Genomic DNA, 72,089 nt, shown 5'->3' with positions numbered 1-72,089 from the left:
AGTAACTTCTAAACTCTCCTAGATTTTATGCTACCACCACACATAATCATAGCTATGTCGATATCGGCCAAATTCTCAACATTTCCTCCAAGACAACTTTACAGCAGATGATCATATAATGAATTATGCTCGGTATAAATATTACCACACCCAAACAAGTCGGGAAGGTGGGATTAATGATAAAAACAAGCAGTACTCGAAAAATAACCAATTATATTAAAAATAAGATTTAAATCCAAACAACATAAAACAAACATATTAATATTTAAACTTAACTACTTAATTAAAATCCAACTAATAAAACGATAAAAACAATGAAATAACAGCGAACACAACTGATGGTGAGCACCTAGCCATGTGATGAAGATGGACCCTGAGATGGAGATTGGTTATGGGATGAAGAATGGCTTGAGCCATCTGGCCTTCGGCGACGACGCTCATGCTTCTCAGACTCGGCTGAAATAGAATCCTCCACGGGTGGCAAGCGTCGTAGCATCTCTATCGGAACAAAGCGGCTTCCATCCATCGAAAGAATCGCATATAATCTTGGGCTTGGTGATACTGGTGGATAGTCTCCATGTTAGAAAAGATATTGTCCTGACCCCTTTCGAGTCTTTCAATTCTCGTCTGAAGGTTCGTTTGCTTATTTCGAACTACAATCTGTCTATCTCGGATATCTTCACAAATACCATAGACGCACCGCAAGGCAGTTTGCAACACTTGCATGCGTTCCAAATTAGAACTACAACTATCTAATGCATCTTCATCCAGACATGTCATATCCTCCCCTTCATCCTCCGACTCAACCTCATTTCCTTCAGACAATGGCCAAGTCTCTTGGATGCAATCCTTATAAATACTTGCATTAGAATGCAATTTGATCTTAATAGGAGCAGATTTTGCGACAGCTCTAAATGAGAGCATGATCTTAGTAATTAATACGGGAAGAGGCGCCATGCTCTTTCCCACTCCTCGAATCACATTAAGAATTAAATCGAGGATGCAGAAATTATACTTAGTCGTTTGCAAAATCCAGAGAACGTGCAGACATTGCAGACCGATGTCGCTGACTTTGTCTTTCCCTAGGACGTTCCTACCAATCCACTGAGCTACAGCCAGTTGATTGGTTCTCAGGGTTGCCTGGCGAACGCAATGAGATATCGTATTGTATTCACCCTCAATGACAGTATCTGTCATCAAAGGAGGAACTCCAGTATACTGGGATTCCTGAATGGTCGTTTCTAGGTTGCTTTCAGGCGTGATTCCTAACAGCTCAGCCAACACCTGTCTCGTTACTTCCCTCCTCGTTCCTGCTATCTTAATGAAAATCCTATCCCCTTCCAATTCTCGCTTCTTATAAAACTGTTCTACCAAATCATAGTGATAGAACTCCTCAGTCGAATACCACAGTCCATTCCACTTCCTCCTAATCATCTCTGCGTCGTAAAATGGCGCGAAGCGGTCGGCCGCAAACGCGTGCTCCGACACAATTCTACGTCGTAGCGCCATTGAAGTTTTTGAAACAACCAATGGTTTTGTAGACTGTAGGGGAGGCGAGTTTGATGAAAAACAACTAGAAACAATGGTGGTGGCGGTGGTTGGTACGGTGGCAGGTTGGAACTTGAATTGGTGGCTGTTTTCGGAGTTTTAAAATTGCTGGGGTTGGTGGTGGTAATGGTTTGGAGAAGATTTCAATTTGATTTAAATGCTTGGCGTGGGTGTAGTTAGGTTTTCTTTTCTCTCTTTTTTTTTTTTAATTTTGTTGTTCAAGGTTTGTTTTAAACTTGGTAACCGGCGGGATTGGAAAAGGAAAGAACTGTGCGTTTTTGGGAAGGGGGCGCGGGTCGCGCTGCTAGTGCGCGCGAGCTTGGGCCCAAGCCCAATTTGAATTCCGAAATTTTCTGATTTTCCGCGCAATTTCAAATTCAATTTGCCGCTTCGTTACTGGTCCGGTTTTGGCGAGTGAGTTATGAAAATGATCAGTAGAGAATTTCCAATCCAATGATCCATAAAACACTCAATTCCAACCATGGGTGACGTATAAGAAGGTGGAAAAACGCCTCAAAGTGCGTGTGTGATGTAAGTTATGCGAACGAAGGAAATCTAAGTTTTAGATAATGTCAACCCAAATGAACTACACTACTGGGCCTAAACAACACAACTGGAAAGTTGGAGCAATCCGGATGGAAAGACCGACTGCCCACCCCCAAACAAATTTTTAAACACAAAATTTGTTTTAACGTGGGTCGTTTAAAGTCAGATTCCCAAGACTTGTTGGATTGCTATTTCTACGATTTTTTTTTTTTTTTTTTTTTTGACAAATACGAAAAACAATAAATACATAATTCACCCCATAGAGGAACATGACTCAAAAACTGAGAAAACATGCAAAAGTGGAAAACGTGAATTATGTGAAACGTGGACTTAGGATCCGTACTTACAAACACACACACTCCATAGGGAGGGCCGGTTACTGAGTGGTGCACTTACCTCTATATGGAAGTGAAAGGAAGTACACCAAATGACAAAGGTCAATCCTCATAGACAGGGTCCTGTAAAAGGACTTCTTCTACATCAGGGGACAGAAGTTCGTGAAAATGTTTTAACCGTTGACCATTAACTTGAAAGGTACTGTTGTCCTTGGGATTTACCAAGGTGATTACCCCGTAAGGGGTGACTTGATAAGAACTTAAAAGGACCAGACCAACGGGTTTTTAGTTTCCCTGGGAAAATATGTAGACGGGAGTTGTAAAGCAAAACCTTTTGACCGACCACAAACTCTTTGCGCAAGATTTGCTTATCATGAACACATTTCATGTTAGCTTTATAATCCTTCGCGAGATCGTAAGAATCGCTACGGATTTCTTCAAGCTCATTCAATTGCAACTTGCGTTTGACACCTGCCTCATCGATATTGAAGTTAAGGCTTTTTATAGCCCACAGAGCACGATGCTCTAATTCCATGGGCAAATGACATGGTTTCCCAAATACAAGTCTAAAGGGAGACATACCTATAGGAGTTTTGAAAGCAGTTCTATACGCCCATAAGGCATCCGATAGACGCTTCGACCAGTCTTTCCTATCAGGATTGACTGTTGTTTCTAAAATTTGTTTGATTTCCCTATTAGAAACTTCTACTTGTCCGCTAGTTTGTGGATGATAAGGAGTTGCTACCTTGTGTGTAACTCCATACTTTTTCACTAGAGATGCAACAATTCTGTTGCAAAAATGTGTTCCACCATCACTAATGATGGCTTTAGGAATGCCAAAACGACAGAAAATATACTCCTTAATAAAAAAAACAACTGTCTTATGGTCATTGCTACGGCAAGCCATGGCTTCGATCCATTTAGACACGTAGTCCACGGCAACTAGAATATAAATATAACCGTAGGAAACAGGGAAGGGACCCATGAAATTAATACCCCTAAACGTCAAAAATTTCTACTATCAAGATTGGATTTAATGGCATCATATTACGCTTTGTGATTCGCCCAAGTTGTTGGCAACGAATACACGTCTTGCAATGCACTTGGGCATCCTTAAAAAGGGTAGGCCAATAAAATCCACATTGAAGAACTTTAGCGGCTGTTTTCATTCTACTAAAATGGCCACCACACTCTTTGTCATGGCGAGCGATAGAACTTCGTTATATTCCCCCTGGGGAATGCAACGACGAATAATCTGATCCGCGACAATACTTAAAAAGGTAGGGCTCATCCCAAGTAGTATAACTTAACTCGGCCAAGAACTTCTTACGTTCATTTCTTGACCAATTATAAGGCATAACATCAGCCGCTAAATAATTTACAATGTCAGCATACCATGGTGCTGAAAAAATAGCATATAAATGCTCATCCGGAAAAGAGTCCGGTATGGACGCTGAATCGCTATTATCGTCGTTTGTAAGTCTAGATAAGTGGTCGGCAACTACGTTTTTGACCCCTCTTTTGTCCTTTATTTCTAATGTGAACTCTTGCAGGAGAAGAATCCATCGGATTAATCTCTGCTTAGCATCCTTCTTTGCAAGAAGGTACTTAAGGGCTGCATGGTCCGTGTAAACTAAAGTTTTAGAACCAACCAAATAAGGAAGAAACTTATCTAAAGCGTAAATGACAGCTAAGAATTCTTTTTCTGTAGTTAAATAATTCCGTTGAGCATCGTTTAAGGTTTTACTAGCATAATAAATAACAATGGATTTATTATCTAGTTTCTGTCCCAAGACAGCACCAACTGCATAATCACTAGCATCACACATGAGTTCGAAAGGTTTAGACCAATCGGGAGGCTGTATAATTGGTGCAGAGGTTAGAGCTGCTTTTAAAGTTTCAAAAGCCTGGTTACATTTAAAATTAAAATCGAAGATTGCATCCTTCAAAAGCAGATTAGTTAAAGGCCTAGCTATTTTCGAGAAATCTTTAATAAAACGCCTATAAAACCATGCATGGCCCAGAAAGGCTCTAATATCACGGACAGTCTGTGGTTTAGGTAGAGTCGCTATCTTGTCTAGTTTGGCCTTATCTACTTCGATGCCATCACTAGATACAATGTGACCTAGTACTATGCCCTTTTTCACCATGAAATGACACTTTTCCCAATTTAACACGAGGCTCTTTTCTTCACACCGTGTCAAAACCTTAGATAGGTTAGACAAACACTCTGTGAAAGAGTCTCCATAGATAGAAAAATCATCCATGAAAACTTCCATAAAGCGCTCTACCATGTCACTAAATATATGCAACATACACCGCTGGAAGGTACCAGGAGCATTACAAAGGTCAAAAGGCATTCGTTTATAGGCATACGTTCCAAAGGGACATGTGAAGGTTGTCTTTTCTTGGTCATCAATATCAATAATAATCTGAAAATAGCCAGAGTAGCCATCCAGAAAACAATAAAAAGCATGGCCAGCTAGGCGTTCGAGCATTTGATCTATAAACGGTAAGGGAAAGTGGTCCTTTCGTGTCATAGCATTTAAATGTCTGTAATCAATACAGATTCTCCATTTCATAGGACCTTGTGTGACAACATAGTCACCCTTCCCATTTCGTACCATGGTGACTCCCGATTTCTTAGGAACTACAAGAATGGGACTTACCCATTCGCTATCGGAGATTGGGTATATGATACCCGCGTCGAGTAACCGTAAGACTTCTTCCCTAACCACCTTTTTCATGGCAGGGTTCAAGCGACGCTGAGGTTCGCGAGAAGTCTTCACGTTATCTTCCAAATGGATACGATGAGTGCAAACCTTAGGGTCAATTCCCTTAATGTCGGCTAGGGACCAACCAATCGCAGACCGATGTTCCCTAATCACCCTGATTAAACTTGTCTCTTCATCCTTAGTTAACTGAGAAGATATAATAACCGGATGACTACCATCCGGATCCAGTTGAATATATTTTAACTCCGGCGGAAGAGGTTTAAGCACTGGTGTGGAAGGAATGTCAAAAGATGTTTCATCAGGGTCCTCATCTTACATAATGAATACTTGCTTAGGTAGCAAGTCTTCGTACTCAGTATATGGAGCAACAGACGGGTCTACAATTTGTGTGGACTCAAGGATGGTGTTGACTTCCTTTAAGTAGGCGTCATTTACAAAATCTGAAGTTCCAAAAGAAAGGAATTTGTACATATTGTTTTCAGGAAACGTGTAGTTAAAATACTCTTGAGCTAAACTCTCAATCATGCTAACCTCCCCATCTATCAACGATTCTGGTAACTGTTTCATCATTTTAAAAACATTTACCTCAACAGAAAGATGGCCAAAAGATAAGGACATCTTACCATCGCGGCAATTTATAAGCTGGCGTTGGCGGTTACCAAGAAGAAGGGCTCTAAGATGATCGAAGACAGAGTCGTTAGCGACTTACGTATCGAGGATAACAAAATCAGCAGGATAGTAGAAATCCTGGAACCTTAACAAGCACGTTTTCCACTACACCCTTAGGATACTTAATTGACCTGTCCCCTAACTGCAACGTTATTCTTGTAGGTTGCATTTCCTGTAGACCTAGTTGTTTATACAAATAAAACGGGAGTAAGTTAACACTCGCCCCCAGGTTTAATAAAGCGGTCGTCGTGTAGGAATCTCCTAAGGTGCATTTGATGATGGGATCTACCGTGGTCCTTAGACTTAACAATTCCGTTATTTTTAGGATAAAGTGGGAACCGCTCAGTTAGAAAAGCGTCTTTAGGTATGTTGGTCTTACGCCTAGTAGTGCACAACTCTTTAAGAAACTTAGCGTGGTTAGGTAGCTTTTTAATAGCTTCGAGAAAAGGGAGGTTTATCGTTAGATTTTTGAAAATGTTCCTAATCTCCTCAAAGTTTGTATCCCTAGTTAGCATAGCTAATTTCTGAGGGAACGGTGGTTTCGCTCTATATTTAGCGTAAGGCTCGACTTGATGTGTAACCTTGGCTTTCTATTTCTTAAGTTGTGGTTTAACTGGTACCTCTACGGTGGTAGGCTCTTCAGTTTCTATTTCGGTATCTAGTTCGATATCCGGTGTAGGGAGTACTGATGGGGTAACTATAGGCATAGTTACCTTGTTATCAACCACTCTCCCAGAACGGAGAGTGGTGATGGCATTTAGCTCTCCTACGGTTGTAGTTTCTGTACTAGTATTACCGTTTACCTCAAAGGCTGTGTTTGCTGTTTTAGGATTAAGTATCGCTTGGCCTGGAAACACGCCTTTTGGTTGGGCTTTTGCTTGGGCTAGCTGTTGTATGCCCTGATTTATGGATTGTAAAATCTGTTGGTTTGATTGAGTCATTGTTTGGAAAAGTTGTTGGGTAACCTGTATAAAGGCGTCGATACGATCCGGTTGTGTAGGTGTATTAGTCACAGGTGGTGCGACTGGAACTATCTCTCGTTGATTATTTATGGGTGGGTTGTGATAGTTACTATTATTAACCGGAACGATACCTCTATTGGTATTATAATTATTATAATTATTCTGACCTTGTGCTTGACCTTGTCGTGGTTGCGCTTGGTTGTTATAATTATTATAATTCCCTTGACCTTGTCCTTGTCCTTGCCTAGGTGGAGCTTGGTTATAATTGTTTGCTTGCCTAACGTTTTGATTATTGTACCCTGGAGGTGTTACTTGTTGATTATTTCTCCAACTGAAGTTGGGATGTTGTCTCCAAGGGGCGTTAGGAATAGGATAGTTATTAATAGAGTAAATATTATCTTGTTATGGTGGTTGTTGTTCATAAGCTAGAGGACAATAAGAGTCAGGGTGCTCTGGACTCAAACAGAAATTACATGGGTTGGAGTTTACATTCATGACGGGGATAGGCTTTTGTTGAGCAGAAATAGCCTCTACCTTTTTAGTTAGAGATTCGATTAAATTTTTAAGTTCTGGATCGGGTTTCATCTCAAACATACCGGCGGCCTTAACTGTTGAAGAAGAACTAGCAGAGCGGGGAATATCATCACTACCCCAATTATTATTATTGCGTTTAGTTTGGTCTTCTAAAAATTTGTAAGCCTCCTCGAGGCTCCTTTACTTAGGAAACTACCCCATTCATTATGTCAAGGACTTCTTTATGGTGGTGTAGAAGACCTTTGAAAAAGGCACGAACTAACGTGTCTTTCGCTAAGTTATGATGTGGACACTCTATAAGGAGATCGGTGAAACGATGCCAAGCCTCTAAAAATGATTCATGAGGATTCTGTCGAAAGAAGTGAATCTTGGAAAGCATCTCATCCGTCTTTAAGGGTGGGTAAAAATGTTCCATAAATAGCTGAACAAGTTTAGCCCACGAGTTCACGTAATTAGGCGCTGGGCGAGTTAACCAAGACGCCTTTATTGGCTAAGGTGAAAGGGAATACCCTCAGTTTAATTTGTTCCACACCAACCGTAGGATGATGGAATGTTGTTAGGACTTGTTCAATCCTACGCATGTGCTGATAAGGTTTTTCATGGTCTAAACCATGAAAAACGGGTAACAAATTAAAAATATTTGGGGGGATGCGGAAATCCCCCACTGGGTCTGCTAGAACGATGCAAGATTTAGGGCAATCGCTCAAGGCTTTGTAGAAGTCCGAGAGAGGAGTCTCTCTTTCTTCGGCCATTATATCAGGTGGTGTGTGTGGAATAGTAGCTAGAGGTGTATTGATTGGTATACTCGATAGACGTGTTTGTTGACGTTGACGGTTAATTACGTTTGGTGTTTTTCTCCGACCAGACCTTAATCTCATGCAAGTCTAAGTCTAAACACGACAACACTTCAAACAATCGTGATATATTAATATAAACCTCTAACTGGAGATGCGAGGTGGGGAAGAAAGGAATACCTGATTGCGTCCTTGCTTCGCTTATGAATAGCGTCTTGTTCACGCGTGTTCAGTATATGTAACAAGTTAGAACACTGAAAAACTTAAAAAATCGAAGTTCGAATCAAACCTGAGGTAATCCGGCAAATTCAGCTTAGGGCGCGGTCGCGCTCGTTTTGGGCGCAGGTCGCGCTCCTTGTAACTCCAAATTACAGTGTTTTAGGGCGGGTTGCGCTCACTTAGGGCGCGGGTCGCGCTCAAGGTTCCAGGCCTTTGGGCGCAGGTGCGCTCCGTTTGGGCGCGGGTCGCGCTCCGTGTAATTTTTTGCGCGGAACTTTTCGATGCTGAAACAGACGACCACAGTATGAATCAAACAAGGGTGGGTGGGTTTAATGGGACTTAAAAATGACTAATTATACTATGAAAACAATGCTAAAGTTAACTAAGACGGCAGCGGCGCCATTTGATAGAGAGAAAATGAATAGTTTGCCTACGAATTGAACGATGAACTCAAAACGCAAGTAAACTAAAACATTATTCTTATCCCGTTTCCCGTTAAATCTATCAAAGTTTTCTACTCTCAATTCTATCGAAATAGAGTGGAGTAACAAATTCGTTGCACTCCTAGTTCTCTAGCATGGAATGTTTTCAAATCAAATTAATCAGTCTTAAGTCTAATGAGAGTTTTACGGGGGATTACTATACTACGAAGTGAATTTAACTAACAAGTTACGAATAACGAAATGCTATAGAATACTGAAATGTGAATCTAGATAAAGAATTAGAGGGGAATTGATTCCACCCCGAATCCAACTTAATAACCTAGCATAGATTGTTGTATCTCGATTCTTACGTTATTACGGCAAAAATTCCGAGTTCTAATCCCTAGTGTTCATGGCATTTCTACCAAATACTAACTAGCATGTGAGGTCGTCCACCCATTCTCATGGCGAATCACGACCTTCTAGAGTGGAATAGATTCTACAATGCTTCTACACTATACAACTAAGTTTTCATCAAGGCTTCATCAACCCCTCTAATGGAGGTTTTAGCCTTGAGTCATCAAACCATCATTTCCCATATTATTATAACTAGACATCATATCAAAATTCTAATTTGACTAATTTACTAACAATACTTCAATCTAATTTAACAACTACGGAATGAAAATCAACAAGAATCAAACTAGATCTATAAATTGAAATTGACAAAATCGAAATTGACAAAAGAACTTATTTTATTTATCTAATCAATCAAGAATACTGATTCAAAGACTTAATCTAAAACAAGAATTGAAATGGAACTAAACTTAATTAATCTAATGAAAACTAGATCTAGAATTAATCTCTATTTTTAGGTCTAACTAGCTACCCTAACCAAAAGCTAGACTTTTGTTTTTATATCCTCCAGATCCAAAATTCGTGCATGGGCTTGGAGCCATGTTTTGGGCCAGAGAATCAGGCCCAAAAGCCAATACTTTCAGTCCAAAAAGGCCTCGTCAGCTGCAGTTGACTTTGAAAAACTTTTCGTCCACTTCTGCTCCTTTGATTGGTCCAAGGTTTGGACCATTGGAAAGCTCTTTCCGAGCCGGTCGTTTTGACGTAAGGTAGGCCCAATTCCGAGGTCTGAGTCCAAAGATATGGTCTTCGGAAGTTCTATTGACTTTGTGCACTGTTTCTGCCCGCGTGGACTTTGACTTTTCAGCTTTGACCGGGCTTTAGAAAGGCTTTGTCTTCTGGAATCTTGGCCTTTAATCACAGAACTCCTTAGCAACCAACCATGGCTCCTTTATCTCGCTAAAGTGGCACATTTCTGCCCATAATGGACTTTGAAGCCTGGAATGCATAAAAACACGTAATCAGTATTAACTCTTACTTATTACTCACATAATTGGTCTAAAAGTATGATTGTTGAGGGGTTAAAACTACAGTTTTGGGTTCTTAACAGGGGCCACTTTTAACAAAAAATAATTTTAAAATAAAATTGGGTCCCACTATTTACTTGATTTGGTTGCTACCACCTAGAGTTGGGGACGGTTTGTGAGTGACTATTCACATTGGTGAAGGCAAACTGTGGGGATTTACCTCACCACCTAGAGATGCTCTTATGTCATTACAAATGACATAATATAGGTTTATGCCATTCCAAATGATATATGTGTACTTATGCCATTACAACTGCGTTGTATAGGTCCCTATAATTCCGAATAACATATGGGTTCTTATGTCATTACAAATGGAGTAATATATATGTATATATATATATGTCATTTTAAATTATATATTAGTGCTAATGCCATTACAAATGGTGTAATATATGTATATGTCATTCCGAATAATATATAAATTAGACTTGGTGCTGGAGAAAATCCTACGTATGTTACTTTAAGAAGTAAAGTGCCTATATGACATTGAGAATGACATATGACATTATGGATATTTTCATTACAAACAATTTAGATTTATATGAGACCAAACTTGATGTGGTATTGAAACGAGTCGTACTAAGCCATTCCAATTGTCACAATAAAGATATGTCTTTACAACCGTTATAATAACTACCTAATATGTTATTATTTTTATCATACTTAACAATATGACAGTAAATATGTCACATATCATTGATGTCAAAAAAAGAAAAAAAAAATTGTCATAATATACACATATATACAATTATCTGCCACAAATCATTCTAAAGACTCTAGTACATCAATCATTTAGTCCTGCACAATCAATCATTTGCTCCTGCACAATGCAACCTTATACTTTTAGATTTGGGGTTGAAAACAACGGAAGATGAACAAATTGTTCCAATTCCAAGTGGAACAATTAAACATATTCCTGCCCTAGTCAAGAAGAAGTGGGGAAGATGTCGAGCACTGGTACTAAAAAAAATCTCTTCTTTTCTCTTTTCTCGTAGTTTAAGAAGACAAAGATGCATCATATTGATTGTTCTGTTAAGAATGATGCACATCAATAGCGGTACTTTTCTATGATTCTTCAAGGCACGAACACCAAGTGCAAGTCTGGATATCAAATTCCTTCACTGGCATGAGAAAGAACATTAAGAAAAAAAAAATTAGTGAAGAATGCTATACCAAACTTGGAAAACAAAAACAAAAAGGTTGCAAATCTGATATAATACGACCTCGGTAGGATCATTCGTATGTTCAACGATAGAAAGAAGCTTATTTTCCCATAGAATCTACATAAAAATTGTATTCAACAACTGATAATAGGATAAGAAGAAATTAAAGTATATCAAAATACAATGAAAAGAATGCACCACCTGTCCAAGAATAATGGGCAAGGGATGCTCAAAGACAGGAACAAATATCTTGGAGATGACAATTTCGAAGATAGTCCCCACCTTAACCTCAACCGCTTGGACCATGTCTAACTTCATATATCAAGAACCTGAAAATGGCCCCAGAATGGGGAAAAGTTAAATTGTTAAGCACCTAGCGTGCTCATGGTGGGTACCACACATGGTGTAGCTTACAAGCTGTAGAAGGACAACAAGCCTCACGTTTACAACTATATTGCCAAGTTAGTTACTAAAGTTCATTTCCTTGTGCCTGAACATGCCCGATCAAGCCGTTGCTTCTCAATTCATAGTTTCTTTGACACGGTGAAAAACATTGTATATGAAGTTCTAAACAGTATGACACAGGAGAAAAACAACATATGATTTTGACTTACATGTATATATACCAGAAGGATAAGGTCTGATTGAGTTTTAAGTTTTTAAGTGGAAACTAAGGTTTAAAAGTTAGACCACTAATTCATAGTTTCTTTGACAAGGTGAAAAACATTGTATATGAAGTTCTAAACAGTATGACACAGGAGAAAAACAACATAAGATTTTGACTTACATGTATACCAGAAGGATAAGGTCTGATTGAGTTTTAAGTTTTTAATTGAAAACTAAGGTTTAAAAGTTAGACCACTAGAATGACATCCAATTACCGTAGTGCAACTTATGTATTATAATACCAAGTTCAAAATTTTCTTTCACTCAAGTACGTAGGCTTACTTATGAGTAGCTGGAATAACCAATATGCATGTTCATTCACATATCTAGTAACTAAAACTAATAGAACTGTACAATGATAGACTGGAAAGATTAAACAACCTTATCTATTTCTAGTCTTGTATGTCTTTAGCCATTCAATCCTTTTACCACTTGCAATCATTAACAGAAGAAAGAAGAAACAAGACAGTGATAAAAAAATTCTACCAATTCCACATAAGACCAAAGATTCTCGCAAGCAGCCACCAAAGTGCCAACGAAACCACAATCATTTACAATGCCAAATAATACCTTTTTTTTTCCTGATAACAATACCAAATAATACAATATCTATAAAAGCATTTTTTTTAGCATGGTTCATTTCTAAAACAAAAAGAAATGGCCCACTCAAGCAACAGAAGAAAGATTTACACCCAACGGAAGAAAATATAAATTAAGCAAAGCAAAATTCCATACCTCCGTGTGTTATAGGTACACACACAAATCCCAGTCTTTGGAACTCTCTTCTGACACCAAAATCAGACTTGTTTGGTATAATGCAATTAGGTATATTGTACTTGTCACAACTTGATCCATCAAACAATAAGAGTTCCACCCACATAAAAAGTATCCATATTCACCAATATATTCATAACTAATTTCGCCAAGACCACTAAAATCTTTAGTAAAATTTCTAGAAACCCAAGTTCATCCAGACTTATTGGTATGCTGGGTCGCCTAGAATCTCGAAAACTTTGAGGTGATACAACACGTATCACTAGTTCACTACTACAAGCCTTCCCACTAAGTCCTCTAAATTGGGCATTTCGTAGATATTAGCAAAAGAAAAACCCTACACTGATTTTCAATGATTAATGAAGAAAAAAATAAACCTAATACTCTTCTAACCTTTTACTTTAATGAACATCTATTAAATTAGCAAAATAAAACCACCACCAATTTACTTTCTCTTCAAGAAAAGGTAACAAATTTGACGAATGATGAGAAGGGGGATAGAGAACGGACCTTGGAAAGAAATAAATAGTCAAGTCGCTAAAATTGTTATCAATTACAAGAAAAACAATAAATGCTATATCAAAGATCCTTTAGGCAAGGTCCCTTCGTGGGCAAAGATCTTTAGCCACGGATATCGATTATTGCAAGACCGTGGGGTTTTGACCTGTCGCTAAAGCTTTAGCTACAGCATAAGACTGTGGGTAAATGCGACGGTCCACCCGACAGCCAAAGCCATTGCAACTTCCCACTGATAAAGGCCGGGAATAGCTGTAGCAGTTGCCAGTGATAATGGCCGTGGGAATAGCCGTAGCAAATGTCCACAACGGGTAACCGTGGAATAAGCCGTAGCAAGTTCCACTGATGAGGGCTGTGGAAGAAGCCGTAGCATTAAGATTTTATGAAGGATAAAGGTCGTAGCAAAAGTGGCTTTGCTACACACATTTTAGTCCTATAGCTACGGACATTGGCTGTGGCTAAAACATTTCAGATTAATATATATATATATATATATATATATATATATATATATATACTAGTAAATGAGCACGTGCATTGCACGTGCAAGTCATACAGTTAGTTTTTTTTATTTAGAATAATAATGCCAAAAATTTAATATGTGAGTCTCAAATTTGAACGACAAAATAATAAGATAACCCTTGTCTAAACTCTAAAGTTGCATGATTTCGTTAAAGTTGTTTGAAGAAATTTCCCCGCCAACGTAATAAATTTTTTTTTTTTTTCATGTTAGTTATAAAGAATTAAGTAATCATAAAGCATGACTCCCGTGAGTCAACAATCACCACCGGCCGGGTTGTATATTTACCACACATTCGATTTTCTGCCCATATCCGTTTAGAATTTGTTTCCTTAGTCGAGGTTCTAGGTGTTTAAGTAGAATTTTCAAATGGTAATATCTGAATCAAGAATAAAATAAATAAGGCAGATTAGTAGGGCAATCTTGATTCTCGATATCAAGATTTTCACTATTCGGGAAGTTACTATGAAGGTATTAAAATTGGCTTAGCCATCTAAATTTACAACCAAGTGAACCAACTCACACGACTAACGACTATGTGATGGCATATTAGTATGTACATTTTTCTCTAATATATATATAACAATTAACCCAAGTAGAACAATTAAATGAAAACCTACTTTTCAATTGGTTCCGGATCATTCACGCACTTTTGGGCTCGGGTATAGGATCTTGGTAGTTAGTATCAAGAGCATGCAATTCCACCGTGTCCACCGTGGTCGACCAATTTCGGCTTCAAAGATAAATGAGAAAGATGCAGACCGCAGTTATGATGGTCAAGTCGCCAAGAGTCTTTTAGTTCAGAGGCAACTTTGGGTGGTGTACTTGAAAGTTTCTATGCTAATCAGTTTGATGATAGTTTGAAAGTAGAGGCATATGAGCTGATGTTCAACTCACGCACAAATGGGGACTGTGGTTCCGCTGTCAACATGTGCACGAAAGTATGAAAGACAATTTGGCAAATTCATTCTTTAACAGGAAAATGGAGACAGAGTGAATGCTGCTGAAAGGCTTTGTGATCTCACAACATGTCAACATCTATGTGTGCACGGTTTTACACATATGCAAGTATCTAGGAATTCTCAAACCGACTCATTCTTATGGATCTGCATTTCTATATATGTAGCTTCTCTTCCCGCCATTTCATAGTTTCTCAGTCTATTTTGAAGAAATATACGATTTAATCTGTATGGTTACCATGTAATGAATTGGTGGCTTTGGCATTTGAAGAGCTTCGGCTAGGGAACTTTGGAATCAAGAACGATGGCATTACCACCACTTTAGAGTTCTTTTCTCAGTAATTTCCACACCTCATATATATGTTTTGAAACAGTTGTATGCATCAGTTATATTTCTTTTCATTTCAATGTATCGATAGGTTCTATAAGCCATAGGGAACAACGTAACATAACTAAATTCTGTCTTTTGGGTTTCTTTCCATTGATTGGAATGATCTAATAGGTGTATATTGTTTTCTGTTGGATAGATATACCTTTAAACGTGTATTTGGTTCTTTCTTTCATCCAAGACAAAACCTCACCTCAGAAAAAGAATTTAGGCCGTAACATTAATTTGAAGTTGTTTTGGTTGTAACCGATATACTCAAGTGACTTCCCTTTGGTGGATATTTGGGTTTTCTGTTTTTTCTCCTTTCGTGGTCTTTCGCTAGTCGCCATCAGATATTTTCTCTCGGTTCTCCATTTGTTTCTATATTGATGCTATAGCAGAGGCCACTTAGGTTTTATTAGCCAAACATTCCGTGCAACTTAATGCTTCTTTGCAAGTGTCGGGCATCTCAACCTATATGCTTATTTGATAGCCTCAAGTAATCACGGTATTTGCTCTCGCTTATAAACATGTATTTACATCTTCCAACATCTATTATTACTTGCACAAAACTGGGTACTTGGGATCATATCCCACCCAATTTTGCCTAAATAAAAATAACGAATCATCAGTGCATGCATAGTAACACATATATATAACATAGCAACTATCTTTGTTTAGAGTTCAAATGTTCAATGTTCAAAGAAAACTAAGAAAAATAATAAATATTAAAACAAAATAGAAAAAATAATAGTAATACAGAATAGCAATGAAGTAACAATGCTAATCTTCCCTAATGTAACCAATGACATCATCATCTAGTATAGGCTTAGTTATATACAATAACTTTGATCTTGAAACTATACATATCAAAGATATGAAGGCCTGATCGTAACCAATAAACATCAATTATATATCCTCTTCAAAACAAATTTCTAATCTTTTAGAATTCTGAGTTCACAGATCCTGAGAGAAGCTTATGAATAAGAATAAGGTTTGCTGAAATTAATGAATTTGAACCTATATGATCTTCTACACATCAACGTTAGATATTCAAAACATAAAACTATATATAGACAACAAAAGGAAAAATAAATAAATAAAAGGGATAGGAAAAAAAAGAACGGAAAGATCAAGTAAATATAATAATCGAGACTATGGATGACTTGGCTGCTTTGTGAGAGTCCCATAAGTTTAGATGTAGATCTATCGATCAACCTTCACGGGAAAAGATAGAGAAGGTGGTTATATAGTGAGACAATGTAAATCTTGTCATTAGTACAACCAAGCAAAATGTAAAGCAACTCAGTGTTATAATCATGAAAAAAAAAATTATGTCTTGAATAAATAAAAATTAATGTCTTGTGTATCTATCCTAAACATGTATCAATTAGACTTTTTCTTTTTACCTGTTCAATGTGAGTGAGCATTAGGTCTCCTTCTAGCCTGTAATCTACAGGAAAAACTTTAGTTGCTATGGAACCATTTGTGGCCTTATCCTTGATGTCACTATATTTATTTCAAAATTAATGATGAACCTATAAGCTCATTCAAGATATTCTTAACCACTTAAGAATCACTTTCCTGTTTAAAGAAAAGTTTATATACCTAAATGAGATATATTCAAAGGAAAATAAGTTATTATCAAACGTTTAATTGTAGATTTACTGATTTAAGCATCCCTCCAATTCATATTTCGGGTGTTTAACAGCTTCTTCTACTTGTCCAAATATGGCCAATGCGGACTCGAATTTGATATCTATCATTGAATGTCAATATCAATAATAATTAAAAGGGAAGTTAAGAGGTTCTTAATAAAATTTCATAGTTTTACCTTGCAAATGGAGATGGCATAAACTCATTACAGCTATTACACCAATAGCTATCACCTTTTTCCAATATTTTTTTCTTGGCCAAATATCAATCTAGTATCGCTCAAAGTGATTCTCTAAGAGTTAGCATAAAATAAGAGTGAACGATGTCTTTAGAAACGACAATGGTAAGTAAATCTCTAAGTAATGATTGATACTCATTGAACAAAATCAATCTATAATGAAAATGCAGCATTTATTACCAAGTAATGATTGAATAAGCAATAATAATGTCATACTAAACTTCTAAAACATTTACCTGAATCAAGTCAATAGCTCCTCATAAGGCACCCCCAACCATCCGGGAAATCGCCGAAGCTCCAAAGATCCAATGAGTTCCCACCATTCAGAGTAGTATCCCTACTGAATAGGCTATCCATTGAACCATCCCAACTTCACTCAAGATATGGGATTTGAAGAAACTTCATCCGAGACTCAAAATCGGATAGCTATTCGTAAAGATTCTTGGCAGATTTTCATTAACCGGCACCACAATCTCATAATTGGTATTCGTTTCTTTACTTGGGTTAGCATTATGCTCATTACTTACTATAACAGTTGAGAGGACATAGGTTATTTTTTGGAGTCTCAAGTTCCCGGTTTCCATCCAAATTGAATAATCGAGAGAGTTGCTCCCTTCAAGTAGAACACAATGTGTCTCCATCGCCAGGGGTAAAATATCGAATCCACTTTGATATTTCATTGAAGCTTAAATGACCAATAAACTCGACCACAAACCCAAAAGAGTCATCACTCATGTAGTTCATCAAACTAAAATCCTAATTAAACACCGCCTGCCGCAAGGTGTGGTTGCCGCCAGGTAGTGCTTTATGTGGATTTGCTTTCACAAATGAAGTTTGAGCAATGGGGAATTCTCTTGTGGGAAATTAACCTTAGCTTTGTTTCCACGGATCATGTGTGCCTCAAAGATCAAAAGCTCTTGCAGCTTCTTCAAGAGTGTAGAAGGCTCCAAGCCACACCCGACACCCTTCCCGGGTCTCTCGATCTCTATTGCCCATTTCCCCATGGACGATGTATGATACCTCTATAGTTTGTAATCGATACTTCCTTTTCCTCTTTATGGACTTCTCAACATATCCATTGAATTCCACATTTTTCGTGAGCAGCAGATGCTTCTACAGAATCGAAAAAAAAAAAATCAAATAAATTCATATACCGGGCACCCTTCTTACAAAACCCACGACTAACCATAACAATGAAACCACCCATGACCCCTTTAGTTTTGGCCAACGAAAAACAACTATGCATGATTGAGGGCTTGAACCGTGATAGGCTTGTCATTGGTAGTCTAATGCACTCTAATGCATTAAAGCAGTAAGAGGGTAAAGAGCATGTGACTTGTTGTAGAATCTTGATAAGGAAATACTTCACGCTGCTGAATAACTTCGGAATCTAATGCATATCTCCTACCAATTGAAAATCTTGGTAAAGGAAAATGTGTGTGTGACCGTAGACTCATGGGCACAAACACTCAACACTGAAATGTGATAATGAATGTGGCTAAAAATATGCATGCATTCTCTTACCTAGCCTATAAACCCCGGATAGAGGACATAAGTAACATCAAGTAACCAGCCCACCAAGTATAAATGGGATTTCTCATTTAAACATCCGTGATAGTGGCTAAATATAAATTTAGATCATGATGGTAGTCAAAATCTATGGCAATAGATGCAAAGTTTTCATTAATATTTTCACTAAGATGGTGGTATTTGATTAAGGGACCTTCTAATTTAAAAACAATGAGATCCCAACGTAAGTTCTAATCCAGAATTTTGTACCTTTTGGCTTTGCCAACATTACAACAGTATGCATTCTAGGTCATCTTGCACTAAACTTTCAACCATGAGTATCTAATTTGTACAAAATAAAATACAACAAAATTGCCAAGAATCCAAGATAAGTACCTTGCACTTTGCATAAGTCCTACATGAAGTTGCAGCCCGGCCTTAGATAGCAATCTTGAGAGTGACAAAGCTAATCTCATATTCTTTTTTGTGATATCCCGAACTTTGTTTGCCATCACTAACGGGATCCTATGGAATAGGGAGTAGTAGATACATTAAATCAACCACCAAACCAAAACGAAGAAACTGAAAGGGTATAACTTTGTTGTGAAATTCTTATAAAATCATTATAACCGATCAATGAAGATGAAAGTTGATAGATTAACATCGGGCATCTGAATGATTTAAAAGCTTTTATAGTTTCAACTAACATATAGATGAGCCCAAGATATTAGTCGATAAATATATAAGAGAAAGAGAAAGATGTGTACCCAAATGTAGCAGTTGAAACTCGTTGTCTTGAAATGTGAGGCTACCCGCAAGAGACGCACGGACATTGGAATAATCGTAAAGTTACAAGAAGCCAACAATTATTTCCATAAAAAAAAAAATGTTGACTAAAACAACCAACACATTCAAGAAGGCAAAATATAATGCATTGATCTCGATTCGAAGTTACCTTTAAGGAAACCCATGCCAAACACATTTAGAATCCTTTATAGCACATTAAAAGACAATCAGACCCTACAGAGAAGCCTTTTGTCTTTGTTTGATTAACATAATAATGCCAAAGTGTTAGAATATTCATTATACTTTGTGCCTTCAAATCATGGGTTTGTATGACTCCCTCAATTGCAAGGGAACTTCGAAAATAGAAAGCAAAAAGGAAATGAATTAAAGATGCTTGAATAACTTGGGTCAAGTTTGAAAGTAAAGTTGTGTAAGTTGTGACGGCAAAAAGTTCTTATTCTAATAAGCATCTCACTATCAAACATCTCCTCTAAGCCAACCAATTGGACGCAATTATATCATGGAACTAAAACTTGAGATTACCGAAAAATCAAAAGGGGATAGAAGAACGTACCTTTGAATTTTAAAGAAAAGAACGAAAACAATCCCGTAGCAATTGTTACAACCATATCAAAGGCAAAAAGACATAATTGTTGGAAAATTGCAGACTTATATTACAGGATTAAAGAATATTAGAAAACTAAAATGAACGAAAAGTATTACCTTTGATTTTGAAAATGGAAAATAGGGTTTAAATTTATGTTCATTGGTTGCAAAATGTTTGATTTGAACTTTCAAACTTAACGGGTTTTAATTGGGAATATAAGAAACCAGAGAAGACGAAACTAACGGGTTTTTTTTTTTAATTGGGAAACAGCGAAACGGTGTCTCTGTTTCTGAAGACGTTGAGTTTTATAGTCCTGGGAATGCTTTACATTACTGATTAACCCTTTAAGCGAAGAGCAAAAAGAAAATAGCTGTCCAACTTTCTGGTACCCTTTTGATTAAAAACTTTGGCCTAAAACCGGAAATACTACAACTAATTGAAAAAGCAAGTATCCGCCATTATACTGAGAATGTATCCGACTTTGGCCTATTCGGTTAAAGGTTTCATACTATCAAAATGTATCCGACTTTCTATCAAACATCTTTTTGCTCTATCTTTCTAAATACTGAGAATGCCCTTCTTTCTTGTCAAAATTTCATGTTAGTATCCTGCATGCTCATGGTTGCTCTATGTGTTTCTAACTATTGTGTAGTAGGGACCTGAATCCGCAACCTCATGGAGGTGCTTTTCCTAATAACCTAACGCGTGCCCTCGCTATATACCTCAAGTGTAATTATAAAGTAAATAGCCGAGAGAAAATATTCATGAGAGTTCTTCGATAGAGATTTACCTTGTTCTCCTTGATTCTCGCTCTTCCTTCTCACTCCCCGAGCCCGAGGTGTCGACATCGGCAGAGTCTTCAACGAAAGTGGCATCTTCTTTGTTCGCTTGAAGGGAGATAGGTACCCCACTTATACCTTAATATATATGCACTGCTGCTGATCCTTTGTTGATATGTCGATTCGCCAACCGTTCTTGATTAAAGCAAAGAATAAAATGGAATGAAAGGGAGGTTCCAATATGAAAAGTGATTAACTCATTAAAAACAGAAAACGAAAATACTTAATATGAAACAAAAATTACCTTAAACCCATTTCACATATTATCATTATCGGTGGAGATTTGTTATTAAAAATAGCGAAGAAGATGAACAATTAGAATAATAAGGCTAACAAATTTGGTTAAGCGTTTGTTTTTTATTTTTGGGTAATTTGCCCTGAAGCGGTGTGTCGGGTTTGAGTATTATTCGCGAAAACATAAAACGGTGTCTTGTTCGCTGAAAATGTCAAGACGTTGTGTTTTATAGGTCTGGAAATATAGTAAATTATATATATACCCTTTATCAGCAGAGCAAAAAGAAAGTGGTTGTCTAACTTTTCCGGTACCCTTCTCATTAAAAACTTTACTATAAAACCGGAAATACGAGAACTAATTGGAAAATCTGGTATCCGCTTTATATATATACTAGTTTTCGAACCCGTCCTACGAACGGATGTCGTTATATTAAATTATTTTAAAAAATATTAGCAACTATGCATAAGTATGAGATATGAATTTTTTTTTAATCACTCATTCAAATTAAAATGGAAGCAGCAGACATTGATAAAACCCATTAGTTAATCTTTGATTTTATTTTTCTAATATATATGATTAGAGTAATTTATCTGTTCAAAGATAAATGATTACATTTATTACTAAAAATATGATTCCATATATGTAAAAATGTCTACCTTTTATAAATGTAGTTAACAATTTATAAAATTTGGCTAATTGTAGACCATTAATTTTCACCATTTGTGATACTATATTTGGCAAGTTTAGAAATTTGTTATTTTTTATTATTATTTGTGACAATGTTTAGAATAGTTAGGAAATCATATCAACAAAAAATTAGCCTAATCCAAAACTTATAAATTCCCAAAATTATAAAAATTTGATAGGCAATATTGGGTCGTGACTGTAGTAATGGTAGATCTTCTTGGTCGTGTTGGACACTTGGAAGAAGGCTTAAACCTTGCAGCGACGATGCCTATCGAGGCGTGTTTGGAGCACTGTTTGGTGCTTGTTGGATCCATTGAAATCCTGATTAGAGAAAAAGGAGTTAGAAAGAAACCTGGCTGCAGCTTGATGGAAGCAGAGGATGGGATTATACATTAGTTATTTGCTGGTGACATTACGCACCCAAAGTCAAAAGAGTTCAATGAAGCACTGGATGATCTTTTACAGACATCATTTGGACTATTTACTACGACTGCTGGAATCCCCATTAGGATTGTAAAGAAACTCAGAGTGTGTGAGGATTTCCACACTGTGATGTGTGGTGCGTCTTGGATTATGAGGAGAGAGATTGTTGAGGGATAACATGATGTTTCACCATTTTCATAATCGATTGTGCTCTTGTGGTAATTTGTGGTGATTTAGGAGAGTTTATATAATGGAGTTGCAAAACTTCCCCGATAATACTAAAAAAATTTAGACATCTAAGAATGTTGCTGACTGCCTAATTCTTTCGCTCCCAATTGTGTGTTTTATTTTTAAAGATCATCTGGTATTTGGCATTAGAATACTGAAGGAGAAACTCACTATCTCATTAATATTTGGAAGACACTGTCCAGTATTTACATTGTTGAATGTTCAGGGCATCCACTTATTTACAATTACTCATTTCTTTTAGAAGGTCAGCAAACGAACTTGCAGTAGAAGGATGATGGTGTGTGCTTCGTGAATATTGATGTGTTTTCTTAGGATTTCTTTATCTATATTGGCGTATGGTTTCAATAGGTTATTGTTGAATGCTTCATGAATATTGATGTCTTTATATAGATTTTAATATGACAGCAGTTGTATAGCATAAGAATTCTGTTGTTGATCCATTAACTAATTCGTATTCATATCTATTAACTAATCCATATCCATATCCATATCCAATAACTAATACATATCAATTAACTAATCCATTAATGGCAACTATAGACACGTATATTCTGATTATGTTTGTGCATCTCGTTTAATTTGTTTTGTAAAAAGAACGGCAGGTTTACTTAGTTTAGTTACTTGATTATGATTATCAAAATAACGTACATATATATCCAATGCAATTTGTTAGTTTAACAATATGCAATAATCAAGTTTTGAAAATGTAAATTCGTGATCCGTTAATTTGGTATGCTTACTTTTTGGTTTGGGATCAAAGATGGTTAACCACTTATCCAGACAGTTTAGAGTTTAATTGATTAGCACAGCGCCACAGCAACAATAAGGTTGGCAAACGCAACAGCATTTGGCTGAATTCTGAAAAAGGATTCTTTGTGATCTATCACCTGCATTAGGTACATATAACTTGTGATTTTGTGAATGATTCGAGCAAACAAAACGTTTCATAATCAAGGCAACAACAAAGCCGTAGCAATCACATAGTAATTTAACATTCAAAAGATTGGTGAAATCCACCCTTACACTAAATCCTTCTACAAAAACAATTTGGAGCAATTGTGATAAGTTATTGTGAAGGCTTCTTGGAAGCTTCATTTTGTTATGCTTTTGATCCCGAACCGCCGCTAGCTTGCCGCGAATGATCATAGCAGCCCTTTCTTTGTACCCACCTTAACGATACAAAGAACTTTCATTGCACCGTACCACTTTGGCAAATACAGCTAATCCACCGCAAATATAGCCTTAGAGCAACTATTGGTTTTACCTCCATTTTTCTTCTAATACCTACGACCACAAATCTTCAACAGGGTTAGGATGGCATATGACATGGACCCAGTTCACTGAGAACATAATAGACTTGAAAGCATGAATGTAAATCAATATCAATATCGGTCTAAACTTTTTACCCATTATTTTCGAAAACAGAAGATCACATGTTCATTATTTTTGAATGCATGAATGTAAATCAATATCAATATCGGGCCTAAACTTTTTACCCATTATTTTCTCAAAAAGAAGATCACATGTTCATTACAAAACCAACAATGTTTCAAAAATAAGTTTACAAAGTGAGAATTCTTTGTCACAATTCATAACACGATTAGCATTCTCGGACGGGAGTCTCTTTGTCACAATTCATAACACACCGCATACCACGGGACCGGGAGTCCTAAGCATGATCTTCGAGGGACTTTGGGAAAAAAAAAATATTTCCTCGTATTGAGTTAGATATATAGACATAGTACCGGCATTTCCACCAAGAAGAATAACTGCAGCGAGTCAATGGATGCATTCGCGTTTTAATTAGCCGGATCAAGATCGGGGGTATGTTGGTGCATCCGATTGCACGACTATTGCTATTGCTAAGCTGTCCCGTGATATGTACTCCAAACCGTAAGTCGACAAATCCAAAAACAAACTCAACAAAGATTTTATAACTATAATTTGACTGAATCGGACTTCAATCATTGCATTAAAAATGTTAGAAAATTAACAATATTTTCAATTGTCAAAGACAAATGCTTACTTCTTACGTCCTGGTCTACCACTTCCACTGCCGTTCCCAAGCTTTGCATTGCCATCAACTCCTACGGCCAATGCACCAGTCGGCTCTATCCCAGCATCTGTACCTTCAAGTGTGCCTCCATCCACCTTAGGACCTTTACAAACACCTTTTTTGATGATGCCACCCTCGGCTATGAACCAGTCTTCTCCTTTGGCACCTAAGCAAACAGTTGGGCCAATAGGGCCAACACCTTACCGATCAATAGTAGGGTCTACTCTAGTTCCTTCACAACAATCTGGTGATTTCACTTTTCAACCTCTTGGGTCGCCTGTAGATTTCTCGACGGTTTCGGCCGAAAGTGAACAAGCTGTTAAAAGGTTCATCAATGCAACTAAATAGAAAAGGTCAGCCTCGCCGGACAATCTTATCGGCCAGCTATGCAGAATTCAGAACAACAGCTTGTCATGCAAGGGTTTCCGTGTACTCACCGAGGAATCAGCGCTTCAATGGGTCACTCAAAAGATCATTGACTTGACCAAGTCACCTGATTTTGTTGTCTGGATTGACATTAAGGATAACATGTCGTCTTGATGCGTTAATGTGACGTACATCACAAAAAATTCACCCGAGATATTGAATCCATTGTGGACATGCTGGTGGATTATGTTTATGAAAGCTCGATTGATAAACAATGTTTACTAAAAACATTAATGAGGAAACTATACATCTCGAGACCGATCAAGTTGAAATTGAACTCTAATACATACTGCTATTTCATGTTTTTAATTCAATTATTTCTGATTTAATATTTAAAAAAGATGATGGAAAGCGATGCCACACACTTCCAACACATACCACGAAGCTGCAAAAACATATATTTGGTTGGAAACAGTTAATATTGATACTTCCAAATTTTATCCGGTAACAAAAGCTTTAACTTTCATAGCTAAAGGTGGTACTAACCAACTCCAACATCTTCATGGTGCTCTAAATGCATGTAAGCCTCCAAAGGTGCAGAGTAACCATGGATCAATGAGAAAGTCCGCAATGGGAGGCAGCTAGTATGAGACCAAGAACAACATGTCCGACGACCTTAGCAACTGTTTCCACAAAGAGTGAAACAATAAGCAACTATATATTGGGTTCAAAAGAAATATCTTAAAAATCTAGGAAAACCTCACCGTCATAGTCGGGGATGTCAAATTTGGAGCATACTTATCCCGAGAGAAATCAGGAAAAGACTCAATGACAAATGCAGCAGTACCTACACAAAATGAGCGGTATATGGGATAGAGAAACCCGCAATATGAACGAATGCAAAAATAGTAAACTATAAATCATTTTGTTTCTCACATCTTGCCTATCAAATGTCACAGCACAGTTCAAGGATCACTTAAACATTGCAGTCATAAGGTTATGCTTCGTTTCTTAAAGGAGGGGCGATCAACTGGATTGTCCGGGCATAATGTGTGTCTATTGACATACCATATAACTAAATCATATACTAAATGATATGAGAACAATGTCGATGCTCCCTCTTCGCCACTTTTTTATTTTACTATTGTATTTTCTCTTACGATATTGAAAAGAAAAAAAAAGAAAACAACTCAAGTACTTTGAAAGTGGTATCCGCAAATTCAAATAGCACTACACCGATTGGTTAATAAAAGACAAAGTTAAAAGACGCTAACATTAGTGCCGAATCTTTGGACCTGTAACCGGATTTATATTACAAAAGTCTCGTTTATTTTTTTTGTTTGAAATACTTAAAAAGAAAAGCCCAATATAAACAGCCCAAAATGAAATAAAACCACCGAACTCTTTTTTTTTTTCATTTCATTTCTTTTTTTCATTTCTCAGAGGTGATTTACTTGAGGCTTATTCCACTCTCTTTCGTTGTCCTCAATAAGGTGATTTTTCATTCTCTTCAAATCTAATTAGAAACCCTAGTTTTATCATTATATCATTATATTCTCCTCAAATCGAATTGTTAAATTCATTGATTTTGTTGATTTGAATAATTTTGATTTAGTTATCTTATTTACCTGAATTTTAACATTGATTTGAGAAATATTTTTGAATGAGTGATGCTTTTGTAAATATTTTTGGTATTTTTGAATAATCGATGCCAATGCTATGATGTGTTATTTACTTATTTCACAACAAATCATGTTATGTTGGGCTACTTTATGAATTGGTTTGAAGTTCAGGGTTAAGGAACCCTATTTCTTGTTCCCTATGGTACAGTACTATCAACCTTTGACCATTCAACAATGAGGACACCACATGTGGATGAGGATTTACACCTAAAACCTAGGCGGGAGTGACATAGTTCCAGGAATATTAATTATAAGAAGCAAGTTTGATGTGTTACCGAGTGGAAGGCACACATATTATGAGGCGGGATTCTCTTCCTCTCGGGTTTAATTGTATCCCTCAACATGTCGTCAAGCCAATGAACTAGCTAGATAACTGATAAGTAGCAACAGCTTGAGCTCAAACGTTAAAGGCGTGTACGTGCAGGATCTTACACTTAATATGTGACAATGCAGCAGGAATAATGGTGACACTAGCCGAGAGCATAAACTTCTAGCTATTAGTAAACGCCGGTGGTGAGTGCGGCTCTCCCCCCCCGGCTTTTTGCTTCCGGGCTGAAAACAGATCGGAAAATTTCACATCTATATAGGAAAATGTCACATCTATATAAACTTCAAGATCTGTTAGCAATGTCAGCATTTCATATCATGTGATAAAACAATTTGCATTTATTTACAACCATTTAGTGAAGAGTAGTACTACAGTACTGACCATTAGTTAGTGCTTGCTTGTATCTGTATGGTAACAAGATATAAGTGATTTTAGATTCAAATTTAAGACATAAATGAAGTATTGAAATCAAAAGAATTATGGTTGAGGAAAGGAGCTAATCTTGTGTTTTTACCTTTGTTATCAAATTTAAGACAACTTATTCGCTAATCTGAAAATGACTTATTTATTTTTGGTTTTTCCAATACCATGTTATTTGTGATAGTGTGATGTTTATGCTTATACATGCTGTGGCTAAGAAACTTCCAACAGTTGACATTGTAATCCGGCAGGCTTGTATTGTGTAAATTAATAGGATAATCAGAATTATTCTTACACCGATACACAATGTCAAAAACTAGCGTAACATAACATTCATGCTCTACGAGATTTATTTGTTGATATCGTTGTTGTCCTTTGATATTATTTGTTTATAATTGCATTTATTATGTCCACTTATCTGTTAATTTGAGAGTGTCTGGTCTGTTTCATCTTTTGTATCCTCACTACAACACATCTTTTGTGTCCTCAATAGGCATTTAGATTTGAGTTTCAGAGTTTGAATTCTTTTCAAGGCATCTCTATACCTGAATTCTTTGGTTCATATCGAAAAAGAGATCGAAAGATCTGTGATTTTTTTAAACTTATTATTAGTCCTTTTCATTCTGAGTGCATTGCTTATTACCATTGTGAATATTGATTGTGGAAAAACAGTAGTCAATGATGATAAATCTAAGGCTTGTTTCTCAGAAACATTCGCAGTTGCCGACTAAGAGCTTTCGCCTTTCACCGGGCTTGAGAGTTAATGCTGCTTTATTCCTTCCTTGGATGTCTGAGACTTTATTGTGTTATTATAACTTGTTATTATTGTTTAGTTTGTTAAAAAAAGTATGATGGAAGTGATGATCCTTTCCCCAGCTTATCGACAATGATTATACTATGCGTTTAAATTTCTCTTTTTAGAGATCTATCAAGCCAGGACTCTGATCCATCAATTATGATTTTACTGTAATTGAATTGTATATGGTATTGGTTAGCTAAGGAATTAGTATATGTGTAGACAATGTTGGTGATGATTAGTGTCATGTGTTAATTAATGTACAGCATTTGTTACTGGTCAGTGTAATTTTTTATATTACATGTGAAATGTAGGAATCGACTAGAATAATGTTTAATATTGACATAAAAAATGTAATTTGGAATGTAGGCCACACGGCATTGAGTAGTGTAATTCTTGATATGGGCGTAACAAATAAATTTAGTAATGCATGACTTTTGAGTTAATTAATTCATGTTTTAGCTATAGTACTTAGTTTTAGTAAGTCTAATGTGTCTGATTTTTTGTTTTTTTTAATTTGTTTTTCAAATTTGCACATTGAGGTTCTATTAAGTTGATTGGGTAGAGTTCAAATGATCAATGAAAATAGCCAATGATGACAGTTTCAAGGCTTGTTTCTCAGAAACATTCGCAGTGGCCGCCTAAGAGCTTTCGCCATTTAGTAAACTTGATCTTTCCTTACTATGCTGGCACAGTTAATAACCTCAGTGGTCTAAGTTAACTCTGTTACTGGTGGAGTTACTATGGCTTGAGCCACTACATTAACTGGATTTACATACGGGGGGAACTACTATGTCTTGAGTTGTTTGTAATAGTTGGGTTTCTCCTAACCCGATTAGTTCTCTGCCGCCGGGGGGCTCTCAATCGAAGGTACACTCCTTGGAGCAACAAAGCATTCTTGAGGTGGTAGGTCGAACTGAAGGACATTTTGAATCTTTATGGGATGTTTCCTAGTTCAGTTGGAAATATGACCTCACTTGTTAATCTCGATTTGTTTTTTAACGACATTGAAGGTGGAATTCTTAGCTCCATTGGTTACCTCCGCAACCTAAAAAGTTTGAACATGTTTGGTAATAGCTTGACAGGGGAGTTGCCAAAGTTTCTTCTGAAGACCAAGAGCTGCATCTCTGCAAGTCCTTTGCATAGTATGATGTACTTAAGATTGAGTACGTAGAAGACAGAAATCAAGAAAATTGATTGTCCTTTAAATTCTGGTCACTCCTATAGATCATAAACTTATTTGATGAAGTAACTGGATTTGGCTGTTGAAGTTATTAATCTAAAATGTTGCTTGTGAATCAGGTGAAGAAAATGGCAATGCGTGCAATTAGCAAGTTGTGGAGGATTTGTGCATTTAGTGAGCTGTGGAGGATTTAGATCGAGGCAACTAGCAAAGCGAAACTTAGTAGGAAAATAACATTTTTTATTCTTGTAATAGGTGATTCAATTAGCTCAATACTAGGTGATTGAACTACATACAAAACAAATGTTCTGGAATGCTCATTTTGATATGCATATAATATTTTAGTGTTTATTTGGAAGGTTACTGCAGGGTTATTGGTTACAGGAAATCTCTAGTGAGCCTGAACAATCAAGTTTTTGTGTTATTTTTTTAAAAAAAACCCAAAACTATAAAAAGACACACAATGAAGCGTCATTTTACAAGGCAATTTGGTGAGCCAGACGACACTTTTGTATGCGTCTTTTAAAATAAAAGACAGCCCAATAAACGGGTCACAATCCGACACTTTGCCTGTGTCGTTCTTTATGAGAAAAGACACACCAGAATGTGTCTTTCCCCTACAATTCTGTTGTAGTGTAGGAAGCCTGCCAAAGTGCAAACATTAGTAAATATTTACTGTCAAGGAATTCACCCATATTAAAAAGAAATTATATCAGAGTGCAAACCTCTAAAGATGCCAAGTACTTTGTCTCATTGTGGCGAATAATGTTTGCTATGGAAACCGCACAATCTTCGGGTGACTGAAAGTAAATGTTAATGTCAGCCCTATATAGTTCAAGATTTTAGCACTTTAGAGTTTAGACACAGTAACAGGAGGGGGAGGGGGAGGGGAACAAAGCGTCTAATTTATAAGAAAATGATTGGTTGTACATGATTTTCTGTTCATCAAATATCAAAACCAAAGAGGAAAATATGCACTTGATGAGTCAAGTACAAACAAAGGAGGAAGAAAAGCATTATTGAAACACATGGGGGAAGCATAGGAAAAGGTCAAACCCAACTGTTCTAGATATAAGTTTTTCTTCACTGGTCATGTAAAGTTAAAACCACTTTGTAGTGCTGGATTGTTCAAAATGTTATTAAACTAAAAGCTATTATAAATACAGAAATACTGAACTATGTCATCCATCTGAGTATACTAAATACTCTCAAAGATTATTATGGTTCCAAATTCCATCTTAAACTGTCACATCTGTTCATGAAAAAGACATCCAAATTTTAGCTTTCTCTCACAGTTGTAGTTTTTTTTAGTATCGAAATTGTATTTGTCTTTCCCTTTGTTGTATCTGAGTGGGATATCACATCCTACGAAGTTTGAATTTATGATTATATATATACACATCACATTTTACCGATAAAAAAGAAAAGAAAAGATATATCCAAATTCATTACCGTGAATACAATTACTATTTAACGTTCCTTTTTGCAGTATCCTGATCAAGAAAGTAGAGCAAAGTTGGTTTCTTTTAAATTGATTTATTCAGTTCAAATCTTTATGCTCGCTCCATAGCGGCAACCTACATCAAGTGAACAACATTTGTCTTGTGCTGTAATTTGCTTGTTTTGTGTTTTGATATCACACTCTAAGGATGTGTTCGACCACCCAACTAAAAAAATGTGCTTCTTAAGAAAAATATAGTGCGAGAACACCACAATCAGCCAGAGACTCTCTCAAAGGTTCAGTAATCAGTAGTCTTTTAAGTTCGATACATAACGTAGATGTTCTACTCATTTTTTGTCTTTTAACAGCAAGAACAGTACATGATAGTATTGTAATATACATATTTCTGTTATGTGAAAAATGTTGGTGGTTGGATGACATAACCTGTAACATAGTTGAATCCTTGCATTCATGGTTAGCATCTAGCTGCACATTTCCTTCTTCAAAGTAATGGGCCCCCACCTGAATGAAACCAAATCATCAATTTTCGTTTATGATTCAGTGCATGTGAATGCTATCCACATGCAAATGCCAACACATGATTCATCCATGAATATGATACCATCTCATGACTTGTGTAAATTGCATTTTCTTATACCATGACACCAAGATTAGTGTGAAGGCAGTACACCTGCAAAGTACCTCTAAAGGCTCTAAGTTCAATTATTTGCAAATCATCCTTGAACTCAATTTTCCAAATTGAGCGCCAACTTCCATTGTTGTGCAGTGCACAAAAGGGTTAGAATCCGAGTAAATCGTTGAATCTATAATATGCAAGGATGGTTTTTTACTGCAATAGTAAGTGATGACCTAGACAGACCTTAGAACAAAATGACATATTGGACCAAAATATGTCTCCAAAGCTGATATTCTTAAAAGAAAAATTGGTATAAACACTGGTATAGAGAACAAATAATACGAAAAGAAGATCTGAAAAATAAGAAGTCCAGCAGTGTTATTGCATACTGCATGGGTAACAGAAATCCCAAGTCTAACATATCAACATGAAAGAAACTCACCTTTACCAGAATTATTTAATCTAATAAGGCGAGTTTCATGCCTCAAGGAACCGACCTATTCAAGAAACACACATTAAAAATCTTTATAATCAGTTTCATCGAAAAGAAAAAAAAAACAAAGTAATCACAAACTTAACGAAAATCCCAACTATAGCAGCTGTCCCTTGAATCGTGAAAGTAATCTTTATATAGTTTGGGGTTTTCGGAGTGGAGGACGTGAAATTGAATCGTGGGTTTTTCCAGATATCTATCGCCCAGTTTTTTTAAGAGTTTGGGCAGCCAAAGTTCAAGGTTATAGAGTTTGGGGTTTTCGGAGTGGATGGCGTGAAATTGAATCGTGGGTTTTAGCTCTCCCTATTTTATCGTAATTAGTTTTGCCCACGTGGACACTCTCAAAACTCTCCCTCAATTGATGAGGGGAGAGCTATAATATATACTAGATTTTGGACCCGGGCATACGCCCGAGATCTATTAAATATTTTGTGTGTTGAAAAGGCTTTACGAAATGTCTCGCACAAATTATCGAATCAGAATATATTTTTATTGAAAATAAATCGAAAAACGTTAATGACCAATGATTATGGTACATAAGAACTTAGAAACTAAGGGATCAAATTGAGATAGCCTATTCACTTTGTGGTTTAGGATATTAATCCGTAATTTTCAAATAGAATTATCTTTAAACTCGATCTAAAGCTTATATAATAGTTTTATTAGATTTATGGTGATTTAGCGACAAATTTTCGAATCGAATATATATTTTTATTGAAAATAAACCGAAATATGTTAATGAGCAGCGATTATGGTGCATAAGTACTTGGAAACTAAGAAATCAAATTGAGATAGCCTATTCACTTTGTGGTTTAGGATATTAATCCGTAATTTTCAAATAGAATTATCTTAAACTCGATCTAGCTTGTATAATAGTTTTCTTAAATTTATGGTGATTTAGCGACAAATTTTTGAATAAGAATATATTTTTATTGAAAATAAACCGAAATACGTTAATGAGCAACAATTATGGTGCATAAGTACTTGGAAACTAAGGGATCAAATTGAGATAGCCTCTTCACTTTGTGGTTTAGAATATTAATCCATAATTTTCAAATTATCTTAAACTCAATCTAGCTTGTATAATAGTTTTATTAGATTTATAGTGATTTAGCGGTAAATCATCACCGTTCGGCTTACTAATGTGTACAAATCACTAAAACAGATTGATTGTTTCCATATCCTCAAAGAATACACTACTCCCACTTAAAAAGATTATCACATGAACGTGTCCTACGAACGGGTGTCGTTATATTAAATTATTCTAAAAAATATTAGCAACTATGCATAGCTATGAGATATGAAAATTATATTAATTACTCATTTAAATTTCTTGCACCACTCTCTATAAAAAAGAAGCACCAAAACTTGATAAAACTCATCGACTTCTTTTTATTGTTAGGTTTAATAATAAAAGTTTGATTGAAGTTTTGTGAGAATACCTAATGTAGCGAAGATAATATTGAAGCTACTTGAATAGCAAGGCATTCTCAATCACAATAAAAGAATTATAATAAACACTACTTAAAATGCAAAACTATATTTGTTGAGACATTTATTCTCCTTACATATAATACAAATATGTTTTAGGGTTATTAGTTCAATGCATTTGCATCAAATTTCTGATTTTCCATTAATTATTATTTGAGGTTAGTTTAATGTAGTACGTTGCATCCAGTTTCCAATTTCTCATTAATTATTCTTTGAGATTAGTTCAATGCAGTTGCATCAAGTTTCTAATTTTCCATTAATTATTATTTGAGGTTAGTTCAGTGCAATTGCATCCACTTTATGATTTCCCGTTAGTTATTCATTAAGGTTAATTCAGTACAGTTGCATCCAGTTTTCGATGTTTCGTTAATTAGTCTTTGAGATTAGTTCATAGCATTTGCATCCAAATTCCAATCACCCATTAATTACTTTTTTAGGTTAGTTCAATATATCTGCATCTAGTTTCTGATTTCCCGTTAATTGTTGGTTAGTTCGATAGTTTACAATTTCTATACAGTTTGCATACATGTAAGAGTCTGTTTTTATAAACTCACTTTCGTTTTGGGTTCCTAATTATTCATAATTACTCATGTGAGAAGGCTAAAAAAATGGACATTTATGCTTTGATTGAGGTCAATGCGATGTAGTTACATCCGACTTCCGATTTCTAGTTAACTATTTTTTTAGGTTATTTCAATGCATTTGCATCCAATTTCTGATTTCCCACTACTTAATCTTTGATTTTAGTTTAATGCAGTTGCATCCAATTTTTGGTTTTCTGTTAATTATTCTTTGAGGTTAGTTCAATGCAGTTGTATCCAACTTCCGATTTTATGTTAATTGTTCTCTGAGGTTAGTTCAATGCATTTGCATCAAGTTTCTGATTTACCGTTAATTATTTTTTTAGGTTAGTTCAATGCAGTTACATCAAATTTATATTTTCCCGTTAATTATTAATTTAGGTTAGTTCAGTGCAATTTCATCCATTTTTCAATGTTTCGTTAATGAGTCTTTGAGATTAGTTCATTGCATTTGGATTCAGTTTTCGATTTCCCATTAATAACTCTTTAAAGTTAGTTCAATACATCTGCATCTAGTTTCTGATTATTTATACTTCGAGGTTAGTTCGATACAATTATATCCGGTTTCTAATTTCCCGCTAACTATTCTTTGAGGTTTTTCAATACATTTGCATTTAATTTTAGATTTCCCACCAATTATTCTATGAGGTTAGTTCAATGCAGTTACATTCGGTTTTTTATTTTATGTTAATTATTTTTTGAGTAAAGTTCAATGCATTTGCATCCAGTTTCCGGTTTCCCATTAATTATTATTTGAGGTTTGTTTGATATATTTGCATACCGTTTCCGATTTTCCGTTAAATATTTTTCAAGGATTTGCATCCAATTCCTAATTTCCCGTTAATTATTCTTTGTCGTTAGTTTAATGCAATTTGTATAAAGTTTCGATTTCCGTTAATCACTCTTTTTGAGCTCAGTTATGTATTTGAATCCAATTTCTAATTTCCTTATAATTATCCAATATGGTGTGTAATACCAATTTCTACTGATCCATCTGTAGTGTCATTGCAAACATGACATAAAAAGTAAATTATGCTTAATTTACTATGTGAGATCATCGAAGATTATCCAGTTCCCAATTTCTCTCTAATTATTCTTTAAATTATGCATGGCTCACTATGTGGAATCTTCAAAGATTATCTATGAACGGGTGTTGTTATATTAATTATTCTGAAAAGTATTTGCAAATATGCAGAACTATTATATATATTAACATTATATTAATCACTCAACCAGATTTCTTATAACGTGAAAATCTCACTCTCCATTAAAAAAAAATGAACTCACCTTTGATAAAACTCTTCAACTTCATTTTGTTGTTTAATAATAGAAGTTTGATTGAAGTTTTGTGATATTGCCTAATAAGGCGAAGTTCATATATATTGGACTACTTTGAATAGCAAGGAGTTCCCAATCATACGGAAAGAGATAAGATAAACACCATTTTAAGTGTAAAACTATACTTATCGAGACATTCCCACAACATATAACCCAACTATGTTTTGAGGTTAGTTCAATGTATTTGCATCCAGTTTACGATTTTCCGTTATTTATATTTTGAGGTTAGTTCAAGTGCGGTTGCATCTAATTTCCAATTCCGTTATTTATTTTTTGATATCGGGTTCAATGCGGTGCATCATCGGTTTATGATTTTCGTTAATTATTCTTTTTTCGGTAGTTCAATACATTTGCATCCAATTTCTAATTTCTTGGTAATTGTTCTTGAGGTTAGTTCAATGCATTTGCATCCCTTTACGATTTCCGTTAATTATTATGTGAGATTAGTTTAATGCATTTGCATCCCGTTTTAGATTTCGTTTATTATTTGATAAAGTTGCATTTGCATCTAGTTTCGATTTCCGTTAATTATTGTTTGAGGTTAGTTCAATGAATTTGCAACCGGTTTTCGAATTTCTTGGTAATTGTTCTTGAGGTTAGTTCAATGCATTTGCATCCCTGTTCGATTTCCGTTAATTATTATGTGAGATTAGTTTAATGCATTTGCATCCTGTTTTAGATTTCTCATTTATTATTTGATAAAGTTGCATTTGCATCTAGTTTCCGATTTCCCGTTAATTATTGTTTGAGGTTAGTTCAATGAATTTGCAACCAGTTTCCGAATTTCTTGGTAATTGTTCTTCGAGGTTAGTTCAATGCATTTGCATCCTGTTTCTGATTTCCCGTTAATTATTATGTGAGATTAGTTTAATGCATTTGCATCCTGTTTTAGATTTCTCGTTTATTATTTGATAAAGTTGCATTTGCATCTAGTTTCCGATTTCCCGTTAATTATTGTTTGAGGTTAGTTCAATGAATTTGCAACCAGTTTCCGATTTCTTGTTAATTATTTCTTGAGGTTTTGTATCCAGTGTATTTTTTTAGATTAGTTCAGTGCAGTTGCATCCGGTTTCCGATTTCCCGTTAATTATTTTTTAACATTAGTTCCACGCATTTGCATTATGTTTCCAATTTATAAATAATTTTTCTTTGAGGTTAGTTCAATGCAGTCGCATCTAGTTCCCGATTTCCTGTTAATTTAATCTTTGAGGGTTAGCTCAATGCATTTGCATCCAGTTTCTGATTTTCCGACAATTATTTTTTGATGCTAGTTTGATGTATTTGCATCCACATTTTGATTTTCCGTTAATTATTCTTTGAGGTTAGTTTAATGCAGTTGTATCCATATTCCGATTTTCTATTAATTACTTTTTAAGATTAGTATAATACTTGCATTTGCATCCAGTTTTCGATTTTTCGTTAAATATTATTTGAGGTTAATTCGATACATTTGCATCCAGTTTTCGGTTTTCCATTAATTGTTTGTTGACGTTAGTTTCATTCAGTATTATACATATTTTAAAATATTTGTCATTATTACTTTACCGTTATTTTTTTTTTTTTTTCTATTATATATTTTGTGATGTTATTTTTTGTATAATTGTTTTTAACTATTTTTTGAGGCCCTTTTAAGGATATATTCAAAATAACTCAGTATTTTATCATAGACACTAAAATTGTATGATTTGTAATAGGGAATTAGTTTATACAAATCACCTATTTTTTAGCAATTTTTTTTTTATTTGATCTAATATATAAGAATTGGAACACTAAAAGTGTCTGATTCGTAATAGGAAATTACCTTTTATAAATCACCAATTTTTTAGCATTTTTTATTTATTTGATCAAATATATAAGAATTGGAAATATTCTCAAACTCTCTAAATATAAGAATTATAAATACTTTTGTTTGATTCGTAATAGGAAATTACCTTTTACAAATCATCTATTTTTTAGCAATTTTTATTTGATCAAATATATAAGAATTGGAAATACACTCAAACTCTTCAAAGAGGTTCCATGTACATGAGATTGTAAGCTATTAGAAAAGACTATCTTTCATATTATAGTACCACAGAGAAAAAACTAACTCTCATATTAGAGTGCCACATAGGAGAGAGAAAATCCTCCATGAGAAGTCTCTGCTTTAGTATATCCACTAGATTTTGGACCCGGGCATACGCCCGGGATCTATTAAATATTTTGTGTGCTGAAAAGGCTTTATAAAATGTCTCACACAAATTTTCGAATCAGAATATATTTTTATTGAAAATAAATCGAAATATGTTAATGAGCAGCGATTATGGTGCATAAGTACTTAGAAATTAAGAGATCAAATTGAGATAGCATCTTCACTTTATGGATATTAATCCATAATTTTCAAATAAAATTATCTTAAACTCGATCTAGCTTGTATAATAGTGTTTTTAGATTTATGGTGATTTAGCAGCAAATTTTTGAATCAAAATATATTTTTATTGAAAATAAACCGAAATATGTTAATGAGCAGCGATTATGGTGCATAAGTACTTGGAAACTAAGGGATCAAATTGAGATAGCCCGGCAGATTATGGTGTATAAGTACTTGGAAACTAAGGGATCAAATTGAGATAGCCTCTTCACTTTGTGGTTTAGGATATTAATCCGTAATTTTCAAATAGAATTATCTTAAACTCGATCTAGCTTGTATAATAGTTTTATTAGATTTATGGTGATTTAATGGTAAATCATCACCGCTCAGCTTACGTACTAATGTGTACAAATTACTAAAATAGATTGATTGTTTCCATATCCTCAAAGAATACACCACTCTCACTTGAAAAGATTTATCACATGAACGTGTCCTACGAACGGGTGCCGTTATATTAAATTATTCTAAAAATATTAGCAACTATGCATAGCTATGAGATATGAAAATTATATTAATTACTCAATTAAATTTCTTGCACCATTCTCTATAAAAAGGAAGCATCAAACTTTGATAAAACTCATCGACTTCTTTTCATTGTTAGTTTTAACAATAGAAGTTTGATTGAAGTTTTTGAGAATGTCCAATTTGGTGAAGATAATATTTAAGCTACTTGAATAGCAAGGCATTCCCAATCACAATAAAAGAAGTATGATAAACATTACTTAAAATGCAAAACTATATTTGTCGAGACATTTATTCCCCTACATATAATACAAATATATTTTAGGGTTATTAGTTGAATGCATTTGCATCAAGTTTATGATTTTTCATTAATTATTCTTTGAGGTTAGTTTAATGTAATGCGTTGCACCGGTTTCCAAATTCTCATTAATTATTCTTTGAGGTTAGTTCAATGCAGTTGCATCAAGTTTCCGATTTCCCATCAATTATTATTTAAGGTTAGTTCAGTGCAATTGCATCCATTTTATGATATCACGTTACTTATTCATTAAGGTTAATTGATGCAGTTGCATCCAGTTTTTTTATGTTTAGATAATTAGTATTTGAGATTAGTTTATTGAATTTGCATCCAGGTTCTAATATCTCGTTAATTACTCTTTGAGGTTAGTTCAATACATCTGCATCCAATTTCTGATTTCCTGTTAATTGTTTTTCTAGGTTAGTTCGATAGTTTACAATTTCTATATAGTTTGCATACATGTAAGAGTTTGTTTTTTTAAACTCACTTTCATTTTGGGTTTCTAATTACTTGTAATTACTCATATGAGAAGGCTAAAAAAACGACATTTATGCTTTTAGGTCAGTGCGATGCAGTTACATTCGACTTTCGATTTTCAGTTAACTATTTTTTGAGGATATTTCAATGCATTTGCATCCAATTTCTGATTTCCCATTAGTTTATATCTTATTTTAGTTTAATGCAATTGCATCTAGTTTTTGGTTTTTTGTTAATTATTCTTTGAGGTTAGTTCAATGCAGTTGCATCCAATTTCCGAATTTATGTTAATTGTTCTTTGAGGTTAGTTCAATACATTTGTATCAAGTTTTCGATTTCCCGTTAATTATTTTTTGAGGTTAGTTCAATGCAGTTACATCACATTTATAATTTCCCGATAATTATTCATTTAGGTTAGTTCGGTGTAGTTTCATCCATTTTTCAATGTTTCGTTAATTAGTCTTTGAGATTAGTTCATTGCATTTGGATCTAGTTTTCGATTTCCCGTTAATAACTCTTTAAGGTTAGTTCAATACATATGCATCTAGTCTCTGATTATTTATGCTTTGAAGTTAGTCCGATGCAATTATATCTGGTTTCTGATTTCCCGTTAATTATTTTTTGAGATTATTTCAATGCATTTGCATTTAGTTTCCGATTTCCCACCAATTATTCTATGAGGTTAGTTTAATGCAGTTGCATTCGGTTTTTATTTTATGTTAATTATTTTTGAGTTTAGTTCAATGTATTTGCATTCGGTTTCGATTTCGGCCTATTAATTATTATCGAGGTTTGTTTGATGTATTTGCATACCGTTTTCCGATTTCCCATTAAATATTTTTCAAGGATTTGTATACAATTTCTAATTTCCCTTTAGTTATTATCGGCGTTAGTTTAATGCAATTGCACCCAGTTTTCAATTTCTAGTTAATTACTTTTTAGTTTAGTTTATTGCATTTGCATAAAGTTTCCAATTTTCCGTTAATTACTCTTTGAGCTCGGTTATGCATTTGAATCAATTTCCAATTCCGATTTCCTTTTAATTATCCAATGTGGTGTATAATACCAACTTCTACTTGATCCATCTCAGTGTGTCTTTGCAAACATGACATAAAAAGTCAATTATGTTTGATTTACTATGTGTGATCATTGAAGATTACCAGTTCCTGATTTCCCATTAATTATTCTTTAAATTATGCATGACTTACTATGTAGAATCTTCAAAGATTATCTACGAACGGGTGTTGTTATATTAATTATTTTGAAAAATATTTGTAAATATACAAAACTTTTATATATTAATATTATATTGATCACTCAACCAAATTTCTTATAACGTGAAAACCTTATTCTCCATTAAAAAAAAATAACTCATGTACCTTTAATAAAACCCTTCAACTTCATTTTGTTGTTTAATAATAGAAGTTTGATTGAAGTTTTGTGAGATTGCCTAATAAGGTGAAGTTCATATATATTGTAGCTACTTGAATAGCAAAGAGTTCCCAATCATACGGGAAGAGATAAGATAAACATCATTTTAAATGCAAAATTATACTTACCGAGACATTCCCACAATATATAACCCAACTATGTTTTGAGGTTAGTTTAATGTATTTGCATCCGGTTTCTGATTTTCAGTTATTTATATTTTGAGGTTAGTTCAATACAGTTGCATCCAATTTCCAATTCCCGTTATTTATTTTTTGAGATCAGTTCAATGCAGTTGCATCCAGTTTCTGATTTCTTGTTAATTATTCTTTTTGATTAGTTCAATACATTTGCATCTAATTTCCAATTCCCTTTAATTATTCTTTGAGGTCAGTTCAATACATTTGCATCCAGTTTTTGATTTCCTATTAATTATTCTGTGAGATTAGTTTAATGCATTTGCATCCAGTTTCTGATTTCTCGTTTATTATTTGATAAAGTTACATTTGCATCTAGTTTCGATTTCTCATTAATTATTGTTTGAGATTAGTTCAATGAATTTGCATCCAGTTTCCTATTTACCATTAATTATTTCTTGAGGTTAGTTCAATGCATTTGCATCCGGTTTATTTTTGAGATTAGTTGGTCGCAGTTCCATCCGGTTTCGATTTCCATTAATTATTTTTAATATTAGTTCCACGTATTTGCATCATGTTTCCAATTAATAATTAATTTTTTCTTTGATGTTAATTCAATGCAATTGCATCCAGTTTCTGATTTTCTATTAATTTAATCTTTGAGGGTTAGCTCAATGCATTTGCATCCAGTTTCGATTTGCGACAATTATTTTTTATGTTAGTTTGATGTATTTGCATCCAAGTTTTGATTTTCCGTTAATTATTCTTTGAGGTTAGTTTAATACAGTTGTATCCATATATATTCCAATTTTCTATTAATTACTTTTTAAGATTAGTTTAATGTTTGCATTTGCATCCAGTTTCTGATTTTCCGTTAAATACTATTTGAGGTTAGTTCGATACATTTGCATCCAGTTTTGGGTTCCCCATTAATTGTTTTTTACGTTAGTTTCATTCAGATATTATATATATTTTTTAAAATGTCATTTTGCTTTCGTTTTTTTTTTTTTTTTTTTTTTTTTAATTTTCTATTATATATTTTGTGATGTTATTTTTTGTATAATTGTTTTTAACTATGTTTTTGAGGCCATGTTAAGGATATATTGAAATAAGTCGGTGTTTTATCATAGACACTAAAATTGTATGATTTGTAGTAAGGAATTAGTTTATACAAATTACATATTTTTAGCAATTTTTTATTTGATCAAATATATAAGAATTGGAACACTAAAAGTGTTTGATTCGTAATAGAAAATTACTTTTTACAAATCACCTATTTTTTAGCAATTTTTAAAAATATTTGTCATTATTGCTTTGCCGTTATTTTTTTTTTTCATTTTCTATTATATATTTTGTGATGTTATTTTTTGTATAATTGTTTTTAACTATGTTTTGAGGCCGTGTTAAGAATATATTTGAAATAAGTCGGTGTTTTATCATAGACACTAAAATTGTATGATTTGTAATAAGGAATTTTACAAATTACCTATTTTTTTTTTATTTGATCAAATATATAAGAATTGGAACACTAAAAGTGTTTGATTCATAATAGGAAATTACCTTTTACAAATCACCTATTTTTTAGCAATTTTTTTTATTTGATCAAATATGTAAGAATTGGAAATACACTCAAACTCTCCAAATTTAATAATTAGAAATACACTCAAACTCTCCTAAGAGGTTCTATGTATGTGAGATTGTAGGCTATTAGAAAAGACTATATTTCATATTATAGTGCCACATAGGAGAGAAAAAAAACTAACTCTCTCATATTAGAGTGCCACATAGGAAAGAGAAAATCCTAAATTAGAGGTCTCTGCTTTAGTATATAGATAGTAGATGAGAAGTCTCTGCTTTAGTATATAGATAGTAGATATATAATTATTGTTTTATCCTAGGTCCACTTTTGCTTTCCAATCCAGCTAATAATTCATCTGTCCTAATAACAATACCACAAAGAAGACACATATTCCCAATCACTATTCCTTTACCACAAAACAGATGATAAAGAGATTAATATTCATACAAGTAAAAAAAAAAAACAAAACGTAGCATTTACTATCCAAGCTCAATATAAATATGAATTTCCAAATATTCCCAAAAAAAATTCACCTCGTGCATGTTTCTCTGTTATGTTTTATCATTGCCATGCACTTGAATACTTTCAAAAATGATTTGAAGTCCTAGCTTGTGAGTCACATATATGCATGTAGTAACCAGCCATATATTCAGGAGTGGCACCAATGGGCACTTGTGAGTCATACACAACCAATCCTACATATTAAATGGTTGCCCTTCCACCTTCAAAGTATTTGTCCATAGGCAAATGGGCCGTGGCTTTTCATAAGACTCAATAAGTTCCAATAGTTCAACAACTGGAAACATCTGTAATGAGAAGACAACCAAAATATACACATGTCAAGTTACTAATCATAAACCTAGCTAATTCAATTATTGAAACAAAATCATTCTATCAATATATTACCTCAACAAAAACCCCAATAAGAAATTTATTGTATCCATAATAAGAGCTCAAATCCCTCTTAAGCTGCCTCAACATAATCTTTACGTGTTACCCCTTCTTGCCTCAAAGTCATAAAATTCGATAGTATCCAAACAACAACAACCAACCATCAACACAAAATTCTCAAAATTAAGCTAAAAAGCAAACTTAATTTCTCAATACTAAACTCAAAAAACAAAGTACTAACTCTCTTTGCATATTCGAAAGATCAGGTGGTTGAAGTGCCTCTGCTCCAATTTCCTACATTACCAAAATCCAAAAAGCAACCTCAAACTAAATTTACAAAAATCATAACTCACTAATAACTAAAATAAACAAACCTCTTCTGTTGGCAAACGAAACTCATCATACTCCTCTTTAATATTAAGCTGAAGCTCAGCTTCAGTATCCTTTTGTTCCCTCGCCCGTTTCTCATCAATCTTTCTAGATTCCTCCTCAATATCCAATTCATCATCATCCGAATCAGTACCTGGGCATAAAGAGATCTAAGCTGATCATTTACAAGTGAGGTTTGCCTAGGTGTTATGCTACCAGTGGAAAGAAAATCACCTTGATGCTTATGAAGTAAAGAGAGGGCATAGATCCCAAACAGCAACTGTAGCTTTTCTTTCACCCCTTTTTCAGATGTGTTTTTATGTAGCTTCTCTTTGAATCTGTGCAACATGACTCACACGATTAATCAACCAATTAGATTGTGTATCGAAGTTTGTGAGGAATCACGACAAGCTTCTGCAAGACTTATTCTTCACTATACTAATTACTTTAGGGAAATAGAAATACCAATTAGCAAAAAGAAGGCAGAGAAGCTTACTTGGAAACCACAATCAACTGGCAGTGAGCAACAACAGCCTCCACTAAATCAGACGAGAGTTCTGTAAAGCCTGAACGGGATTTTTTTTATAAGGACATGTTCTATTTATGAGAAACAAATTCTGCAAATAAATTACAAAAGAAAATTTGAGCATGATGTCCTACTTGTCACATGGCGCACATGCAAAGCAGATAGAGAATGGTGTATTACAGGTCATATTTTTAAGCTGTGGTAGAACTTGAAGATAGAGAATGACCCTATTATGGCACAAAAAGAGATATTACCATCCAGTTTCAAGTATTCACACAAGGGAGCTTATTTCTCTCTTATCAAGAGATTCAAACAAACATATATACTCAACACTTTGCATCATCATCTGCCGTCATAAAATTGACATATTCTGGACGAGCTGCTCAAAAGGGAATGGACGGGTATATATATAATATATCTAATAAACATTCAACTTCGTGATTTATGTGATAAATACACAGAGCATACATGTGAAAAAATAGGACATCAATCCACATGCTTCTAGGTTATGCAGAATGAACTCACTAAATCCAGTTTCAAATCCCAAAGACGAGGTATGCTTACTGAGTTGCGTCAATGTTTCCTTCAAGATGAGCATAATACACTTGAGGCTGCTGGAAGGTGTGTTTTCCTATGTAAAGGTCAATGTAATTCTTAGTTACAAAAAATTGATGTCACAATCTGAATGCCTTAAAAAGAAAATAAACTAGGATTAAATAAAAAACAACTAAGTTAGAACTAGTTCAAACAAACTAATCTTGTGTGAGTGAAACAATGCTCCCTAAGCAAAAAGAACATCTAAAAGTCACACTAGCAGATTGTATAACTTTCATTTGATTGATTATATGTGCTTCTAATATGATACATTTTTTATTTCGCTTCATCGATTCCTTATAAATAGAAGATCTCAGACTTCTACCTCTTTAACCAACATGAAAAACAAAAATTAAGAAAACAAAGACACCCAGGCATCTGTTGGGCATAGCCTGACGCATGAACCACTCTCACCTATGTTTTATCCATGTTACAGTTACAATAGTTTATCGCTATAAAGAATCACTAAAGCTAAAATAGAACTTACCACAATACGAATTGTAATAGAAACTGCATAAATCTGCAAAACCAAAAAAAAAAAAAGATTTTTTATATAGAACAGCTTGGATACTAAAAAGAAGTTTCTTTTTTGTTAAACACGATGGTTGCAATCTAATTGACATGTACCGTATAGTTTTTCATCCTTTGAAAGATTGCTCGGCTTGTCAATAGTGCATTTATGATAACGCTAAGGCCAGGTTCTGTTAGTACAATGTTAGGAGCACTGCGAGCTGCATCAGCAACAACTATTCCAATGTCTGCCTTCTTAAGAGCAGGAGCATCATTGACTCCATCACCAGTCATTCCACATATATGTTTTCTAGCTTGCAAGTGTTTAACGATTTCATATTTGTGCTCTGAAGCAACAAAAAACACGAGAAAAAGTCAAAATAGGTAAAAATAGGTACAGGCATTTGTAAACTACTTTACAATAGGACAAGAAGACCTAATAAAAGAGTCAAATGCAGTGTAAAGAAAAGGAGAACAAAAAATCAGTCCTCTTAGTTATGATGGTCACCAAGAGAATGCAAAGTTTTACTTTTATGATTTGAGGCTCTTACAATACTGCTCTTACCCTTCAAACTTACTCGAGCTTTGTCGCTGGCCATTCTGAAATTATCTATAGTGAGAGATTCTAAGCTCTCATTCTTCTGAATTGCTTCTTCAATTCGAGCTGCCAGACTGGTGTCCTTCTTCGCAACCAGACTTGTTACTTTACCTGTTACAATAAATAAGTTTAGTTAACTGGAACATACATTAGCCTACAAAGATAAGAAATTTTGTAGGTTTGACAGATATTTCAACTGTGTGTTTTCATGTATAAGACTTTTCTGCGCATCATCTAAAGTAAAAAGTACTTTTAGGTAGCTACATGAAAGCATAAGTGTGTATAAAACTGCTTATGGCTCTATGGATCCACATAGCACCACGTATTCAGACTCAAAGCTAGAAGTGAACTGAGCAACTATAGATAATCATGTAGGAAATGGCTGCAGACAAATAAAATTTTGATAAAACAATGCTTGTTGACAGCATAAACTTAGTTCGGTAGCCAACAAGTGATCTTTCTATTTCTCTGACACATGTAGATAATGTCGGGTTTGAATCTACATGTGAAGAACTTACAATTGAATTTGCCAATGTTAGGACTATGGAGCTTGACATATTCTGATGGCGAATGTAAGCATTGGCTTTGATATGAATTAAATTCTAGTATTATTTCAGTTGTTGTATGCAATAACTAGTAATTCTATAGTAAACAAATATGTTCCTGTCAATATTTTGGTGGCTGAAAAACTGGAAAACTATTCAAACTTCGACAGTACATGAGGCTGAACTACTGTATAAATAATAGAGTATATTAGAGGTATGGAGTTCGAACCCCCGCCACACCAATGAATTACTGATCTCGTTTAAAAACGGGCTTACCAATAAAAAAAAAATAGAGTCTATCATGCTGTTTCGTGGAAAATCCTGCAGTATTAGGCTTTATGCCAAGCATTTTGTACTAAGATTAGCCCCCAGACTTCATGCGAAATCAAACAAAAGTAAAGCAACATACCTTTAGCTCCCATATGAGCAGTTCTTCCTGTGCGGTGGAGGTAGTCAATCTAAAATACCATCAAGCAACAGTTGGGGTCAGATTTTCACTAAAGTAACTCGATGGGGAAAAAACTTATAAGATAGTCAATATAACAATAAATGAGGTGAAATACCAGGCGAAATAAAATCCAGAAATGAAGTAAAAATACATAGAGTTTGAGGGAAAATCAAACATAATGACATGGTCCACATCCAAGTCCAGCCCTCGAGCAGCCAAGTCTGTGCAAACCAATGTGGGACAATCCCCATCTGCACTCTTAAACTTTTTGAGGTTTTCGACTCTGCACATAAGAATCCAAATCAGAAACAATGCATAGGAGGTGAATTGGAAACTAGAAACACATCGCAAATTTCATTAACATATATAAAGATTAAAGTAAAACAAAAACAAATCAAAAGGAATTAACTCACCTTTGTTCAACTGGCACCTCCCCGTGGTAATTCACTGTGGAAAGTTGATTTTCACCGAGATAATGATCTACAGCGCGACTAGAATTCAAGGTGTTGCAGAACACCATTACACGATTTCCCTTTGACAAACTCGGCTCAAGGACCTGTGATGGCATGATCAACAAGCCATATATATAATAAGGAATATTAAAGTGCCACTGAGGAATATTTTGATTCTTGAAAAAAGTGCTAGCTGTTTAACTCAGAAGATATATAAGTGGTGCTATGTTATTATTAACATACAGAGGATCACAAACCAAAAAAATTTGTTAGCGCACGAGCAGTACGTGTAGGATAGACACAGTCATACATGTCAGCGCCTAATTCACTGCAAACTACAATATCGAGTGGATATCCAACACCCTGGAACAAAACAAAAGTTAAATGATTCACATTATTCATTATTGTTACATGGAGCCTTGATAATTCCCAAGTGCATGGATATTGCAAGATTGTAACATTATATGCACCATAACATAGCGTGGTTTATCCTCAGGCAAAGAAGCAGTACACTGGGCAACAACACACCAGAATGAGTCTTTGTCTTCATCGCCCGCAAGACCACCAATAGCATAGTTGTTTCAAAATCAAATCAAGTTAAATCACCCTTTCGATCATAACCACAAGATTACAAATTAAATTACTAAGTTCATTAAGGACTGTGAACAGACTAGGTAACAGGCTACAACATTTTGAAAAAAATTATCTATATTTTGATTGCTCAAATTGTTTTCAAATAAATCTCCACTGCTATTAGGGGAATTTTTGGGAGTTGTGTCCACATACCCAGGTTAATCTTGAATTTACCTGAGGACAGGATCCAATCCTCCTTGTACTACTTTCTTTGTAAATAGACCGGCACGAACAATTCTCACTTTCAGGAAACTATCAAGAGATTCAGTGTTCGTTGGAAGAAAAAAATGGATAAGTATCAAAGTAACACAGCTATACGCAATAACTTACCAAACACTTGAATTGCAGACACTATCTTATTCAACTCGGGAACTAAATCTGCATATTCTTATGCTTCAAAGGATAGGTGAGGTTGCTCTCACTTCATAACCTGCAAAAATCTATTAGTTCCCCCTTTTCCCTCCTCCTTTATCTGGGCTTGGGACCAGCAACGCAAATATCTAGTTTGCGTTGGCGGAGCTAAAAATGGGTTAGATTAGTACAGTGAATCCCGCCACCTGAAAAGGTCAACACACAACCACACAATTGCAAATACCACATATAGCACAACCAAAATATCTATAAAACAAGCTCATCCAACATATAACACAACCAAAATATCCATAAAACAAAATAACACATCGGAAGTATCCATAGCAAAATAACATGTCCAGAAAGCAAAGTAACACGTCCAAAATCTTGACTTGATTAATACAAAATAAAATACTTCCAAGTCCAAGATGAAAATGACACTATGTGTCTACTAACAGAGGAGAAATGGACTTTAACAACGAGGGGGGGATAAACTGCAGAAATTCCTTAGGCCAAATAACTTTTCCTTACCCAACTTGACCAAGGGTACGAAAGTGATTATAGGGCTCAGGCAATTCGCAAGAACCTTCAGTAATCGCCTCAATGTAAACCAAGAATTTTCCATCCCCCAAAGTTCTATCTCCAATCTTAAATGTTGGATCAACTTGTTTCACCCTCCCAGATGCAACCTTTCTCAAGGGACAAAAGGCTTTCACATTGACTTCAGCATTCATGTAATCGAGTCCCTTCAAAAATAGATAAAAAATAAAATAAAATAACATTAGTTAAAAGTTCAAATATACAAACCATTAAATTTTACTATTACTATGATAATAAAATAAAGTCATACGTATTCGTACCTAAGAGAATATATCATCTGATCCAGAAGAAGAGGGTCCAACAGGGGAATTACATGTGGGTGGCATTTGGTGGACAAGATTCTGCACCGTTTCATTAATCTGATTTACTTTTCCATCAAATGAGTCCTTCAACTCATCAATTTTCTTTTCAAACTGATCTTTTAACTCCTCAGTGACCTTAATCTGTTTCCGATATCTCTTCCTATAAGGAGTCGAATGCTTAAATGAAGACTTAGAGACACCACAACCCATGACCCGCATGCGCCCTCTTGAGTATTTTCCAACAACCTGTGTACTTGGAGATTTTAATTTGAGGAATAAAAATAAAAATAAAAAAAATTGAGCAAAGTATAAATTCATACCTCTGTCACAACATCATTGTCGCATGCTTCAAAGTTGGAGTTAGAGGTCATGTTAGAGTTCAAAGGGGAACATTGAGAAATCTTATCCTATTCAATGGAAAACATAAAAACATTCTAAAATCATATAGATAATAGAGATGTATCACTGACTAAGCATAGACTTTTAAATAGTATATATAGAAGTGATGCATTGACTAAGCATCCAAGAAAAAAGCTTATAAAATAAAGACTTACGGCCAAACTCTGTCGTTGGGGTGTACCAGTTTTTTTAAGTGTGCATTTCTACGTACATATCACCCCGATAAACTTCTTCCACCGACACACCTTGTTCCTTTGCAATTTTACGGCAATAAACTTGTGCTGGTGTCCTCCCCCCACAGTTTGGTTCAATTTGCATTGCACGGTTCTGAAAATTTCTCGCACTTAATGCCTACATAACATACACAAATTAAATTACAGTTTGCTTTGCATCTTATAAGCTAGTAAGGACAGGGCATATCATATAGTATATCGTTAGAATGTCTAAGATAGTGCCTTAAATTCATTTGAATGACAATGATTCACAAAAGCTTTCCAATCCTCCAAAGGGATTCCGTCTGGTGCCTTCATTTTCACAATTTCTCGATCCTTACCAGCAACATATTTATTTTTCAGTTCACCCTTGTGGCTCCTCCAAGCGGCCATGACTTTATCCCGAACATACTTACAGTCTACCCCCTTGTCTTCGTCACCATTAACAAATACAAAAGTGTCGTTCAAGCTCTTAATGATGTTGTTATAGTGAGTTCGTTTACTAAGTTTCATCATAGTTGGCCAATCCTTATAGAAACATGGGATCTCACGGTCCAAAGGAAAGCGACTTCACTAGATAGTCTCATCGACACCTTTTTTTCAGGAAAATCAGGCTGGTTATAGATATTAAGCCAAAGTTCAATTCTCTGCCCCTCTTCTAAATGATTGGATATAGGTAGAGTAGGACCTCTAGTGTTATCTGAGCGTGGTCGTGAAATAGCAGACCCACCTGATAACGCAAAAACTGATGATGTTATACAAGGATGAAATGGAAATAATTAACTTAATCAGATAATCATGAATTATGAACTAATTACCAGTGTTAGTGTTGAGGGAGTCCTCTAGTGGGTGAGTTGAATATGGGGATGTGCTACTAGCCATGGTACAAAGCGACAACTAAACTCTGCAAATTAAACAAGCACTTGCAAAAAATGAATCAATACAAGCACTAATATCAAACTACAACTTCAATCAGTTTGTTGGTACAACGTCAAAAAACACATGCAACCTATTGCACTTAATTCCAAATAGAAAATCCTATATGAGTTGAGATGGAAAATAGGAGTTTTGATTACCGATAATTTGGAGATGAAGTTGAAGGCAATAACAAAACCAATATAAAAAAAAATAACACAAATTTAAACAAGCCACTATAACAAATGAGCTTTTTAGCGACAAAACATTTAGTCATGATGGGAAAACGTGGCTAATGATTGTCTTTGGTGATGTTTATAACGTCACAATTTCTCTAGTGTCTTACTTTTTATAATAATTTTTTGGCTACTTTTTTTTTGTCGCTAAAAGCCTTATTTACAATTTTTAGAAATTTTAGAAATAAAAAAAAAAAGTAAATTGGCGATGAAAGGACTGTCAGTAAATCTTTTTACCAATAACGACGTTTTTCATCATCAGTGATGATAGTATATCCCGACGTTGGCAGAAAATCGTCACTAGAAATTATTTTTTCGCGACATTTTTTTTTATCGTAGCCAATGATTGGGTATAAATATAGAAATGAAAAACATAAATGAGCGCTGATACTGGTGTCACAAAATGTGGTGTTTCTACCACGCTTTTAAGAAACGTTGCTGATGTTTTGATTTCACTGAAGACAAAAATTTTGTTTTGAAAACTTTTCCAACCCGCTCAAAATTTGAGGCTCAAATTTTTTTGTTATCTCGCGCCCATCCAACCTTGATAAGGTTTTAAATTTTTAATAAAAGAAAAGGAAAAGTTTTAAATTTTTAACAAAAGAAAAAGATGAAAAAAAAAGAAGACAAAAAAAGAAAGAGAAAAAAGAAAAAAAAAAAAAAAAAAAAAAAAAAAAACCTAGCTTCCACCCCAAATTGTCTTGCTTCTCGCCTCCACCACTGAATCACCTTCTTCTATTGGAGAACCGTTTCTGTAGAAGATACACTCTCTCCATTATTCTCTATTCTCTCTATTAGGGTTTCAACTTTGATTTTGGAGGTTCCAACTTGATTAACAAATGAAATTCTAGGGAATCAGTTTTGGAAATTAGGTGCACTTTTGAAGAAGACGGAAGCAGTTTTTGCTGGGCTACGCAACCAAGTGAGTATTTTTTTTCTATCTCTTCTTCGATCTAAATCTTGTTTAGCACGAGAGCCAAATATTTGGTGCACGCTTTGATCTAGTTGGTCTTTTGAACCCTTATTTAAACATTTTGATCGAAAAAAAGTTTGCCTTTTAATCACTAAACACCACAAACAACATTTTGGTTATTTGAACAGCCGAGATATATTATTCTTTCAGTTTCTGTTTTTGGGTGTTGAAAATGCTCTGCCTTTCTACAAATGTAGTTTTTCAGAAATGCTAATGGTATTTAACTTCTCTAGATTTCTTTGATAAAATGTCGGGCATAAATGTTGTTCGTAGGTATTCAGTGATTTTTTGATAATGGGCAACTAGACCAATTACATCTTAACTTGTTTTGCTTAAAAGATATATAGTATCTTGGACATATATTGTCAGGTGTTTTTTTTATGGGATTGAAATATCAAAGCTATAACATTTAGTTTGAATTTTTAACCCCTCATTGCCTCTCTCTCATTTACCAACGAGGACTAGGTCCGATTTCATTCTCATATTTTTTTTTTTTTTTTTTTTTTTTGATGTGAGATGAGCTTGTTTTAATATAGAAATTAACCATGGGAAATTTGATAATTTTCTACGTGATTAGGTTATTGTTTGAGGGTATTGCGGGCTTAGAATCATTTCTCAAGATGTGTCACAAACTAGGTTTCCTTGTGAAGCTTCGCCCTGGACCATACATATGTGCAAGTGAGCAATTAATTTTCTGTTTAGGAATAGAATAAGGTTCAGCAGTGCACATAGTTGCAGTGCCCATTATCTTTAGTTGATTGTTGATTGTTGACCTTCAATCTGACTTGACCTTTAGTTGAGATTGATTTTACAAGTTGGGTACTGAAAGGTGACTTTCCATGACTTTTTTTGTGTTAGATAGATTGCATCTTGTATAAATAGTTGCATCCTTAGAATCAGTGCCGCACATGATAATTGATACTTGCATTCTTTGTAGTTATTAATTTAAGTTACAGAAGAAATATATGTGGAATCAACACCAATTTGGTTCGGGCCTTAATTAGATAAGCTAGTGTGAATAATTTGTGGAGTTCTTGGTGACTAAATTTGCTTCCTTTTTTTTTCTTGGTCCGGCAGTTCCTTCTAATGTCTGAAGTTTTGTTGTAGAATGGGATTTTGGAGGGTTTCCTGCTTGGATGCTTTCCATTGAACCAGCTCTTAGACTAAGATCTTCTGATCTTGCATTCCTTCAGCTGGTTTGTGTTTTTAATGTCTTTTTAACTTTTAGAATTACTGTTTGGATGTGTCCCATATGTCTATGATTACTGTTTGGACATATATTAGCAAATCTTGTTATACATCTAAAAATGCATCCTCGCATCTCGGGGCACTTGAGCCTAACCCATGGGAATAACATAGTTGACTAAGGCTACTGGCTGCCTGGCGTACCATCTCAACTTTGTGCATCCAACTCAAAAACCATTGAGTGGAGGACTGGAGGCTGTGGAGCAGGTTATGAACTTACATAATGTTACGCAGGTAATGCAGGGCTTACTATACATCTCAACCAAGGAGCCTTAAGACAGCTGGGGAATCATGTACTATGCAGCATCAAGCTAATTTGGATGCCATATGTGTAGCATACATTTTATTGACTTCAGAATTTTAATGTCCGTGTGCATGAGTAGATGAATCTGATCATGTGTTTTGAGTTGCAAGCACTTGAGCAAACTCTCAAGTGGCACTGTGGAAGACAAACTTGCCATAAGAAAGAAAGGTTGGCCATGTGTTCTTTGGTATTAATTGAACTTTGGTTCTGTCTATATTTTTTCTGCTCGGGTATTTTAAGGTTCTAATAGTTGATATAGTTCTATACTTGCTTGAACAGGTCTGAGTTGATGAAACTTGTGGTGAAAACTAAATGGGTTACGACTAACACAACTTTCTGGTGGTATGATTATGTTTGTTCTAATTCCAATCTTTTGAAACTCATATGGTTGTTTTGGCAACTCTTTTTCTGGTCAAGATTTGATGTATTATAGGTAGGCCTTGTAGCTTTGTTAATTTTAGGGTTGCTATGAAATTGAAGCCATTTCAATTATTATTACTAGCTCTTATATCTATTTGAACTTTTGTTTGACAGAGTTTCTTCGCTTTTTTGCTTGCAAATATGGATTGCAGGGTCTCAGGCAGGAAGCGTCTCAAGGGGGTCACGATGCACAACAAGCGAGACTAGAAGAACAACATCATTTGGACTTTCCAATGTCTCGGGGTGCTCCATTATGGTATGGACGTTCTGACTTAGAAACTCAATTTGTTTGGTTATGGTTTCTGGTGCAGTCCAATTATGGCTTGCTAACTAAAAGGCTAAGGAGCACCCATTCCGCAAAGATGCTTATATTCTCTGACATTTTATGGTTTAGTATATATGTTCACTCTCGGTAGTCGACACAATGTTTAGAAACCAAATAGAGTACAAAGGGTGTGATACCCTTCTGCCATATCCACAAAACTCACAAAAGAAAAAGCGTAAAGAACTATCTCTACTTCATTGCTTGTCAGGAAGAAGAGAGTATGTAACTAAATGATACTAAGGAATGATGGTATGTGTTGGGATTGACATATATAGTTCCCCACTTTGAAATTCCTATTGATTATTATCTTGTTACAGTGTCTTTTTGTTGAAGTACTAAATTCCAAGCGCAATTTGAACAACAACGCCAGTTGGACTATCTCATGGAGAAGCTTGGCGGTCCTCCTTCAATGTGGTATGAACTATGAACTTAATTGTTTATGATCTGTGTCGGTGTTGTTTTATTGGGTTTAAGTTGTTTTACTGTGGTTGGAGTGGATGATGGCTAATTTATTGTATTCTTACCACATCAGTTCGTCTTTCATTTACTTTGACACATGTGATTGTTGCATTATGTGTCGATCAAGACAGTACACAGACAAAACCAATTTTTTGTTATATTAGCCTATGAGGATTAGCTATTGATTGTTATAGTTTGTACTACAAAGATTGAAGCAGATTTCTTGTAGTGTATCTTGCAGGTACACAAGGAGGTTGGGCCACATCAAGTTTTATTAAATAAATAATGTAACTTTGCTGTAAATACACCTCCTACTTGGTGTTTGCATAAGGTGGCTCATAGTTTTGATCATGATAAAATTTAAGGTGCTAGCTTTATTAAGGGATCATTGTGGGTGGCATGTTGCATGTTATTTTATCTGACATTGTTGGGGATGTTGGTGATACATACCATGTTTTAAGCATCACTTCTTTGGATACATGTTAAACTTAACATAATTTTTAGTAGTTCATTGAATTTGAATTTTGATATGATGAAGCTATTATATTTTTGGTTTATCATTTTTTTTTGGTGGTCTAATAGAAAACATTTTGTGTGCAGATAATCTTACGTCAAAAGAGAGCTTGCTATTATTTTGTTTCTGAAGAAATGGGTGTTTGGAATTGTAGGAGATCTAAGATGAATCTATATGCCATTTTGCCACTTTTTTGTTTTTAGTGAAGACAGTTTCATCTGTAAGCTACTTGAGGGATGTTCAGAATTTTTTTTGCTACGTTTATTAATTATTAAGATGAGTTTAGAAAAAAATTATGCAACTCTCTTTTGTTTCTAACGGAGTTAATTATATGTGAAACAATTGGTAACTATATTAGTGATAAAAATAATCTTTTGCAACGCATGTAACGTCGGAATACGAATACAACAATCAGATATTTTTTGCCTCGAACGACGATCAAAATGTCGTTTATTACACTAAAATTTCAAAAAAATTGATCTTTATTGACAGAAGTGTCGCTAATAACATAAAAAATTCAAATAATTAAGACTTTTATCGATGATAGAAACGTTGCTATTTCAACAAAGTTTTAAATTAATTTTATTTTTGACGACAATAAAATCGTTGCTAATAACACCAATTTTTTAAAAAATATTGGACTTGTAGCAGTGATTATAACATTGCTAATGATGCTAAAATTTTCAAATTTTTTGGAGTTTTTCCCGTAGTAACATTGCTAGTTAGGTTTTAATGGCGACGATTTTGAAGATGTCGCCAAAAGTATGTCTTTTGCGACGTTATTGTATCTAGAACATGAAAATGAATTAGCGATGAAAATGAAGCAATGGCGACAATAAAAATCGTCGGTGAAGATCTCATATTTGGCGACAATATAAAATCGTCGCACTATATCTTTGCCGACTATATCATTAGCGATGATGGTACGACACTCCAAAAAGCGTTGCCAAATCCTATTAGTGACGTTTCTGCAATTTTCAGTGACATTTTTTTTTGTCGCCAAAGACCCTGTTTCTTGTAGCTAGCCCAACACGTTTTACACCATATAAGTACGAAACAACCTCAGATTTCAACAAAACAAACAACATATCAAACATTAACAACTACCCCAAGTGATCAAATCAAGTTATCAAGTTATACAACATATAAAAACAAGTAGTTGAGTAGTAAATAATAACATATATCTTTGGAGATAAACGGTACTTATAGATGAATAGCAAGAGATGCAGTACTCTGGATTTCGAAGAAAAGCCAATGCGGTCTGTATACAATCAAAATAGAACGTTGCATAAGCATTACATCAGAAGATACTATGGGAAAATTGTTATCTTTAACTTAAGAAACAGAGTCAAACTAAATGACAAATCATTTATTAAGTAACTTTAAATTTTATTTCAGATGAATTTATGGCAGAATTGATACCCAATATGAAGTCAGATCAAATGAAAAATTAGAGAAATCAGTCGTTTAAATATTCTGGAAATTATTTGTAAAATGTTTATTAACACCCTAGTGCAGTATCTCATTAATCATGAATGAAACTACCAAACATGCATAAATAAATATTCTTTTTTGCTAACCTGTATAGAAAAGAAGAGGTAGCTAGCTGGAACACGAACGTGAAGAGGGAAAAAAAAGACACACAACCACCTCAACCTCCTAGAGAAAAAATGGGTTATTAAAAATTGGATTGAAAATGTCAAGTAGTCTAACAATTAGGAAATTGTCTCTCAGCAAAATAATAATCTATTCATATCATGGAACCATTTGAGGTCAAAACAACAACCATTTCAAAATTTCATTGCTAGGACTCAGGCACTCATACAAATTCTGGTGGTGGCAATAAAATGGTCAACCCATTTCTTGGACACCCTGAAATTGGCCATAGGATTTGTGCCTTTAAGCTTTTAAGGATCCTTTCTGAAAAGTTGGGACAAATTTTGGCTAATGAGCTGAGAGCTTCTAACGACTTCCCATTATTGAAAGACAAGCTATTAGACACCCAGTATACGGATGGAGAGAGGACGGAAGCCGCGTGCATACTTGCTAACGAAGTGAAGACAATCCTAGGAACCAATCTCATAGGATGTACGATATCACATATACAGTCATGGGATTCTCAGAGATGTACCAAAAGTTGGAAGAAATTAAAATAATTATTAGAAAAGTAGTTTTCTCTTTTTAATGTTGAAACAACATTGAAAGGAACTAATTTTCATCTAAAAAACAACCTTTAATAATAAAAAACAAACCTTTAAACATTAATAAACATTACCTTTGACGAGTGAAGAATATAGTATGAGAGAGATGGTGAGAGAGGGTGATGGTGACAAACTGTGAGAGACGAAGGCAGTGGTCAACGAATTTTGAGTTAAGAAGATGAGAGAAATGGGGAGAGAGGCGGTACTGGAAGAGATGAGATGGTTCTCAATTTATTTTTTCAGTTATCTCGTTTTCGTTAGAAGAAAATCACCACTTTTGGACCTATCCCGTCGAAGTATTACCGTGGGTTAAAATCCACAACTATTACACACCGTCAAGATCTGATCCGACAGTCTAAACCATGGGAATATCAACAGCTATGATTGTGGAGAAAGGTAGTGAAATACTGTGATATGGTGCTACGGTTGGTATTAGTTTGCCAACAGTAGTTAGCCGTGGGTAAATCTTCAACATCTTTGGGCTGTCGCTAACGTTTCGGGTAGTCCGTAGCTAAAACCCCATTTTCTTGTAGTGTGATGGTCTTTGGGTGGGAATTGAGGTCAGGTTTAGGACTAGCTAGTATAGAAACTAACATTTTAATGAGGTAGATTATCCAACACTTAATAACCAAAAAACAGTATGGTCTGGTGAGAACTTGAGCCACTTGATATATAAACAAACCCCAAGAATGAACGAACAAATAGGTCACTAAAATAGAGCATGGAAGTAGAAAAAAACTGGGCATATCTTTGTGCACTTTAAAGTGGCTAGATGCAATTTGTGGCAGCCTTTATGCTTGCATAAATGATCCTTATAATAGCAATAGTGACAACAATAAATAAAAAACAAGCATATAACTAACTACATGAGATGATATAGAAAAACAAGAAAAAGAATATATAAACTGCCAAATATTTTAATCCCCAGTGAGAGATATACCAACAGAAATAGTCTCATTCGGCTTCAAACCAGACTAACTAACAAAGGGGGTGAAGGGTGCCTAAAATGCTAAATGCACCTGAGGGAGCAAGTTTTGTAGCAACAAGATTCCAATTGGCCTTGGTTTTACGTACCTTTCGGAAAAAAACACACGATAGAACAATAAGAGTTGCACTCCTCCTAGATAGGTTCACAAGTAACTAGTGAAAAAAACATTAGGTCACATCATAAATCACAAGGATCATCTACCAAAAAAATAAAAAATCACAAGGATAAATCACACGCATGATTCTTCTTTTTTCTTTGTTACTTTACCATATATCTAACCTTAGTTCACTTCATTAACAACAACCAAATCAATTAGTTTGCTTCTACATTTATGTAATTGGCTTGACTAGAGGAGAAACTACAGTGTTCAGGAGAAAATTTCTATAGAAGTAAGACAAGTACTACGAAAATTGGACATTTCTGTAGAAGTAAGACATGTACTACATAAATATGCATGATATTCAATATAGCCAAAGGAACTTGAGAATCAATTTCTAACTAACTATGATGACTCGGGGAAAGTTGGCAAACAAGATTCTTTGCAACTATAAATATCTCATAATTTCATATTGGATTTTTGAATGGCAAATTCTAATGGATTCAATGTTCAATGAAATGTACCACATAATTAAAGGAAGAAAAGTGAGTCAGCGTAACATACCACATACTCTGAGTAAATGCCTTGGAGGATCTTCATTGTCAAAACCAAGGGAAAAATCTCCAACATTGGCATATCGATCCCCTCTGCATGTACAACATATCAGGGAATTTTTTAAGATAAAAACCTAGAATGAGAACTATGCTAAATTGAACCAACTAATATTCCCTTTTTAGTAAACGAAACTAATGTTATTAAATCTAAAGTGAGGGGGAGGGGGGTAGTGTGCTAAGGTAGGATTGCATAAGCCCATTACTAACCAAATCAATTCAAAGGCCTGCAACAACCATGGGCACAAAAATTATCACTACTTTCCTTTACATCATGTTAACTTAACGGAAACTCCAGACTTTCAGAGTGAACTTTTAAGAACAATGCTCAACCAATAATCTGTATTTGATTAAGGAAGATAAGTATTAAGGAAAACACAATTTACTATTAAATAGATCTAGAATATAAGAAACTTTAACAAGTTTCAATCGTGCAGCCCCTACACAGAATGGACCCCTGCAAAGTTTGCCCCTACATATGAATTTCTAATTGAATTATTTAGCAACCAAGGAAGCAATAAGCTCAAGTGCAAGACAAGTATATGTGGATATATACCATGTCAGGCCATGATACATTGTAAATAATAAGCGAACGCATCTCCAACCAATTGAACCCCAAACAATAAGTGAGCTTCGAAAACACTAGGCTTCATGGAGCAAAAGGCAGCAAGGACTTAGAAGTTGTTATAGAAACTCAAGTGCACTTGGCTTGGCTCGAGCTGAATTAGAAAGCAAAGAATTCACCATTTTGACTCGACATGTGGCAATCTTTCAGCCTTTAAACTTTCAAGATCCTATGGTTGTCTGATGAGTGATTTTGTATGTTAAACATATAAGTCCCTAAAACCCCTTAAAGTGTAAAAAATCCTCGGTAAATAGATATAACTTTGAGTTATCAATTAATCAAAAGTTTTGTATGCATGTAATATTTTCTAACAAGCAAACACACCTAACATGCAGAGTTTGGTAAAAAATATAAATAAAAATGAAAAATGAAAGGGCAAAAGGGACTGCAAATGATGCAACTTTCATTTGAATCATGCATATGGTAATAACTAAACTAGTGCACAAGGAAGCTCATGAACAGGAAATGAGAATCTTTAGTAGCATTGCCGAATCAGATAACAATTTAACAATTCTTTTCAGACTTCCCAAAACATATCAATTGTCTTCCATGAAAATAACTTAGGCAGTAAAATGCTGAATGTAAAACAGACATTGGTTATACCTTTTGGGAAGCTTTGCAGCTTCGTCACATCTAAGTAACTCTGCAAACAAGCCATCGATGGTTAACAGTTCCTCATGGGTACCCATTTCAACAAGCTGTCCTTCCTCCATCATGGCTATATAATTAGCATTTCTTATTAATCTAAGACGTTGAGCTATGATAATAGTTGATCGCCCCAACATGAGAATATCTAGAGCCTCCTGAATAGCCCCTTCTGCTTCAAAGTCAAGGCCACCAGTCACCTCATCAAGAAGAAGAATAGATGGATTTGAAAGCACTGCTCTGGCAACAGAAAGTTTACTCTTTTGTTCTTCCGTTAATGCCAACCCAGCTCTGCCCACCTAAAATGCATAAAAATAGAGGAATATCAACAAAAGAATAATTCTTCCATTAATAAATTAATACCAAGCATTAAGATACATGACTTTGCTATGACAATAGTCACTGTTTAAGAGCTCCCCACTCAGAGGTTATGGGGGTGTTCTTTGCGAGAGTTTTCGAGTTTTTTGGATTGCGCTCTTAACGAGACGGGAATATCTATAATTCTAGGACTTCACAAGTTGATACTTTGTATATTGTCAAGATGGAAAATGAGTCGTGGGTTGCATCTTTACTTTTCAAATATAGTTATACAAGAATTCAATGAATGCCGTTACTTGTATAATTTTCTTCAAGGTTGAAAAAAATTTGAACAGAAGAAAATATCACATATATTCTACCTTGGTTTCATAGCCCTTCTCAAGGGAGCTGATAAATGTATGTGCATGCGTTGTTTTAGCAACTTCCTCGGTCTAATCGGGCGTGGCAGATCGTCAGTACGCAATGTTATCTCTAATGCTCAAACTAAGTAAAGCAGGCTCTTGTGTGACCAGTCCTATTTGGCTTCTTAACCATTCTAGTTTAAAACTCTTAATATTCTCACCATCCAACAGGACTTCTCCTGAAGGCAGGCCAAAATGCATTCAATATCAAAGCTGACAGATGATATAGATGAAACATAACTAAAAATTAATAATAATAAATATTAAATCATTAAAATAACATGCCAACAGTGTATGAGAAAATGTTCATCCAAATATACCTAATGTAGGATCATAAAACCTCTCCATGGGAGGAATTATACTGCTTTTTCCTGAACCATTGCGACTAACAAGTGCCACAGTTTTTTTAGCAGGCATAGTCAAGTAAAACCCACTCAACATATCTTTTAATATTATTTGCACCAAACATCTTCCAACCACTCATTCTCAACTAGATCTTGCACACATTTATAGACAAAAAAAAAAGGACACCTAAAATGGAAAATAAAAGGTTAGATCATATGAAATGTTATAAGAAAATAAGGAAAATTTCACAGCTACTCCATCAAGATATAATAACAATGCACTAAAGAGTCACTCATGCAAATGAATAATTTTCTTTTACTCATAAGGATTTCTAAATGCTTGAGGAGAGATTTTATATTATATTTTTCTTGTTATTTTTAACTTTGTCATTATTATTTTTTCGACTTTTAATTTTCTTGATAATACAGAGACAAACATGCAACCAACTTGATGTATATGAATGACTAATTCTAGTAAATATGGTCTTGACATTCAAGAGGTAGAAGTTAAGGTTGAGAGAGAAAATCACTGCTGTGCTTCTGTGTTACCCTTTCCCTCCTATGTGAGAAACTTATTCGCCCGTTCATGATATTAAACATGAGTGGCTGAGAATCCTATACACCGATACACCCCACGCACCATAGCTTTTCTATTGGTATATAATAGAAGACTTTGTTTTGAATGAAGAGAATCTACTAGTACTGAAGCTATTCTATGAGACGAAGTTTTAAAGTAATACACTGCTAACATTTGTCTATAAAATGCAGAGAGCTCAAAGGTAAATTTGGAGTGTGGAACCACCATATTCATTGATCACAAATATGTTTTTACTTCCCAAAAGTATAAAAATCAGACAGAACATGCAAGCCTTGCTGCTAAAAGCATAGGTGTCATTGTGTCAAAATAGCATTGAGCTGAGATGTCCTTGTTGCCAGCAAGATATGGAGCCTCTTATGGGAATGTAAATTTGCTAATAAAATATGGGATGGCTATTGAAATGGTTCAAGAATCTGGCAATATTTCACCAATTTCAATGAGGCTATATATCCTGAACTAAACAAATGAGTATATTCACTTAACAACTATGAAAAGCAGTTCTCTTCCACTCAATGGTGGTGCTATGGAAACGTAAGAATTCAATTATTTTTTCAGTCAGGAATTAAATGTTCAATTGAGTTTTGCCAGAGAATGATTTAATCTCTGCTAATGAGTAGAGTTTTCGTAGTTAAGGGGCATTCCTACAACTTGCTTATACACCGAGCTATAAGTCAAGGCTTGAGTAATATTAGGACAACTAGTAGAGCACCTATGCTCACAAATACTATTGATTTAAACTTTGACGACGTATTGAGAAAAATTATTGAATTACTGGTTAAGGTATATATCAGTTTAAGATTATAATGTAATTTCGTATTGGTTATCCAAACAACAATTAAAGAGATAGTAAACTCGTTCAAGCATCTTAAACATTCAAAGAAGATGATCCTTGTAATATAACCTATTACAAATCCATACTTAAAACAACAAAAACCACCAGCAGGCATTTCGAATGTGGTTTCTCTACATCAGTGCAAAGCACATTAAATAAGTTTGATCAATAATAATTACAAATCAACTCACTCAACATATCCTCTATTTAATTTCCCATGTTATTTCTACTATATTCATTTTTTTCGGTGTGTATACACTCATTTGTTAAAGCTTTTCCAAATATTCATTATTTTTATTTTGGCTAAATCTATGGTGCGCGAGATGTACCAAAAGTTTTGGTAAATGGTTAGTACATGTACATGGTTAGCACTGAAGAAGCCCTCTTTATTATTATTATTAGGAAAACAAAAGGCAAGGTACATGGTTAGTAGGTGTATACAAAACCTAGTCAGCTGCTCTGTACCATTTCAATTTTCAAGGATTTAGGCTTTAATGTAATGATCATTCTGTAGCTTTATTTCTTTAGTAATTTTGGTTGATGACCAATGTGACTTGTGCTTTAAGCAATGGGGGTGTACTAGCTGTTCAAAATCAAAGTAATAACACTCTCGCAGTCTCACAAAATTCCAAGTTCTTGTTTATAGCTCTCTAACTGAATGTGGATACCAATATCATGGTATACAATTCATAGCTCCTATAGTTTTATGTTCCTAATATTGGTGCATGGTTTAGCAGAACGAAGATATTGTAACTAACCGCAGTTTTCCTTCCTTGAGTTGCAGGATTTGGATAGCGGACATGGGTAATGAGATGAGGAACAACAATGTATCTGGTTCGCAAGGTATATTAGAAGTTTCTGTTAATCTGTTATACGTAGCTTTTACATAAAGAGAATTAAGTAGCAAGTTCTAATACATTGAAATGCTACAGAGCAGGAAGACAGCGAGGTTGAAGCACCAAACAGTTATTCCGAAGTGCCCTCTACCGCAACTAATGACAGTAAAGTGAAAGCTGAGAAACCGGTTTCTTCACCCAAAGAGGAGGATTTTCATGAGAGACATCATAGTTTGATTTCTGAAGATCCAGGAGTAGGTGTTTCTTATATTAAGAAGGAAGCATCAAACGAAAAAGGTATGTAAATTGTTTTCTTTGAAACAATTGTATTTAGTATGTAGCATCTGCTTTACATCAATCTATTTGTGTTATATTTATTAGATTTACCTATTAAGTATACTAGTTCATCTGACTATACTGCAACTCTAGAACCATAAAATACTTAGGATCAGGTTCCTGATGTATCCTTAATATATCTGTCGACGACAAATGGTACAAATGGCAAAAGGACTGAACCACCTTCATCATCAGAAGATGGATTTGTGAATGAGACAGCTTCAGCTTCTGAGCACCCATCAGAAACTAGTAGTGGTGAAATTCAGAATCGCAGAGGTAAGAATCTTTCATTTCCTATCAGTCTTATATGAGGATAAATAGAACCAGTAACCCAAAAGATCAAGATAACGCAAGGAATGGTGGTATAAGAAAACAAATAAGAATCAATCACTTTTTAATAGACTAAGGCTGAGTCCAATGGTTTTGGACTCTGTATCTCCAAAACTAAAAAAAAATGTGTTTTAAGGATATAGAGATGGTTTCAAACATACTACGCCACTTCAACTGGTGTAGTTTGAATAATTGAATTTATTACCACTTCGACCATTGTAAAATGAAAAAATAAAATAAAAGTTTGTTGGAGATAAAATGAAAGGACTTGGCGGTGCAGCTTGTTGCACGACTTGTTTTAATTATTTGTAAAACTCGTTATCATTATTAATAAAAGTTTCCACTTCAAAAAAATAAAATCCATTCTATGCCACTTCAACTGGCGCCAAATGAAAACCCAAAATTTTTCCTAGGCCACTTCAACTTCAACTGGCAACCAAATTACGCCAAATGAACTGGCATAGAATCTATTCCTCATTCCTTAATATCACTTCATATATATGAGTGTTTTCCGGATAGGGATAAGGAACCGTCGACATAGAGAGCCATCAAACTCACCTTTTGTCCATTTTTATAGGGATAGGGAGCCATTAGACTCAGCCTAAGCTAAGCACACTATTTGGCATTCTGCGAGGATAGTTGATCGTGAGCTCAATTAAGTCTAATGGAGTACCAACAAGTGCACCTCAAATACAAGAAAGATCATTCCCACAGTAGTAATAAGCTCTCCTAAAAAATGTAAACAACACTAAAACATTGTTTTGATCATTCCCTAAAGTCTGTGCGATGGAGGCTTACACCTCGCAACTGAGGCGTACACCTTGGGAATGCCTCATGCACTGAAGCGTATGCCTCCTATGCATATACGCATTACTCAACGCTTCTAAGGAGTTTTAGGTTCGCCTCGCCTCGAGGCGCCTCAAATGTTTTTTAAAACATTGCATACTCTCTTTAAAAAAGTAACCAACACAAGAAGTTATCGTATGTATATAGTTTTTATTTATCTATGTCCTACATATCCATCTTAGTTTGCCAGTTTTACTGCTCCAGAGCCAGAGGATACTGAGGTTCAAGCACCTGATGAATCCTCAACTTTTTTGATGTTAGAAGATCAAAATGATGAATGTATCCAATCAGTTTTATCACCTGAAGATGGAAGTTCAAATGTGACAGCTTCTGCTTTTGGTACGAATCCAACAGAAACAAATCATCCCAATATAACAAACATGGAAGGAAAGAGGTTAGTGTGTCTCCTTATATTGTTCGTAATTCTTATTTAGATTCAATAGGCCTGACTTTGGAATCATTTAGGAGTCATAGATGCAATTTATATGGGAGTTTAGGATCAAGAGAAGAATAGTTACACTAGACATATTCTTTCCGAATGTAGCATTATTCCTAATAGTCTAATACCTCCAAGTTGATTACTTATTAACTGTAACAGAGGGGGAAGAATCAATGAATTCATCTCTAGACACAATATCAACTCCACTGGATTCAGAAGTTGTGGCATCAAAAGATCTAACTTTCAATCAATATAAGCCTGTTAACATTGACGCATAACAAAATTCAGATGTTGGAAGTGTCCTGAGAAGTGATCCATTCACTTTAACAACACCTCATGATTCTGAGGAAATAAAGAACGAAACTGAAGGTGTTCTACATGGAAGTGTTATCTCTGTTACCAGTTTAGAAGTAGAAAAGCATAAGGATGACATGCAAAAGAAAGAAATGCAACTTGAAGAAGAGAAATTACTAAGTACAAACAACACCGATGAAAGGGAATTCAGAATCACAGTTGGAGCTAATGTCGAAGAGATATTAAAAGTTGTGCTCAATGATGTTGACATAGGAGATAATGAACAACGAGCGCTCAAACAGAACTTTGATAGAAAAGACTCCACAGATTTACAATGCAACTGAACCATTTCAAGTAGAAACTTCCCAATCCCAAGACAAATTTGTGGTTTTCATTAATGACACAAGTATGACTGGGAATGATTCTGGCCTCGAATGGAACAAACATAGTGTCAACACAGTTTCACTTCCTGAGGAGTTGGAGGAAGAACCAAAGGTGGACAAGTCATATAAGCTCGAAACTACGTCAATAGGCGTGGATAATGAAGAGGTAAACAAGGGGATTGAGATTAACGGACTGAACAAGTATGGGATCAAAATGGATTCTCAAACTAGCAAGAATAAGGTGATTGACAATGGAGACCAAGCTACCATCCATGACAGTAATATTTCAGTTTATAAGATGAAGACGGGTTTGGAGAAAGAACCTAAGATGCGCGGTGAAGTTTCATCTTCTTCATCTGATTTGGCTGTGGTTGATACCAATTCCATAGGAGAAAGAATTTCCATGTGTTATTTTTCCTTGTGTAGCTCAATTGTAGATGAAACGGTTGCAGAGGAAAGAGAGCATCACGACAATGTAAGGAAGGATGTAATAGAAACAGAGATACTGAATCCAGTTTTTTTCCACTTAGATCCTACATAACACGTTACAGCATATCTCGTTTCTTCAGTCAAAATTCAATCTCAAGATCCCTTACAGAACCTCACTGTAGTGGCCGCTGAGATGGTAGATAACTTGGAACTGAAGCAAGAGGTTTCAAAAGTCGCTGATGTTAGTATAGACTCAAATTTTGATGTAGGGATCTCAAGGGAAGAAACTTCAATGCAATTTGAAACGTATGTCATTTCTACAGATCTATCTCAAGGACAAGAACTAATATGGGGTCCCACTGCCGCTAAATGTGGTAATGGTTTAAGCATGGATATCGGATCTCCTGACAGCACTGGGAGTTACAACACTGCCTATGAACAGGAAATTTTAAGTCCCAAGGTTGACGACAAGATAAAGTCCACTTTTGCAAAAAAGCAAGGTGAAACTGTGATTGACAAGTATGAAAATCCTACTGTTGAAGCTAAATGCAGTGTTGAGAGGTTCAGTATTGCATCGTCTTCAAAAGACTGGAACATCCATGCTGAAGTCACTGAAGTTTCAAAGGTTAAAAAATCTGAAGAGCCTAGGAAAATCCCATTACAATACGAAGAACAGACTATAACTACTGAGGCCTTCAATAAAAACTCCTATGGTTCAGAAACCGTTGCTAGTAATGTTGACTCTATAATTGCAGAAACTGTTCCTTCAGCATTCAAAGAAGATCAAGAAAGCTATAGTGAAAAGCTAGGACAGCATCAAATTTCAGAAGAAAAGCAAGTCGTGACGTTGGGAAGAACCGACTCTGGGAAGTCAAACATTCCACTTTTCAGCTTCTTAAAGGAAGAAAGCTATTCTGCTGGGTCACAACAGGAACAAGAGAGACTAGTTGCAAACAACGCAATTGAAGAAAATTGGAATTCTCACAATTACACAGTCATGGCTATCGCTTCCCAAGGAGGAGAGAAACGCAAGCCTCTGCCTTTCTTCTTCAGTGTCTGCATGTGTGGTACATCAGATATCCACTGAGGTCTTCGTATGTTTATATACGTTAACATGTTTTTCGTTCACATGTTTTCAACACTTTTGTGTCATAGGGGAGAGAGTTTGGGTAAAGAAAATGAGACTATAGAGCAAGATATTTGCTGGAAACATAGAATCAAAATAATTATATAAAGAGTGATTGTGCACCTTTACAGTTGTGGTTTGTCAATATTTGTATTCTTTTTCGATCGGTTTACAGGATTATGTGATATTGATTCATAATTTCATATATAATAATTATTTCTCCATCTTGTGTGATTGAGAATTTTGTAATAAAGTGTTGGAGGAAGATTGTACTTCAAGCAGCTTTGTTACCTATGGTGTAATGTATCCCTATAATGTTCTGCTATATTGTGAATCTAATTCTGAAGTGGACATTACTCTTGCATATTTCTTGTATGTTTTTGTTGAGTTGCCTTTCTAGAAATGAAAACATAATTCAGATCATTATTCTGTTTATCTGATTTTTGTTCTGTTTCTCAAAAGAATGTAACTGTTTAACATTTTATTCCAACTGTCAAACGTTTTGTAGAATTGGTCAAGTGTAGACTGAACTTTTTGCTTGTTAGTGTTAATAAGCTCTTCACAAGTTTTTCCACATCATGCATTCGCAAAGTCAATTTTTATAAAAGAGAAAGGAAATCACGGGTAATGAATGCTTTGCGTCAGTGGCTAGCACTGTACACGCCTAACATAGAGTGAGCACATGCTCCACAATGGGAGCACAGTTCACACAATTTCTACTATAGTACAGTCCGTATAACCAAAAACCTTTCTTTTTTTCTACACCTACCTTAATGAAGTCATAGGACTGCAGGAACTGCTTGTATTCCCTAATATTCCTTTTATGCTCCTCATGTGCCTTTGCCTTCTCTTGCATCAGAATTCCACAATGGAAACAGTAAACAGTAATGTTTTTAATAAGAAAACACCGAGAAAATATCCTCCACGACCATAAGGATTAAAATATATCTAACCAACGAGGATAGTTCTATCAGAACCTTTTGACTATGTACATAAAAGTATAAAACCCACCACTGAACTGTTATGTCTTCTCTTTTTTAAAATACTCATCATGTTGCTAGCTTGCAATTACACATTACACTGTACAAGTGTAAATATAACTATTGAAAAGATTTTATACACAATACTTATTGTGCCCATTTCAAGTTGAAAGTTTGATTTTCTCTTATAAGAATTTTTTAGTGATAGGTGCAAGTGAGCAACAAATTCAAGCAGCAAACAGAATGCAGCTATTATATAGGAGATAAAACAATAAATTATTTAGCTATAAGCAACTGAAAAGGAATTGGATTGTGATGATGATATATAAAGATCATTGGTGTCTAACAAATAATAACTACAGTAAAATTTTACCTTTTTCTTAAGTTCTGCCAAATAGCTTTCAAAAAGATCCTCGCGATCTCTAACTTGCTCAACAGTAGATTCAACATTAGCAGTCAGATTCAACATTAGCAGATTCCAAGAGTGCTTTAAACGCATCTTTTGCCTCCTAAAGGGACAAGGTAGATACTACATTACACGCCATACACATTAGAACAACTCTATAAGAACAAAAAGAACACAAATATGCACCTGCTTGGTGGCATAAGTTAAGGGTTCAGCTTCAACAGCTTTCTCCTCCAATGCAGTAACATTAACTTTTCCAGCAACAACCATGCCCTTTTTCACTTCCTGCAGAAGATATTAAAGAAATAAATTTCAGTGAGAACTATACAATTACAAATCCAGAGATTTTTATAAACATGACTATACAATTACAAATCCAGAGATTTTTATAAACATGACTAGTCTAAATTATGAAACCTTGCACACATAATGAGTATCTTTATGAAACTCTAGAAACTAGTTGTACCTCCAAATCCTGAAGAGAAACTCCATTTCCAGATTTTTCTGCTTCTTGAAGAGAAACATCCTCCAAAATTGTCCTGCAAGCATAATAAATTTATAGAAAGACTTACTGATAAGAGCCCAAAACTGTAGTTTTAACCCCTTAATAATCATACTGTTAGACCAATTATGTGAATAATAAGTAAGAGTTAATACTGATTAAGTGTTTTTATGCATTTCAGGCTTCAAAGTCCATTATGTGCGAGAAATGTGTCACTTTAGCGAGATAAAAAGCAAAAGTCGCAGAACTCCGAATGCCATATCTTTGGACTCGGACCTCGGATTGAGGCCTACCTTATGTCAAAACGACCGGCTCGGAAAGAGCTTTGCAATGGTCCAAGCCTTGACCCAATCAGAGGAGTAGAAGTGGACGAAAAGTCTATGGAAGTCAACGCAGCTGAAGAAGGAGCCTTTTGGATGAAAAGAATTGGGTTTTGGGCTCCCGATTCTCGCCCAAAACATGGCTCCAAGCCCATGCACGATTTTTGGATCTGAATGTATAAGAACAAAAGCTTAACTCATTGTTAATAGATAGCCAGTAGTTAGATAATGGTAGATAGCTTAGAATAGAAAGTAGCCATTAAAATAGCTTCTAGATCTAGTTTTATTTAATTGTTTTTGATTAAGTGTAGTTTCAATATCTAATTCATTTCATTAGATTAAACCTTGAATCTTGTTCTTCATTGGATTAGATCAATAAAGTAGTCTTTCTATCCATTTCGATTTTTGTCATTTCCAATTCTAGATCTAATTTCAATTCATGTCCTTATTTCAATTTAGTCATTAAATTAGATTTCATTATTGTTTAATTAAGTAAATTTCAATGCTTTATATTATGTTTAGTTTTAAGCTAAATGGAAATGATTGCGGAATGATTCAAGGCTAAACCTCCATTAGAGGGGGTTGTGAAGCCTTGATGAAAGCTTGATTCCGATTATCGTAGAGTCGTCGTATTTTTCTATTCCACTCTAGAAATGATTAGTTCACTATGAGAATGGGTTTAATTGTTCACATGCTAGTTATGAATTGGTAGAAATGCCATGTATAATTAGGGATTAGGAATAACCAATTGTTTCTGCTTGGCGATTCATTCGGATTACGACGATTCGTCGTTAGTGGATTAAGTTGAGTTAAGGTGGAATCAATCCCCCTCTAACTCCTTATCATAGAATCAACGTAGCATTCCCATAATTATTTAGATAATCGACTAGTTGCATCTTGTGGGTAATTGCATCGTAGTATAATTCCCTTCGTAAAACTCTCATAGACTTAAAAACGACTAGTTAGATTAGAAAACATCCATGCTAGAGCACTAGGAGTGGAACGAACTTTATCTACTCCACTATATCTCATAGGATTGAGAGTAGAATTCTTTGATAAATTAGGCACGTAAAGAGTGTTAAGTTTAGTTTACTTACGTTGTGAATTCATCGTTCATTTCGAAGGTAAATTATTCATTTTACGTTTATCAAATGGCGCCGCTGCCATCTTAGTTGCACTTTAGCATTGTTTTCATAATAGAATTAGTCATTTTTAAGTCCCATTTCATCCACCCACCCTTGTTTGATTCATACTGTGGTTGCCGTTTCAGTTTTGGAAAAATTCCGCGAGGAAATACAGCGCCAGCTACAAAGAGAGGCGACCAGCGCTTAAGTTCTTGGAATTTGATCAATACAATCGAAGCGCCTGGCGCTTCAAAGAGAGTGCGACCGCTAAGTTCTTGGAATCTCGACTTTAGACCGAGCGCCGCCAAGAAGGCGCCAGCGCCTTAGCTGAAATTTCCGGATTTCCACAGTTTGATTCAATTTCGAGTTGTCAAGTTTTTCAGTTGTTCTATTCTCTTATATATTGACGAACACGCTGCACAAGACGCTATTCATAAGCGAAGCAAGGACGAAATCAGGTATTCCTTTCTTCCACACCTCGTGATCTCCCCGTTAGAGGTTTATACTAGTACATCGAATTGTTTGGAGTGTTGCATGTTTAGTTAAGCTCGACTTAGTCTTGCATGAGATTAAGGTCCGGCCGAACAAAACACCTAACGTGAATACACAACAACATCAACAAACAAGTCTATCTAGTATACCACAAACTACACCTCTAGCTACTATTATTCCACACACACCACCGATATAATGGGGGAAGAAAGAGAGACTCCTCTCTCGGACTTCTACAAAGCCTTGGCGATAGCCCCAAATCTTGCATCGTTCTAGCGGACCCATCGGGGATTTCAGAATCCCTCCAAATATTTTTAATTTGTTACCCGTTTTTCATGGTTTAGACCATGAAAACCTTACCAAACATACATCGTAGGATTGAACAAGTCCTAACAACATTCCACCATCCCACGGTTGGTTGAACAAATTAAATTAAGGGTATTCCCTTTCACCTTAGCCGATAAAAGCGTGCTTGGTTAGCGCCCAAAGCTAATTCGTGGACTTCGTGGGCTAAACTTGTTCATTTGTTTATGGAACATTTTACCCACCCCTAAAGACGGATGAGATGCTTTCCAAGATTCATTTCTTTCGACAAAATCCTCATGAATCATTTTCGGAGGCTTGGAATCGCTTTCACCGATCGCCGCTTATAGAGTGTCCACACCATAACTTAGCAAAAGACACGTTAGTTCGTGCCTTTTTCAAAGGACTTCAACATCACCATAAAGAAGTCCTTGACATAATGAATGGGGGTAGTTTCTT

General features: G+C 35.0%; 2 protein-coding genes, 4 long non-coding RNA genes and 2 other non-coding genes across 18 annotated transcripts; 5 read left to right on the top strand and 3 right to left on the bottom strand.

Annotated features, from left to right (window-relative positions):
- Positions 1-27,925: 27,925 nt before the first annotated feature.
- LOC147477565 (small nucleolar RNA SNORD14) lies at positions 27,926-28,050 on the top strand. The gene has a single exon (XR_015209920.1). It is a non-coding gene; the product is annotated as a small nucleolar RNA SNORD14 (small nucleolar RNA).
- Positions 28,051-28,103: 53 nt separating this feature from the next.
- Positions 28,104-28,202, top strand: LOC147477564 (small nucleolar RNA Z103). The gene has a single exon (XR_015209930.1). It is a non-coding gene; the product is annotated as a small nucleolar RNA Z103 (small nucleolar RNA).
- A 715-nt stretch (positions 28,203-28,917) lies between these two features.
- Positions 28,918-29,582, top strand: LOC147477563 (uncharacterized). The gene is made up of 2 exons (XR_015209155.1): positions 28,918-29,214; positions 29,351-29,582. It is a non-coding gene; the product is annotated as an uncharacterized LOC147477563 (long non-coding RNA).
- Positions 29,349-32,175, bottom strand: LOC147477562 (uncharacterized). Of its 2 annotated transcripts, XR_015209154.1 has the most exons (5): positions 31,889-32,175; positions 31,752-31,806; positions 31,117-31,194; positions 29,957-30,031; positions 29,349-29,875 (listed from the first exon to the last, which is right to left on the bottom strand). It is a non-coding gene; the product is annotated as an uncharacterized LOC147477562 (long non-coding RNA). The 2 variants fall into 2 exon arrangements; XR_015209153.1 differs by having other exon boundaries at positions 31,752-32,173.
- Positions 32,176-42,410: 10,235 nt separating this feature from the next.
- On the bottom strand, positions 42,411-48,058 carry LOC147477561 (uncharacterized). 9 transcript variants are annotated; one of them, XM_086584196.1, is made up of 16 exons: positions 47,900-48,058; positions 47,744-47,821; positions 47,194-47,299; positions 46,898-47,040; positions 46,600-46,767; positions 46,446-46,494; positions 45,459-45,602; positions 45,011-45,240; positions 44,871-44,903; positions 44,315-44,420; positions 43,760-43,829; positions 43,498-43,601; positions 43,269-43,417; positions 43,136-43,188; positions 42,910-43,010; positions 42,411-42,809 (listed from the first exon to the last, which is right to left on the bottom strand). In XM_086584196.1, the coding sequence occupies exons 6-15, from the start codon at positions 46,456-46,458 to the stop codon at positions 42,968-42,970; spliced, it is 945 nt and encodes a 314-aa protein (XP_086440322.1). In that variant the 5' UTR covers positions 46,459-46,494; positions 46,600-46,767; positions 46,898-47,040; positions 47,194-47,299; positions 47,744-47,821; positions 47,900-48,058; the 3' UTR covers positions 42,411-42,809; positions 42,910-42,967. The 9 variants fall into 9 exon arrangements, with proteins under 9 accessions (XP_086440322.1, XP_086440319.1, XP_086440317.1 ...); XM_086584193.1 differs by lacking the exon at positions 47,194-47,299; XM_086584191.1 differs by lacking the exon at positions 47,744-47,821 and having other exon boundaries at positions 46,898-47,299.
- Positions 48,059-48,782: 724 nt separating this feature from the next.
- Positions 48,783-49,983, bottom strand: LOC147477560 (uncharacterized). The gene is made up of 3 exons (XR_015209151.1): positions 49,677-49,983; positions 49,143-49,572; positions 48,783-49,068 (listed from the first exon to the last, which is right to left on the bottom strand). It is a non-coding gene; the product is annotated as an uncharacterized LOC147477560 (long non-coding RNA).
- Positions 49,984-51,285: 1,302 nt separating this feature from the next.
- Positions 51,286-55,099, top strand: LOC147477559 (uncharacterized). Of its 2 annotated transcripts, none has more exons than XR_015209148.1 (7): positions 51,286-51,506; positions 52,665-52,753; positions 53,037-53,274; positions 53,386-53,448; positions 53,679-53,782; positions 54,169-54,265; positions 54,911-55,099. It is a non-coding gene; the product is annotated as an uncharacterized LOC147477559 (long non-coding RNA). The 2 variants fall into 2 exon arrangements; XR_015209147.1 differs by having other exon boundaries at positions 52,635-52,753.
- Positions 55,100-63,296: 8,197 nt separating this feature from the next.
- Positions 63,297-67,554, top strand: LOC147477558 (uncharacterized). The gene is made up of 8 exons (XM_086586038.1): positions 63,297-63,327; positions 63,417-63,617; positions 63,702-63,714; positions 63,829-63,932; positions 65,037-65,171; positions 65,560-65,901; positions 66,026-66,355; positions 66,500-67,554. The coding sequence occupies exons 1-8, from the start codon at positions 63,297-63,299 to the stop codon at positions 67,462-67,464; spliced, it is 2,121 nt and encodes a 706-aa protein (XP_086442164.1). The 3' UTR covers positions 67,465-67,554.
- Positions 67,555-72,089: the final 4,535 nt, after the last annotated feature.

This window comes from Coptis chinensis, chromosome 9, assembly GCF_015680905.1.
Source record: "Coptis chinensis isolate HL-2020 chromosome 9, ASM1568090v1, whole genome shotgun sequence".
NCBI lineage: Eukaryota > Viridiplantae > Streptophyta > Magnoliopsida > Ranunculales > Ranunculaceae > Coptis > Coptis chinensis.
This window is presented reverse-complemented; position numbering and strand designations above follow the sequence as displayed.

What these genes read in the sequence shown, in the direction of transcription:
- LOC147477561 (XM_086584196.1), bottom strand. An exon ending in CAGTTGATTGTGGTTTCCAA is followed by an intron (nt 43,602 to 43,759) that starts GTAAGCTTCTCT and finishes CATGTTGCACAG; the next exon opens with ATTCAAAGAGAAGCTACATA. An exon ending in TTTACTTCATAAGCATCAAG is followed by an intron (nt 43,418 to 43,497) that starts GTGATTTTCTTT and finishes CTTTATGCCCAG; the next exon opens with GTACTGATTCGGATGATGAT.
- LOC147477558 (XM_086586038.1), top strand. Translation starts at nt 63,297, where the DNA reads ATGAGGAACAACAATGTATCTGGTTCGCAAG. An exon ending in AGACTCCACAGATTTACAAT is followed by an intron (nt 65,902 to 66,025) that starts GCAACTGAACCA and finishes GTGTCAACACAG; the next exon opens with TTTCACTTCCTGAGGAGTTG. An exon ending in AGGAGAAAGAATTTCCATGT is followed by an intron (nt 66,356 to 66,499) that starts GTTATTTTTCCT and finishes AACACGTTACAG; the next exon opens with CATATCTCGTTTCTTCAGTC.